This window comes from Bombina bombina, chromosome 2 (assembly GCF_027579735.1).
Source record: "Bombina bombina isolate aBomBom1 chromosome 2, aBomBom1.pri, whole genome shotgun sequence".
Taxonomy (NCBI): Eukaryota; Metazoa; Chordata; class Amphibia; order Anura; family Bombinatoridae; genus Bombina; species Bombina bombina.
The window spans coordinates 423,265,505-423,337,593 of NC_069500.1; the positions used below are offsets into that span (position 1 = coordinate 423,265,505).

General features: G+C 38.3%; 1 protein-coding gene across 1 annotated transcript; it reads left to right on the top strand.

The window, feature by feature from the left end:
• Window positions 1-23,225: 23,225 nt before the first annotated feature.
• MMP11 (matrix metallopeptidase 11) lies at window positions 23,226-54,849 on the top strand. Its single transcript, XM_053700521.1, has 8 exons — window positions 23,226-23,522; window positions 30,016-30,224; window positions 30,310-30,453; window positions 30,601-30,734; window positions 31,301-31,545; window positions 33,059-33,263; window positions 45,466-45,726; window positions 53,398-54,849. Exons 1-8 carry the CDS (start codon window positions 23,433-23,435, stop codon window positions 53,538-53,540), a joined length of 1,431 nt encoding a protein of 476 aa, XP_053556496.1. The 5' UTR covers window positions 23,226-23,432; the 3' UTR covers window positions 53,541-54,849.
• Window positions 54,850-72,089: the final 17,240 nt, after the last annotated feature.

Genomic DNA, 72,089 nt, shown 5'->3' on the forward strand with positions numbered 1-72,089 from the left:
GCGCTCATCTGCTCTGCTCTCCGGTTCAAGCCGTAAGATCACTCTCCAGGTTGCAGAGACTTTTTGTTTTCTCTCCAGGTATTTTTTTTTATTAACCGCAAGCCTTATTATATGCTGGTACACCTGCTTAGTATCTAGTTATATTATAGTGTTCATGTACACTTGATATATTACTGTGGTTTAGATATCGCCACCTTGTGCAATCCTGTTGTGTTAACACTATATACACCCTTTGGTAGTAGACACGGTTTTCCTGCTGTACCTTCAGTATTCAAATACATGAGACAGCCATTGAAACACCTTAAGCTATATTACCACATAAGAATTCGCTAAGTTTATTCTTGGGTTCTGACATTACTTTATTCAGTAATTCATGTTATTATCCAGTTTAAACCTTGCAACAAACTATATATCTCAGCAGTTGTGATTCATATATTCTATTGTTACTACAACAAAGTATCTCTGACCTTACAGAATATCAAGCCATAAAACATGGATCCAGCTGAGATGACAACTCATATACAATCTCTTTCACAAAAAGTGGATGCTTTAACTGATGGCCTCAATACCCTTAAACAAGAAAACCAGGGACTGAAAACATATATTAAAGACTTTGTAGATAGTAGAACACATTTTCAGGAACCACAAGTTAGTCTGCCTGATTTATTCTCAGGAGATAGAAAACAATTCAGAGACTTTAAAAACTCTTGTCTCTTACTATATGCACTAAAACCATACACTTGTCCCACTGATAGGGTTAAAGTGATTACTACCATTTCTTACTTAAGAGCAGAACCCAGAAGTTGGGCTAATTCTTTTCTGGAGACAAATGATGATATACTTAATTCCCTAGATTCATTCTTTTCTGCCCTAGGTCAGCTATACGATGACCCTTACAAACAACTAACCGCTGAGACAGCTATGTGGTCTTTGAGGCAGAAAAGAAGGGATGTAGAGGATTATATTGCTGACTTTAAGAGGCTAGCAAAAGACACCCAATGGAATTATTTGTCACTAAAAAAACAGTTTCGTTTGGGGTTGTCAGAATCCATTAAAGATGAGCTCTCCCGCATTGAAATACCTCACACTTTGGAGGAATTAATTAATTAATCTTAGTATCAGTATTGACAGAAGGCTTAGAGAGAGACAACATGAGAGAGCATATCATGAGTCAACACATAAAAAACATAACCCCACTTTACCCTCATATTTACATTCTAAAAACGCCACTGAACCTATGGAAATTGTTTTTCTCAAAGGCCCATTAAGTAACCAAGAAAAATTAAGAAGACCTACTCAGAACTTATGCATGTATTGCGCATCAGAAGAGCATACGGTTAAAGCCTGTCCTATCCTCCAAAAACAGAATAAGGGTAAGAACTCTCAGCCTTATTATTCTTTAAACGCTGTATCTAACTCTGCAAGCTACTGTAATTTATCCCTTCTATTGCAGTGGGATCAAGTTCGAGTGACCGTCTCAGGGATAATTGACTCTGGTGCTTCAGCCTCTTACATTGATGTGTGTTTTGCCACAAAAAATAAAATACCACTTATAAAAAAAAAGGCTCCTGTACCTTTAAGGGGAATTGATGGGGAGCTTTTGTCCTCTGGTCCTGTGCTCTATGAAACAATACCTCTTCTCCTTTCCACACAAGACCACCATAGGGAGTACATCTCATTAGATGTCATTACATCACCTGTCTTTCCTCTTATTTTAGGCTTACAATGGTTAAAACGACATAACCCCCAGATATCCTGGTCCAGTCTCAGTGTACAGTTCAATTCTGATTACTGCTCAACCACTTGTTATCCTACTCTTCTCCTACAACCTCCTCCAACTCCCACTGATATAGAGATACCTAATGTTTATATTGATTTCTTAGATGTATTCAGTAAAAAAGAATCCCAAAATTTACCGCCACATCGCAAGTATGACTGCCCGATTGATTTACTCCCAGGTGCAGTCATACCATGCGGTCATGTGTTCCCACTGTCTAAACCAGAATTGGAACACCTAAAATCCTACATTGAAGAAAATCTACAGAAGGGCTTCATTAGACCATCTACCTCCCCCGCTGCTGCCGGTATGTTTTTTGTAAAAAATAAAGATGGCAGTTTAAGACCCATAGTGGATTACAGGCAATTGAACAAGGTTACTATTAAAAAACGGTATCCATTGCCCCTTATCCCAGAGCTGATTGAGCGTTTGGAAGGTGCCAAGGTGTTCACTAAGCTAGACCTACGAGGCGCTTATAATCTTGTTCGTATGAGGGCTGGAGACGAATGACTGACGGCGTTTCGTACTCACTATGGCTTGTACGAGTACACAGTCATGCCATTCGGTCTCTGCAACGCCCCGGCAACCTTCCAGCACTTTATTAACGATATCTTTAAAGATATTCTTGACACTTACATAGTGATCTATCTCAACGATATTTTGATCTATTCAAAAACACTAGAAGAACACACAAAACACGTTAGACAAGTATTATCTCGACTTCGCTCTCATTCTCTATATGCTAAAGCCGAAAAGTGTATATTCCACACAAAATATATCACCTTTCTTGGTTACCAGATCTCATAATTAGGAATACAGATGGACGATTCTAAAATTACTACCATTCAAGAATGGCCACAACCAAGTACTAAGAAACAGGTGCAAAGTTTTCTAGGCTTTGCAAATTTATACCGAAAATTCCTAAAAAAATTTGCAGCAATAGCTAAACCACTCACCAATCTGACAAAATCTAATAACAAATTCCTCTGGACCGCTGACTCTCAAAAGGCGTTTGACCACTTAAAACAAAAGTTCACTTCCACACCCATCTTACATTACCCTAACAACCAGTTCCAATAAGTATTGGAGGTTGATGCCTCCGATTACGCTATTGGAGCAGTCCTTTCACAAAGAGAACACCTACAAAAACCCTTACACCCAGTCGCCTTCTATTCCAGATGCTTGACTGTTCCTGAGATGCATTACCCTGTGGGTGATAAAGAATTATTGGCTATCAAGGTTGCCTTTGAACAGTGGCGTCACCTCCTTGAGGGTGTTACATACCCGACCATAGTATATACTGATCACAGGAACTTACAGTATTTAAAATGCACAAAAACCCTCACTGCCCGACATGTTCGTTGGAATTTGTATTTTTCCAGATTTGACTTTCTCATCACTTATAGACCGGCTACTAAGAATGGGAAGGCAGACGCTCTGTCACTCCTGCCTGGTCGTTCTGTTCTCACTTATCCACAACAATCTGTTATACCCGAGAACAAATATCTACTCTTCCTCATTGACTCCATTCCTTTCTTATGAGAAGAACAACATAAAGATCTAAATAAGCCCCTTCAACAGCTACAGTTGAAACAGGACTCCCTGTACTACTTTGGCGAGAAATTATATGTACCTCCATCTCTCAGAGATTTGTTACTACATTCAGCACACGAATCCTTATTCGCTGGACACACCGGAATCCATAAGGCTCAGGAACTTATTAAAAGATCCTATTGGTGGCCTGAAATGAATACAGACATAGTGAACTACATCAACAGTTGTTCAATGTGTGCCACCACTAAAAGATCAAAAGATCGCCCCTATGGGTTGCTCATGCCTCTTCCAACTCCAACACGACCTTGGTCTGACATAGCCTTAGATTATATAGTTGATCTCCCAAAATCCTCTAACAACACAACAATCCTAGTTGTGGTTGATCTTTTCAGTAAAATGCTACACTTGATACCTTACCACAAGCTCCCTACTGCTGCCGAAACTATACATTTGCTTCTATTACATGTCTTTAGACTCCATGGACTTCCACGACAAATCCTAACAGACCGTGGTCTCAGTTCACTAGTTCTCTTTGGACAGAATTCTGCAAAATCTTCAATATTGACAAAAGACTCTCAACCTCTTACCACCCCCAGACTAATGGTCAGACCGAAAGGTCTAATCAGAGCATTGAACAATTTCTAAGAAGTTACTGTCATTTTCAATCAAGAGTCTTGGTCCCAACTCCGCCCATATGCTGAATTTACATTTAACAACACAGTTCATTCCACAACCAATCAGACTCCGTTTTTCATCAATTACGGTTTCCATCCGACTTTTCAACTACTGCCTCAAATCAGTTCTTCACCACATATCAGTGACCTCTCAAGTGCCATTACTTCCAATTTTGCGAAAGTCAGCTCTGCTATTGAAGAAGCAAAAACCAGACAAAAACATTATTATGACCTGAGGAGGATTGCTCCACCACATTCCTCTCTTGGAGATTTAGTTTGGTTATCAACCAAAAACCTGCATCTCAATGCTCTAAGTAAGAAACTTTCACCTTTATTTATTGGTCCGTTTCCGATAATCAAGATCATAAATGATAACGCTGTTCGTTTACAATTACCCAGTACACTCAAAATACACCCTACCTTTCATGTTTCCCTGGTGAAACCATACCGGACTGTACGAGATTCCGCTTCAAAAAAACATATACCTCCCGTCTCCATCGATCCCAATGTTGAGTATGAGGTTCAATCTATCCTTGATTCCAGAATGTTTCAGGGTAACCTACAGTACCTGATAAGTTGGAAAGGCTACTCTACAGAACATGATTCCTGGGAACCTGCTGTTAATATATCAGCCCCCAGACTCATCTCCCGCTTTCATCAGAGGAATCCGGACCGTCCTCACCCTTGACCCATGGAGTGGCTCATTTGGGGGAGCATCCTGTCATGATTTTATTTGTCTGAAACCAACTTTGTTACTTTTTGTATTACATTGACACTATACCTTTAATTGCCTAACCAGTTCCCCTGCTACGCTATTTAAGCCACCTCCCTTCTTTCCACATCGCTTGATATTTGTTTCACTTACTACTATAGTGTTACAATCCTGAGCTAAAGTACTTTTGTTACATTTTGGGAAGTCAAGTTCTCCTTTCATTTCCTGGACTGCTCAACTTCTCCCGGTTTACCTAACCACTCTCACTTGAATTCGGATGAAGTATTTGCTCTGCTGTTGCAGCCATCTAGCTCCGATCAGCTGATTCATCTCCCCTGCATTGTGGAGCGGTGACGTCACACGCCAACTTGTCGGCTCCAGCGCTGCAGCTCTCATCTGCTCTGCTCTCCAGTTCAAGCCGTAAGATCACTCTCCAGGTTGCCGAGACTTTTTGTTTTCTCTCCAGGTATTTTCAGTAACCGCAAGCCTTATTATATGCTGGTACACCTGCTTAGTATCTAGTTATATTATAGTGTTCATGTACACTTGATATATTACTGTGGTTTAGATATCGCCACCTTGTGCAATCCTGTTGTGTTAACACTATATACACCCTTTGGTAGTAGACACGGTTTTCCTGCTGTACCTTCAGTATTCAAATACATGAGACAGCCATTGAAACACCTTAAGCTATATTACCACATAAGAATTCGCTAAGTTTATTCTTGGGTTCTGACATTACTTTATTCAGTAATTCATGTTATTATCCAGTTTAAACCTTGCAACAGACTCTAATCTCAGCAGTTGTGATTCATATATTCTATTGTTACTACAACAAAGTATCTCTGACCTTACAGGGACTTAGTATTTCTTAAATGTAAAAGAGCTGTTTAACTTAGGGCAATGCCCTACAAAAGGCCCTTTTAAGGGCTATTGGTAATTTAGTTTAGATTAGAGGGTGTTTTTTTTGGGGGTGGAGAGGCTTTTTTATTTTCATAGGGATTAGGTTTAATTTTTTTATTTTTAAAAATGTTTATTTTTTTCTGTAATTTTAAACTTTTTTATTTTTTGTAATTTTAGATTAATTTTTTGTAATTTAATGTTAGGTTTTATTTTTAAATTAATGTTAGGATTTTTTATTTTAATTGTAACTTAGTTTATGTAATTGGGGTTAATTTAGGGGGTTAGGTTAGGGGGCTTAGTAATTAAATTAGTTATTTGCGTTGTGGGGGGTTAACGTTTTAGGAGTTAATAGGTTAATTAGGTTTATTATGATGTGGGGGTTTGACGGTTTAGGGGTTAATAGGTTAATTAGGTTTATTGCGATGTGGGGGGTTGGTGGTTAATAGTATAATTAGGTAGTTGGCGTTGTAGGGTTTGGCGGTTTAGGGGTTAATATTGTAATTTATTTAGTTGGCGTTGTAGGGGTTAGGCGGTTTAAGGGTTAGGTTGTGGGGGTTTGGCGATTTAAAGGTTAGTTTTTTTTTCTAAATACTTTGTGCGGGCGGTTAGGTATTTTATTTCTTAATACTTTGTGCGGTTTTAGGAACTGGAGCACCGCTGTAAATTGAAAACCGCCTTAAAGTGAAACAAAACAGTTTTAGCTTTCTTTTCACTTGCCAGTGTGTTTAACAAACTTGAAAACATGTTTGAACTAACATATATTAGGGGTGCAATAGTGCTACGTTTAGTTTAACACTAGCACAGCACAGTATTTAGTAATTAGTATTCAATAAATACTGTACCTGTAAAATAGTGACAATTACTGTAGTAAAATTTGCCAGACTATAGCACTGAGACACAGATTGCACTGTAATGGTGTAAACAGAGTGAACTAAGCATAACAAAATGGTGCCAGTCACTTTTCTTGCAATCTCACGATGATTACAGCACTGTTTCAAAATCTTTGGAGGTTGAACTTCAGCTCCAAAAAACGCTGTATTAGCGAAGCGCTGTAAAGTGAAGCAATATAAAGTGAGGTATACCTGTATCTATTGTACATTAACATTATCAGCTATATATATAAATATATATTTAATAATAAACTAATCTAACATTGTGTTATTGAAATATTACATATAAAATATATAAAAACAAAAAATAATTATTACAAATTATTGTTCATACTGAAATATATATACAGTATATATATACACTCACCGGCCACTTTATTAGGTATACCTTGCTAGTACCGGGTTGGACTCCCTTTTGCCTTCAGAACTGCCTTAATTCTCTGTGGCATAGATTTAATAAGGTGTTGGAAACATTTTTCAGACATTTTGTTCCATATTGACATGAAAGCATCACGCTGTTGCTGCAGATTTGTTGGCTACACATCCATGATGCAAATCTCCCATTCTACCACATCCCAAAGGTGCTCTATAGGATTGAGATCTGGTTACTGTGGAGGCTATTGGAGTACAGTGAACTCATTGTCATTCAAGAAACCAGTTTGAGATGATCTGAGCTTTGTGACATGGTGCATTATCCTGCTGGAAGTAGCCATCAGAAGATGGGTACCCTGTAGTCATAAAGTGATGGACATGGGGGGGCGTGTCTCTGGGCAGCACCTTGAATGGTCACAATATTGGTTGCTCTGTGCCGACTGCAGATAATTTGCTGACTACCTGCATTCTATGAAGCCATCTGCCTTATCTTTCAAGTTATATGAAGCCTACAGATTGTGCTGATTCCTATGATACCAGATTGTGCCGAGTTCTGTACTACGCAGATTGATCTAGAGCGTTGAGTCCTGCGGCAACCCACTGGTGGAGAGGCCTTCAACACACACACCCCCTCCCCCCCGGTAAATTCTATACGAGGTATATAAATAGCCGCTGAGCTGTTCTTTTATTTGTTTACCCACACAATGGAGCCTATGGAACAAGCTTTTCTAGCAGCTTTTGATCGCTTACTATCACTATATCACATAATTCTTATGTTACTTGTTTATCGTTCTATGTTTCTCATATGTGACTCTATATCATACACAACACAGTCATTTTTCTTGTTTCGGTCCAAAAGTGACCAGCTTGTGGTTACCAAAGAAGCGTAGTCATGCACAACGAAACGGCCCACAAGTGGTCAGATCACTAACCACTCGCATGAAAATACTATATATACAAAAGAGGTTCCTGATGCCTTTTATATCACAAGGTTTATAATTTTCTATTTATTGTATGTACTCTACTGTTGTATTGTATTCTTGATCTTTGTTACATGACTTCAAATTGCCTGTCAAAATCTGTGCACAACCTCGATAAAAGAATATTTAAAAAAAAAAAAGAAAAAAAGGGAGGGATGGACGTGGTCAACAACAATATTCAGGTAGGTTGTGGCATTTAAACGATGCTCAATTGGTATTAAGGGGCCCAAAGTGTGCCAAGAAAATATCCCTTACTCCACAACCACCAGCCTGAACCATTGATACAAGGCAGGATGAATCCATGCTTTCATGTTGTTTACGCCAAATTCTGACCCTACCATCTGAAGGTCGCAGCTGAAATCGAGACCAGGCAACATTTTTCTAACCTTCTATTGTCCAAGTTTGGTGAGCCTGTGCAAATTTCAGTTTCCTGTTCTTAGCTGACAGGAATGGCACCCGGTGTGGTCTTCTGCTGCTGTAGCCTATCTGCTTCAAGGTTCGACGTGTTGTGCGTTCAGAGATGGTATTCTGTATACCTTGGTTGTATCGAGTGGTTATTTGATTTACTGTTGCCTTTCTATCATCTCAAACCAGTCTGCCCATTCTCCTCTGACCTTGGAAATCAACAAGGCATTTTTGTCCACACAATTGCCGCTCACTGGATATTTTCTCTTTTTCAGACCATTCTCTGTAAACCCTAGAGATGGTTGTGTGTGAAAATCCCAGTCGATCAGCAGTTTTTGAAATACTCAGAACAGCCCGTCTGGCACCAACAAACATGCCATGTTTAAAGTCCCTTAAATCCCCTTTCTTCCACATTCTGATGCTCGGTTTGAACTTCAGCAAGTTGTCTTCACCACGTTTAGATGCCTAAATGCATTGATTTGCTGCCATGTGATTGGCTGATTAGCAATTTGTGTTACCAAGCAATTGAACAGGTGTACCTAATAAAAGTGGCCATTGAGTATATATATATATATATATATATATATATATATATATATATATATATATATATATATATTTATATATAGTCTGTGGATTATTTAGAATTTTTTACAGTATGTATAGTGAAAGGCAGGGAAGGGCTGACCTTACATCATGCACAAATAATAATGTGTGGGGGAACCAGGCCTCGCCCACAACTGACAAATGCCCTGTGTGCCCTATGGCCAGTCTGTGCCTGTCTTGACCAGTGTTCCCCCTAAAGTGTGTGGTAGTGTAGCCTCACACCTTCTCTCTCGGTGTAGTGCAGGCAGCATATCAGGCAATGTGGACAGTAAAGTCTTTATTTTAACAGTGCTTGGATAACTTAGCGGCATGAGGGTGAGTGGCTGCCAGGGTGTGAGGGGGCCAGGCAGTCGCCTCACTGAGCACTGCTGGTGTTGTTTTCTGTGCTGTTTGCTGTTTTTTTGCTGCATGGGGAGTGTGGGCAGGATGGAAGGGCAGGAGAAGCTGGCTAAAGGTAAGTCACTGGGAGCAGTAGTAAGGGTACTAAGTGGCAGTGAGTGCAATTGATTTCTTGACACTGTGTAAATATGACTCCTTGTCTGAGAGTATGAGTGGTCCCCTGTGCATGTGTTTGATACCTGACAGTGTGAATGGTCACAAGGGTTTGTATAATCCCTGACCCTGACTGTAAATGTGACCTGAGCATATGAATAACCCCTAAGTGTGAGCCACTGAGAGTGAGTATGAGACTCTAATAGTGTGAATAAGACCCCTTGAACCGTCATGGGGGGGGGGGTCATATTTTTCACTTTCAGATAATCTACTTTTAAAAAAATACTGTAATTTTGAATGTAGAAAACAGCTACATTTTAAGAAATCTAGCTTTTCTAGCATAATTAACCTATTTCAATAACTTGTTTCATTTCACTGAACCACAATACATGTTAGATATGGTAAATGTAATAGGTGGTTTCGTAAAGAAACATTTTTGCTCAGTATGATTTTTCCTTTTGTGATTTTAGGGCTAGATTCATAGATAATCATCATTCTGCATAGGGGTCAAAATTAAACGTTCATGAATCAGACAGAGCACACAAATTTAAACAACTTTCCAAATCACTTCCATTATCTAAAATTGCACAATTATATGATGCATGGGGGAAGAACTAACTGCAATTGGTTAGAACAAAATAATCTACTACTCATTTGAAATTTAAACTAAGTGCTTTTGCATTATATTTTTTATAATTAATTTGTTGATTATGCAATTCTTCTATGTAATGGTTATTTAAATTACAAAATACATGGTATCTTGCACAGCAAACTGGAAAAGCAATAAATGTAACACTATTAAAATAAAAGTTGCAAATGTCTGTTTATTATGTTAAAATAGTCTTGATTGCTTAAATGGTATTTGTGTGCTAGATTACAAGTGGAACGCAAAATATTGCTTTTCGTGTGTTGGTATTACAAGTAAGGTGCAATACGAACGAGGCCTCGCATTCGCATTGCATGGAAGCATTGTGCTTGCGGGAGCATGCTTCCTTAGGCTCTAATAGGAGCCTCGTTCTTATGCCGATAGACACGGCATGAGAACCTTGCGCAGCGAAGGGGGTAAGTCACACAGCGATGGGCAGCAGATCTTAAATATATATATATATATATATTTATTTTAATCTATACATAAATATATATATATATATGTGTTAAGCATATACATATATATTTATAGAGAACACACAGTGTCCATAGACCACAATGTAAATGTACTTTTCACCCCACACCCGCTAACTTTAACCCATACAAACTGCTTCATGCTTTTAAAAAAAAATGCTAATTTTTTTTTATTTTATAAAACAAACCTTACACTGTATTTTGGTAGCAATTGGGGGACATTTAGAAAATTAAACAGAGAACTGATCTCTTATCTCTGGTTAATTTTCAGAACACTAAGTGCTACTGTGAGCTTGTGGTAGCAATAACCAGCCTCTTGTAATTGCTGGTTATTTATTGCGCACTTTTAAACAGGCGAATAACAGGGATATATTAGCACTCAACTTGTAATCTAGCCCTGTATCGGCAATCTCACCGACGTGAGGCAGTTGGCATTCAGGAGTGTTCCGGGGAGTTCTCAAGGTGTGGTTGGGATTTTGTCACCTAAACCATGACAGCATGGATTATAAAGGACGAGGTTGCCTCTTGTGGTTGTCCCTCACTATATCAACGCTAGGTTAACTCTTTTTTTTATCTCTCAACATTTTTAAAGTTTGCATGTGTAAGAGGTGACTATAATAAAATGACATTAGAGAGTGTGCCGTGTGTCACACTGTTTCATAGGGATCAATTTATCCCTAAGACTCACAAGAGAACCTACAATCAGGATTTATCAAGCATTACCCTCTTCTCCACCTCTTAGGAATTTCAATCTCCCCGGTCTCGTAGATTGACAGCTTCTGGTTGGCTGTGCCCTTTCTTTTTAGATTCTAAATTGTAAAGCTCTAACTCCCCCCACACATTTCCTTCTATGGCTGTATCTATATCTATTGTTGTTTTGGTAGAATGCAAAAGTGCACAGTGATTATCTGCTGGCGCATGCCTAGAAGCTATGAACTCAGTTGAAATACAATACCTGTGTCTAAATACTGATAAGGGGGGTGGAGTTGGCTTCTCCAGGCAGCTTAGCTATGTAATTCATTTTGCTTATTTTGGAAAATTATTTTAAAATACTTGCCAGCAATTTTTTTTTTTTTTTAAATATATTTTTTTATTGAGGTAATACACATTAACATATAAACAATACATATGTCCAGATAACAAAAAAAAACAATTCTGTGGATGAAGATATAAGCTGCTTAGGATAATCAAACCATAAATCCATCATGGAGAGAGTGAAATCTGTCTTAGGGTACAAAATTATGACCAAAGTGTGGATTGTAAGAGACATAGCATATAGGAATGGAGGTAGAGGTATGAGACTTGCAAGAAACTAAGATGGCTAACTGGAACATATGGTGCAAAAACCTCATTTTATAACCTTTAGCTTATGAAAGATGAGGATAGTCCCCATCTTACTACGAAGACCGATCAACAATGTATTCATTCAGGATGACTCACTGCAAGATGGGGTTAGCTAGAAGGTTTAATTTTGGGGAGGGGGGATTCAGCGGGCCAGAGCCGCTCTGATTAAAAGAAAAAAAGGGATAATAGAGGGGGGGGGGGCGTGTCTGGATGCGGAGGGTGTGTGATGTGGATATTATAGTTTAGTGGGGGCTCCAATGGTCTCTTAGACTTAATTTAATGGGGTGGACAAGAACTTGTTCTGTGATGTTGTGGGAGCTACCTGCGTGGAATGTGAACTGTATACTGATCTGGGGGGTAATGGAACCGTGGAGGGGCTTAAGCTATTTTGGTGAATAAATATGTCTCTGAGCTCTTGAGAAATCTATTAATTATGGAGGATTGCTAATGATCAATTATACATTGGACTTGTGGAGCTAAATATCTCTCTCTAGAGGGCTTATTATAGCCATCCAGGGGGTATAGTGGTACTTTGGAGAAATCTACCCAGTTAGTAAAGGCAATAGATCTAAGGAATTTCTGGGAAACGTAGAATCATGGGATTCTGCCCCTATAATACTGTGCGATATAATTGAAATGTTATCTTAAGCTAGGACCTGTAATCTGAGGTAAGCTCAGTAAATTTTGTGTAGGAACCCCCAGATTGTAGTTAGCCCAAGTTAAGAACAGAAGTGAGTTCTCCAACATTATCATTTATACATTGGACTTGTGGAGCTAAAAAAAAATGTCTTCTTAGAAGGCTGATTATAAAACCTAGGAGGCATGGTTTTTGCTTTTGGAAATTCTACCCAATAATAAAAACAATAGATCTAAGAGATTTCTGGGGAACATAGGGTCATGGGGACCTGCTGATGTGATGCTGTATGATTGTGGCAGTAATTAACAACTAATGTTTATAATGTGGTTTAAGGGAGAGGGGCGAGGATACTTGCGGCTGAACTAATGATAGATATCATTCAGCCAAAATGGGGGGATAATTGCCAAATACCCGGGCTGGAGTATGAAGCCTGCAGGTAATACTGGGCTATATTACATTTGGGGAGACAGTATTAATTGCTTTGGTAATAGTTGAGGTCTGTTAAGGGTAGGACACTGTATAGTATAATTGAAATACCATAGTAAGCTAGGATCTTTAATCTGAGGTAAGCTCAGTGAATTTTGTATAGGAGCCCTCCAAAAACAGTTAAACCAAATTAAATACAGGAGTGAATTCCCAACATGTATGTATTGAGTTTGTTGGCCTAAACACTCTTGCTCAGGGAACTTATCATAAGGGATAGAGCCAGATATAGGTAATAGTCAAACAAGAAAACTGCTAGTAAGCATACTGTAAATAGGCAAATATATGAACACAATAAAAGCCTAATAATCTAGGAATATGCATATACAAACTTAAGTTAACGAAGGATAACGGTGATAGCATGTTTCAAACTTTGGGCTGATATCTCAGATTAATACTATCCACTTAAATATGTCCACAAGAGAAAATGTGGTGTACCTCCCGGTTATGGGTAAAGCGATCATTATATCCCACCGGCAAATATATCTAGGCTATCCAACACCACATCTATGAAGAAGCCTCGCAAATGTGGTCATCCTGAGTCTCAACTTTGGGCCTTGATGGAGTGAAGAAGCACTCTCCCTACTGATATCCACAGGACCATAACCGGACACCGGACAGCACAAAGAAGCAAGTGGCATAGAGAGTGAGCAGGCATCGTAAGTGGTATGCAGGGAGTAATCGCTGCTCACCGATGGGGGCCAGTGCTGTGTGTACGGTGGAGCTGGTGTGAGGTGCTGCAAAGCATACTCAACTGTATACTCTGTCTCTGTGGCGATCGGCCGCCTCGACACCGAGTCCAGGGGTAGTACAGCATCCTCCAAGCAAAGTCCATCTAGAGATGTCCAGGGGATCACTCGAGCTTGGACCTCTGTAGCCTGTCCGGTATGTTCCGGGAGGCACTCGCTAGATGTAGAGGACGACCGGACTTCAGAAATCTGCGTCGGGTGTAGTAGCCAGTCATCACTTCCGCCCCCCTTCAGTTCAGGGCGGATAGCCGGCTGGCAAGCTTGATAAGTAAGTGAGTCGAGGTCTCCAGTCCGGAGAAGGTAAACATGTTGTCTTAGGTCCTCAAATTGCATGTCCATGGTGCGCTCCAATATTGCGAGTGCTGTAATGACTTGTGCCTCCATCTTAGGTTAACGCCGGGTGCGTGTTTGACGGTGTTTCACTGTTTTCCTTCAGCTCAATGATATTTAAATAGCCGGTAAAACTCTGTATGCTAAACCAAGTGTGGGTTGTAGAGTTGTGCTGAGGTAGCAGCTGTATTTGTATTATTTGGCGCGCCGGGAGAGGATGATAGAGGTTCTGCGCTTTTAGGCCTCTGTACTGCTTATCAGGGTAAAAGCCGGGTGAATGTCTCAGAGCTTGGTATCTTCTTGTTCAGCGCATATTCAGGTAGATAGATATACAGTTTTTATAGGTAATATGCTATTTGGTTCCTTATAATATTTAAAGAGTGTATATCTCAAGCAGGAGGTCTCTGAATGCACGTCCTCTCCCGGCGCTGCTTGGACACGCCCCCTCCTTGCCAGCAATTTTTAAACAATTTTTTTATGCAAACTATTATTTAATTAGCCCTTTTCAGATATACACAGATCTCAACCTGTTTTATGTCCCTTTAATGTGCCCTTTAGCTGGGAGTAGTAAACTTACATGTTTACTTAGTAAAGGGATATATGTGATCAGCAAAGCAAAAAAAATAATAAATGGTGGGATCTAAGAGATAATGTAATGTGTTTTACTAATGCTAATTGCTCACCAAGGGCCAGTTTGGCTCTTAGAGAGTTAACAGAGAACAAAAGTGTTTTTAGCGTAACACCATAAAGTCTAGACATCCACTCACAAGTGATGTGGCTCTGAGCTTTTTATATTTATACATGTATACAGGGAACTGCAAGTTTAAGATAGTTATCTCAGGCTTCTGTCTCAGGTGCAGTGGGGGAGGAGTGTCTGCCACTGTGTGCAGCTTTTTTCCAACATGACTGCCCATGCAAGACAATTTTGGAAGAGGTGTGGGAGGACATAATGGGGGCAGGGATATAATCACCACATTATAATTGTAGAAGTCCAAGTGCTGTTTGCCTGAAAAAATAAAAAGTACATTGGGGAAATAATATGTATTAATATTGGTACAAAAATGCTCCTTAGTTACTGATAGCTTTTTACATTTCCCTTGTGTTAGTATGACTTTGCCCTGCCAATTCCATACAGACATGTACAGAGATTGTCAAATCCTGGTATCAGAACAACTGGTGCCACAACTGTGGTTTTAAGGGAGTGCCAGAGTTTATAGGCACCACAGTCACTATTGTAGCACCCCCTCGTTCAACAGCCAAAAAATGAAATGTTAAAGATGGGTACTCAAGAGAAAGGTTGGGTCTAAATTAAAAATAGGTAGAATGGGTAGTAAAAAGAGGACCTGCTTCCCCAGTATGCCCAAACTTTGTTATGCTGTTTTGTGGCAAACTTAGTTATCAAGACAGTTTTAAGATCTAGAACCACTACTAGTGTACAGTTATAATAACTCTGGGTTAAAAAAGACACACATTGTTCATTATATTCTTATTTGAGTGGGAGCTATCCCTTAGTTTCATGTTCACACACAGGACAGTTTAATATTACATTACTTACACATTTTTGCTTCCTTCCAGCTCCGATTTGCCCCATCATTATGATCCCTGCTCTATGTGTTTATTTCACTAACTAATGCCTGTGCTTCAGCAGTGTACCCTGTATTCATTTTGTGCTTACCAATTTTTTTCTGGGCTATTATTATAGTTGTATCACATTGTCTTCTTTTCCTGTCCTCTCCAAATTATTCTTTGTTTATGGAATATTATACCCAAGGGAACTTGCTTTATTTTAAACATTGGCAGCTTTGGCACCGTGTATGCAGCCAGTGGCACTTCCCACTTGTTAGCTGTACAGTCAGAAATAGAAGGATCACCATCCTGACAGCGGCAAGTTCAGACTTCCCCAACAAAGAGCAGCCCAGGGCAATCAGTGGGGGAAGGGGCCAGAAAAAAACAAACCCAGGCACATTACCAGTTCTGCCTGGGAGGAATGGGCACCAAACAACAAATATGCATTTGTGATACCTGCTGTCTGTGTGTATTGTTTTATACAAGTAAATTCATCTTTGTAACTGCAATAACAAAGAAGCTTTAAAAATCATATTTGGAATTTGTTCTAAGTGCTGCTCACAAAACAAAATGTATTCCCATAAATGCAGCAATTATATAAATACACTACTGTGTAACAACTACATATAGACAGACAGACAGACCGACAGTCAGACAGACAGACAAACAGGCAGATAGATAGACAGGCGGACTTAAAGGAACACTGAACCCAATTGTTTTCTTTCATGATTCAGATAGAGCCAGCAATTTTAAGCAACTTTCTATTTTACTCCTATTATCAATTTTTCTTTATTCTCTTGCTATCTTTATTTGAAAAGCAAGAATGTACGTTTAGAAGCTGGCTCATTTTTGGTTCACAACCTGGGTTGTGCTTGCTGATTGGACAGCACCAATAACCAATAAAGTGCTGTCCAGGGTTTAAACCAAAAATTGACTGGCTCCTTAGCTTAGATGCCTTCTTTTTCAAATAAAGATAGCAAGAGAATGAAGAAAAATGAATAATAGGAGTAAATTAGAAAGTTGCTTAAAATTGCATGCTATATCTGAATCATGAAGGTTACATTTTGACTTTACTGTCCCTTTAAGTCCCCCACAGTATTTGTCATTATCATCTCTTGTGGAACTTTATTCCATGAATCAATCACCCTTTCTGTAAAGAAATGCTTCCTCAAATTACTCCTGAATTTTACATTTTCTTGAATTTTTCTTTTTATGAAAAATACTCACAACCTCAGGTTTACTAAGCCTGTTAAATACTTGAAAGTTATTATCATATCACTTCTTTCCCTTCTCTCCTCTAAGCTATACATATTTAGGTAATTGAGCCTTTCCTGGAAAGTAGGTAGATAAATAGATAGATAGATGATGACAGATGGATGGACAGATAGAGACAGCAATGCTAATGTTCCTAGATTTCCATTTAAAACATTGTTTAATAAAATTGTGACTTTTAAAGAAGGGAAGCATATTCTTACTCAATATATTGTGCTGCCTGGGTCCAAGATTGCAATGATATCCCCAGAAGTAACAATACTGAACATATCAACCTACTAGCCAGGCCACTGACCTTACTAAGCCTGCCTACCTGCATGCATGCAACCAATACTTATGCACACTAGCAGCAGAAGTGGAAAGAAAGTTAGGGAAGATATGTCCTTGTCCCACCTTGAATGTCATTCCTCTGTGTCTTTGTGAATGATAAGGTTATGCTGCTGGGAGCCTGCAACTTCCCCCACAGAGCAAGAGTACACGAGTGGTCTGGGTCTGACAGTGACAGTGACTGAATCAGTCACTGAAGTGCTGACCCTTGTCAAGTGCTACCTGGGTCCATTGGACCCACTTGGTCCCATGGTTGAACCAGCCCTGTTCTTACTTAGATAAATATCTGTTCAAAACCTAGTCATACTCTTCTCTGGAGGCTTTTTATTCACTTTTGTATACTTTATATGTTGTAGAAGCCGTTTGCCCTCCTTGGATCTTCTGAATCTCAGTCTACCTCAGAAGGAATGGAAAACCTACATAGGCCTAGATTAAAAGTGGCGATCAATTGTTACTGTGAGAAGCACAAGTGCTTTTGCTATTAAAACCCGTATTACTTTAAACAAGGCTCAGCATCAATTAAATTCATGAAACAGTTTATTATTAAAAACAGCAGAAATAAAAAGGGCTCAACACTTTTCAACGGTCCCTGCCATCTTTCTCAAGAGCGATATTTAAAGGACCAGTCAACACAGTAGATTTGCATAATCAACAAATGCAAGATAACAAGACAATGCAATAGCACTTAGTCTGAACTTCAAATGAGTAGATTTTTTTTTCTGACAATTTTAAAATGCTTTTTCCACTTCTCCTGTGCCATATGGCAGCCATCAGACAATCACAAATGCATACACGTACCATGTGACAGCCATCAGACAATCACAAATGCATACACGTACCATGTGACAGCCATCAGACAATCACAAATGCATACACGTACCATGTGACAGCCATCAGCCATTCACAAATGCATACACACTTATTCTTGCACATGCTCAGTAGGAGCTGGTGACTCAAAAAGTTTAAATATAAAAAGACTGTGCACATTTAGTTAATGGAAGTAAATTGGAAAGTTGTTTAGAATGGCATGCTCTATCTGAACAATGAACGTTTAATTTTGATTGAGTGCCCCTTTAATTTGTCTTTTCGAACTTTGATGTGTTGTGCTCAAAGAAAATATTGATCACTTATTATCCAACACAAACCATAGTAAATACCAATATGAAGATCTGGTTAGATATTTATCAAAAAATAAAAGAGCATACAGCAGCATATTAGTGTGATGGCTGGGTTTGGAGTTGTAGGCACATTCAGATGTACGCATGTATAATGTTACTCAAATACAATCACATAACATAAAGCTTAGAGTCAAACAAATGTAAATGGTTACACCTACAAAAACACATAGCATACATGCAACATGTAGACAGGGCTAAAGGGACATAATGGTCAAAACTGAAACTGAAATTTCTATTTTGAATAGACACAATCTTGCAATGCTTCAATTAAAATCTATTACTGTTTCAAGGGCATACACACATATGCTGTGCATGCCTTGTGCACCAGCATGAAACACCCTCACTTGTTCTCTGAGCAGACAACGCTGAAACAGTGATTACAAAAATGCTTCTATTCAAACTTGATATGCAGTCATGCACATTTCAGTTTTGACCATTATGTTCAATGTTTAAAGGGACACTGCAGACAAAATTAGAATCCACATGTATGCAGTTCAGTTTTAAATAGAAGCATTTTTGTAATATACATGTATTAGCAAAAATGCTTCTAATAAAAACTATAGCTGTTTCAAAAGTGTATTTAAAGGAATAGTCTAGTCAAAAATGAAAAATTAAACTTTAATGATTTAGATAGAGCAGGCAATTTTAGGCAACTTTCTAATTTACTCCTATTAGCAATTTTTCTTCGTTCTCATGTTATCTTTATTTGAAAAATGCAAGAATGTAAGCATAGAAGCCGGCCCATTTTTGGTTCAGAACCTGGGTAGCACTTTCTGATTGGTGTCTAAATGTAGCCACCAATCAGCAAGCACTAGCCAGGTTCTGAACCAAAAATGGGCCAGCTCCTTAGATTAACATTCAAATAAAAATACCAAGAGAACGAAGAAAAATTGATAATGGGAATAAATGAGAATGTTGCTTAAAATTGCATGCTCTATCTGAATCATGAAAGTTTAATTTTGACTGGACTATTCCTTTAAGTATGTCCGTGCACCAGCATTTTAAACTCAGCACTTACTCAGATAGCCTAAGGTGCTTGCACCATCTGGTAATGACTCAGTTTGTTAATTGCTGACATGACACAAGCCCCATTGGTACTCTGAGCAGCAGCATTATTTAAAATGCTGGTGCACTGAGAATATCTAGTGATAACTTTTACTAAAAGCATTTTTGCCAATACATGTATGATGCAAATATGTTTCTATTTAAAGATGAAATTCATCTATGAGCATTTACATTTTGACCGTAATGTCCCTTTAAATACATAGACTCACAAATTGGATTACATGTGTATTTTCAAGTACTTGGCTGCAGACCCACATGTTAACAAAACAAAATACAAACAAATGGAGTAGTATGTGTAAAAACATTTACATAAAGAGACTCAAATACACTGCCTCATACGAGTACAAACATTTGTACATAAGTGATACATACTGCTTACACAAAGATTTTCTGTATTGTTGTTTTTAAGGTACATACACACATTTTTGCAGTGTGCCATCCACGTTATACATCTAGATAGAAATTTAAAACACCTGGGGCGCGATCCAATATACGGCGTAGTTTTCGGCGCAAGCGAGGGAACCCGCGCCGCCCGTAGTTTCACCTCTCACATCGGGGTATTACATATACCCCGCCGGCAGTTCCAAAAGTGCCGTAAGTCGGATAAACTAGCAATGTCCAGAAATAAGCGTAACTACAAATTTCTGAAGTCGCTAGTGACTTATGGCACTTTAGAAACTGCTGGCGCCTAAGAAAAGTTAAAAAAAAAAAAAAAATCTCCCGTAACTGTCTAACCTGCCTCCCAAAAATAAGCCAGATACGTATACCCCTATATCCGCAATCCCCCCTCTCACTCCTAATAATAAATGTATTAACCCCTAGACCGACAACCCCCCACAACACAATAAGCCTAATTATTAACCCCTAAACCTCCATAGCCCACACCGCAATAAACCTATCCTAGTATTAACCTCTAAACCGCCGCTCCCGGAGCCCACCACACCTACATTATATGTATTAACCCCTAAACCGCCGCTCCCGGACCCCGCTGCCACCTACATTAAATTTATTAACCCCCAATCTGACCCCCCTACACCGCCGCCACCTACATTAAATTTATTAGCCCCTAATCTTCTGCCCCCAACGTCGCTGCCACTATATTAAATTTATTATCCCCTAAACATAAGTCTAACCCTAACACCCCCCTAGTCTTCATCCGATGGGGCAGAAGAGGACATCCAGACTGGCAGAAGTCTTCATCCTATCCGGGCAGAAGAGGACATCCGAACCGGCAGACATCTTCATCCAAGCGGCATCTTCTATCTTCATCCATCCGATGAGGAGCGGCTCCATCTTGAAGACCTCCGGCGCAGAGCATCCTTCCTGGCCGACGGACTAACGACGAATGACGGTTCCTTTAAATGACATCATCCAAGATGGCGTCCCTTGAATTCTGATTGGCTGATAGAATTCTATCAGCCAATCGGAATTAAGGTAGGAAAAATCTGATTGGTTGATTTAATCAGCCAATCGGATTGAAGTTCAATTTTATTATTTTGGGGGGCTTTTTTATTTTATTAGGGGGGCTTAGATTAGGTGTATTTAGTTTAAAATTCTTGTAATTTTTTATTTTCTGTAATTTAGTGTTTGTTTGTTTGTTTTTGTAATATAGTTTATTTAATTTAATTGTATTGTATTTTAGCTAATTGTAGTTAATTAATTTAATTTATTTATTGATAGTGTAGTGTTAGGTGTATTTGTAACTTAGGTTAGGATTTATTTTACAGGTAATTTTGTAATTATTTTAAGTAGGTAGCTATTAAATAGTTATTAACTATTTAATAGCTATTGTACCTAGTTAAAATAAATACAAAGTTGCCTGTAAAATAAAAATAAATCCTTAAATAGCTACAATGTAATAATTAATTATATTGTAGCTATCTTAGGGTTTATTTTATAGGTATTTAATTTTAAATAGGAATAATTTAGTTAAAAATAGTAATATTATTTAGATTTATTTAAATAATAATTAAGTAAGGGGGTGTTAGGGTTAGACATAGGTTTAGGGGGTAATACATTTAATGTAGGTGGCGGCGGTGTAGGGGGGTCAGATTAGGGGTTAATAAATTTAATGTAGGTGGCGGCGGTGTAGGGGGGTCAGATTAGGGGTTAATAAATTTAATGTAGGTGGCGGCGGGGTCCGGGAGCGGCGGTTTAGGGGTTAAACACTTTATTAGTTATTGGGGGGGGGGGTAGATAGACATTGCGCATGCGTTAGGTGTTTTTTTGCAGGCATTTTAGGGAGTTACGGTGCTCCCATACTCAGCACAAGGCCTGCTACGGCTGCATTTTATGGTGAGGTGAAAATGGAGTAAGATTTCTCCATTTTTGCCACATAAGGCCTTGCGCTTGATATTGGATACCGATTTATGACACAGTCCCATGTTAGCCTATGGGAGTAAGAATTGCGGGCGACGGGTGAAATATACAGGCGTAAGTTGTATGATTGCAAACACATTGATATAAATTTTACACACCTGATGATTGCAAACACATTGAGTTACTAACGTACAAAACGTTATACTAATACACAAACTTGGAAACACAAATTTCCTACTCATTGTAGAAATCACATAACTTTATGTAAACATATTCACAGAAATACACTGAAATATACACACACATATAGTTATATATTCAGACACTGGGTTACATATATCAGTTGTGTTACATATATTATAACTGGGTGAGGCAAATATATTTACTGTCTATAGTTGCACACAAACCCTTTGTTGAAAATGCAAACAATTTGCAGTTGCTGACATACAGTATATCATATTCCATCACAAGGTATGCAGACTATTGCATTGTGTTAAATAAATGCTTAAAGAGACAGTAAACACTTTGAGATAGTAATATAAAATGACAAACTGTATATATAAAAAACACTCTGCAATATACTTTAATTATTTATTTTGTCCCCCTTTCCTGTAATTCCATACTGAAATTGTGAGCTTTTCAGTTCCTGTTAGAAATGGAAGTGCAGAACACTGTTATATTCCACACAGCCATTGGTGGCGCACTTTAGCGACCTATTTATAACTGTCCCTAATTGGCCACAGCAGAGAAGGTAACCTAAGTTACAACAGGGCAGCTCCCCTGGCAGCTAACCTAAGTTACAACATGGCAGATCCCATTGATTTATAGACACTAAAACTTTATACTTATTTTGTTAATATTTAAACAGCTAATGAAACTTTAAAAAAAATACACCTACATGTTATTCTCAGACTAACCTTTTCTATGAATGCAACTTTTTATCCAGCATTTATTTAGTATTTAATGTCCCTTTAACAACCTACTATAATTTGACACTTATGTACAAGTTTACCATCATGCACAAATGATTATCTTACAGTTGCATCTAAACCCGAGAGTCTGCTGACTGTAAGATTATACCAAGGATCCCCAAGCCAGGGTCTGAGGCACAGACAGGTGTCAGGTGAGTGTACACCTGGTGTTTGCTGTGGGTCTGTAACATGCTTTCATTTATGGCTGCTTGTTTTGATGAATCACAGAGAGATGCATTTTGTTTAGGAATGTGTGTGTTTACATTCAAATCTCCAAGCACTTAATTGGCCTCAGTTTTTTTTTTAACTGTGCAGAACATTTGTATCAGTTTTATGATTTCTATTTCTATAAGGTGGTAGACGGGGACCCTCCTCTCTCCTCCCCCTCCCAACCTGAACCCCTCTCCTCAGTCAACCCTTTTCTCTTCCTCTCTCCTTCCCAAACTCCCAACACGTGATGCTGCTGAGATGTGTCACTTCAGGCCATAAAAGTGAAAAGGGAGAACAAAAGACACAGAGAAGTATAAATCCCCAGCAGGGATCCTCTGCTCACTGACAGGGACTGGACAGCTCCTCCACAGACAGACAGAGAAAGAGAGAGAGGCTGGAACAGTGTGAAAGAGAAACAAAAGACAGATACAGCAAAATAGAAGAAAGAAAAACAACAAAGAGCTATAGAATATTACAGTAACTGTAGCCTGAATATGAATCTCCACAGCATCCTGCTTGCTCTATACCTACTGGAGGCACACGCAGCCCCACTGCATCAACCATCCGCACAAAACAGAAACCAGGTGAGTGTGGGGCAGCAGACCCTGCTTCTTTATTTTTTGAGTTACGTTGGTTCTATTTAAATATTCTGATTAAAAAACTGTTGGCTATATTAGTTTTGTTTATGGTAAAAAAAGGTATAAAATGTGCACACATTTATTTATCAATAGTTTTCCGTCCACATTTGGAGGTACATACTCTGGATGAATGATTTTGGATGGGCACTTTGTTAAAGGGACATTCCAGCCTAAATTGGAATCCATATGGATGCATTATAGTTTTGAATAGAAGTATGTTTGTAATATACATGTATTAGAAAAAATGCTTCTAATCAAAGCTATAGCAGTTTGAAAAGTGTATTTAAAGGGACACTGTACCCAATTTTTTTTCTTTTTTGATAAAGATAGAGCATGCAATTTTAAGCAACTTTCTAATTTACTCCTATTATCAAATTTTCTTAATTTTCTTGGTATGTTTATTTGAAATACAAGAATGTAAGTTTAGATGCCGGCCCATTTTTGGTGAACAACCTGGGTTGTCCTTGGTGATTGGTGGATAAATTAAAAAAAAGTGCTGTCCAGAGTCTGAACCAAAAAAAGCTTAGATGCCTTCTTTTTCAAATAAAGATAGCAAGAGATCGAAGAAAAATTGATAATAGGAGTAAATTAGAAAGTTGCTTAAAATGACATGCTCTATCTGAATCACAAAAGAAAAAATGTGGATGCAGTGTCCCTTTAAGTATACACTGTGCACCAGCATTTTAAACACAGCACTTGCTCAGAGAGCCTAAGGTGCATGCACCATCTTGTAATGACTCAATTTTTTAATTGCTGACATGTTACAAGCCCCACTGATGCCCTGAGCAGCTGCAGTATTTAACATTCTGGTGCACTGAGAACATCTAGCTATGCTTCACATGCACCTGTTGAGAAAATGTTTACACTAAAACAATACCATTTACTGGAAGCATTTTTACCAATACGTGTATATTGCAAAATATGTTTCTATTCAAATGAATCTATGTGTATTCAAATTTTGACTGGAATGTCCCTTTAACATACCACCTAGCACACTAATATAGGCAAGCTCCCACTGACAAATATAGAAATCTGTTGGTGCTCTACAAATAACCGATAATAATAATACATATGGCACTTTACACAATTGCCTAACTGGCACAGTGTAAATAATCTATGTATTTTTTAGCTTGTGTTATAAAAATATATACAGTTGCTTGTTTTCTGTACATGCATTTCCTGCTCTCTCTAGAGCTGGTATGGTAGTGGGTTTTGTGGACATTTGCAGGTACATTTAGTTTTGTAAATTTGGTAGTGTAATGTCATAGGACATTCAAAACTGATAATTAGGTCATATAGCTTTACCCTGCCGTTTCTTGTACGTGGGTATGATGTGATAAGATGCACTGCGTGCCTTTCTGCAAGGACCCGGGTCAGAATTTTCTGATTGGATGGGTGACAGCCACAGGATGACTCTGGCAGACGCTGTTTGTTTAAGGGACGTTGAGTTTCTGTGCTGTCAGCTGCCTAGGATTTGGAATCTGCCGGCTGGCGTTTTTCTACATCAGTTTTGAGTGCAGTATATAAACTGACAACTCTTCGCCAGCTTACACATAACTCTTCTGCAGCCAGAGGGCTTTTATGCATTTTTTACTATATGGGCTCAAACAATGGTCTGTGAAGTGGGAGACCTAACCATAGTTAATGAATGAAAACAGTTCAGTGATGCATAAGGATACTCGAATATTGTGCTTGGGACAAGACTGACAAGAATCTGTGTAATCATATACAACAAAGATAAAATCAGAGTGGGAATAATAAAAGGCTTTAATGTCTTGCTCCACTGCCAACTAATAGGCCAATGTCATGCAGATAATGCTGTGGAAGTTTGGAACTAAAAAGACATCCTGTGTCTGAGCATCTGTATATTATTGGTACTCACTGATGAAGAAATAGGGGGAGGTAGAGCGAACACGTGAGGCTGGATCACATTTCTGCTTGTCTGGTTTTCATCCTTCTCATTAAATTATTTGACAGAAAGTTTAAATTAGGACGGGAGTTTGTCCATAGTGCTGTATAAAAGCTTTATCTGGTAGGCAAGTGCAACTATGTGAATCAGTGCGTGTGGTGATAATTAGCAGGTATCTGCACTATCTCTGTATGTAACTCGGTATCAATAATATAGTCCCAGAAAGAAAAGAGACAATGCAAGACAACACTGTAGTCACTGTTCCAGAAGCTGCTTACAGAAATGCCCAGATGGTTTGTGTATTCTTAAGTTATTTCCGATCTCCTGAAATGTTTATTCCTTCTGTAAACACAATCTAAAACAGTGTACAAAGTGAAGGCTTCTTTAGATTCCTTGGAAGAGGGAGAAAATAAAAATAAAGGAAGAGAGTGGGTATGGGAAGAGAGTGGAGGGGCAGAAAAAAAAGAGAGGAAATGGTATTAAGAGAAGATATCACTTATAGTCTGACAGTGACACATAAGTAGAAACACAGAAATAAAAAGGATGTGTTGTAGAAAATAAAAGAGAACAGTATGAAGAATCAGATACAGATGGTACAGCCACAAAACCACGACACAGGAAAATGTGGCAAGGACAAAGGCAAAAAAGGATTAAAGGACATTAAATGATTTAATTACTTAAAGTGATGGTAAACTTTAAATAATCAATGTAATCTTTGCCATTAAAAAGTATATGTGTACCTTTTTAAAAAAAATCCATCTGTGAAAGGGTTAAATTAGTGCATATACTAATGCTACTATTACAATTTTATGCCTGCCCACATGGATGAACTCTTTTTTTTTTTTTTTAAATGAAAATTCCAGTGAACATCTAATCAACATGTGTGTCAGTTGACAATCTTGAAGTCCTGCCCCTTTAAAGCCATAGAAAGCCTATGTAGAGAGTGCATGTGACTGCTCTATACATCACAGCCCAGCCAAAAGAGGAAAAGGAGGGGGGCGGAGGAACAGACAATACCAATTAGGATTATAAACCTTTTATTATAAAATATATATTCACTTTTAAAAAAAATAAGTATGTGGTTTTACTTGTAAACTCATATATGTTTTATTGTAAGATTCTTACAGTCTGACATTTACCATCACTTTAACATTCCTGCTTTTTCAAATAAAGATACCAAGAGAACGAAGAAACATTGCTAATAGGAGTAAATTAGAAAGATGCTTAAAATTGCATGCTCAATCTAAATCACAAAAGAAACATTTTGGGTTTACTATCCCTTTAATGAGTAAAGTGTGTTTTGAGACATTTCTGTACAAATATTTGTGATTAAAAAAACAAAATTGAATTTAAAATGTAAGCTATCAGCCATAAGGTCAGTAGTGTTCCACTAATCTTGAAAATATGCTAAAGTATTTTATTATTGCACTACTGTTCATGTGTTTAAAGCATGAAAATAGCAGTTACAGGAATGCTAATGTCTAAATTAAACTTTTTAAAAGAAGTCAGCCTCCTGTCTAAACATCTGTGTAACAGTTGTCAATAAAAAACCTGACTTTCATTCATCAATTCCCAAGATTTTACATCGTTACCTGTATTTTCATCTTCTTCTAATAATTTTCTCTGCACTCATCCTCCTACCGGCATTCGCGCTCCTTTACTGTAGTTTTTGATGGACGTCTTCATAGCCAATAACGGCTCTAACCACAGGGGGACCCACCCCCTTACCATGACGTAATACGTCCTTATAGCGCATTCGTTCGTTTGCGGTGCAAAGCTAATCTATTGTAAGCTCGTGCACATTTCGCGCATGCGCAATTGAAGTAAATTTGGCGTCTCAATAGAAATCTATACGGAGTCCTGTCAATTCCTCACAATTGTACCGCTTGGATTAGCTCCGTATATAGGTACTTTATCTTATATATTTTATCGATGAGACCAACTAGGTTCATATTGTGAATTAAATATATATTTTATTAGAAATTGACTTACACTCGATATAGTATTGTTTGTTATTTGCGGGATTAAAGTTTGTTTGTTATTTGCGGGATTAAAGTGTTTGCTTTTAGTAGATCCTGTCCTTCGCCACTCGCAACGGTAGTTTTCATTGAATAGACCCATTCAATGAATACTATGTTGTTAAAAAGCGGAAACAGGAGAAACGCATGCACAATGGAAAATCTACACGGGAGCGCGCAGTGCCGATACGTAAACAGCGGGTGGGACCGCTGTTTACGTAATATGGAGGAGAATTAGCAAACAGTGAGTGGGAGGAGCGGGTAAAGTGAACGTTCGGTATTTAGTGTATGAAATTAAAACGAAATGATAACTTTTATTACAAAAATATTGTGGCGGTTTGCTTAATCGGATGATTCTCTACAAAACTATGTCATCCGAACATGAAAAATTTACATTTACATTAAGGGGAAAAAAACTTTCCAATTTACTTCCAGTGTCAAATATGTGCACAAATGTTATATATGAACACTTTTAGTGGCACCAGCTGCTGCTGAGCATGTGCAAAAATAAATTATTTTATCACTTTCTGTACATACACATGCTTTCTTATCTTATATCTGTATAACAAAGACCAATGCTAAGAGGGAACAATGGCAAGTAAATATTGTATTACAAGTGGAGCAGTAATTTAGCACTTCCGCTCTAGCGTAAACACTGCTAGAAGTAATGATGCAGTCAAATACATGGCCATATATTATATACCTTTGTACACTTATAAAAAAAATATATACATATTTATGACTAATTTTTTATCAGATAATGTTTATTAGTGTAACATTTTATTGTAATGTATTTATGTTGTGTTTGCTGCAACTTTTATTTTAGCTCTAACCTTTTACTCAAGTCACGCTAACCTAATGCGATAAATTAGATTGCACTTGAGCGAACACGTTTACTTTTACCTTGTAATACATGTGCAACGGATTATTGGGATTAAATTAAAGTGAAGAAAAAATTAGGGTAAACTGTCCATTTAATTTTGACTTTAGTGAGTGCAGTAGTAAAAGCTCTAACACATTTATTTCTGACCCCTTAAGTTACAAGTAATGCAGAAAAGAAGGGCATATTTTCATTTTTGTTTCAATTGCATACATTTTATTTTTGACTTAAAGGGACACTGCACCCAAATGTTTTCTTTTGTGATTCAGATAGAGCATGACATTTTAAGCAACTTTCTAATTTACTCCTATTATCAAATTTACTTCATTCTCTTGGTATCTTTATTTGAACTGCAAGAATGTAAGTTTAGATGCCGGCCTATATAACAACCTGGGTTGTCCTTGCTGATTGGTGGATAAATTAATCCACCAATAAAAAAGTGCTGTCCAGAGTACTGAAACAAACAAAAAACTTAGATGCCTTCTTTTTCAAATAAAGATAGCAAGAGAACAAAGAAAAAATTGCTAATAGGAGTAAATTAGAAAGTTGCTTACAATTGCATGCTCTATCTGAATCACAAAAGAAAAAATTTGGGTTCGGTGTCCCTTTAAGTGTTCCTTTAATGTCCCCTTAATATTCACTTTTTTAACTCATCACAGTGCTTTACAGTCTTCTAGGACATTTTGCTTCATTCTGTTTTCTGTGTGTATTTAAGTATAAAGGCCACACCTGTCTCCCGGTTACTGTTTTCTTAGGGCATTGAGATGTGCCCCTGGGCTAAATGGCCAGACACTGATAAGTGGTCTCTATCACAGACAAGAGGGAGGCTGACTGGGAGTTTTGCTTTGGATGAAAGCATCTATATTGCTAGCAATGGATAGATGTCAGCAACTCAATAAATACAAACACAGACTGTGTACCCAAAACAGTCTGAGAGCAGAAGTAGATGGAAGGTAATATGATTAATGTTAGATGGATAGAGAATCCAGGTCAGTGAGCAAGACCTACCTCTTGTGTACAAGATATCCTCCAAAGACAGTCACTGATCTCCATTCCCTTCAAGTGATTGAAATGAAATTTCCAAATTAGTGAGACTTTCACTCAGAGGATTTACAGTCTTTAAAAAATTAATATCCAATGACGCTAAACACCACTAGAGTCAAGAAAGATGACCTTCTATGACTGAAACAGACTTTCATGTGCTAGATGGGATACTTCAGAATAGTCCAAATATAATTTGAGTAAAGGGTATAAATAAAGTCATTGTACAGTTCTACAAATCTGGTGATCAATGATATTAATTTACAATATTATAATTTGAGCTGGAAGAACTATGTAATCTGATAACCGAATGGTTATTATGTATTCAATATAACTATGCTACCACCTTTGTATTAAAAACACATCTATTATAAATGGTATAATTATAAAAGGTTAATTGTACTGAAAACCTGAAGTACCATGATACTAAAAATGTTGAGAATCATTAGATTGCACTTCAGTTATTGAATTATGCATTTTAAGTTGTATGCCCATATTTTAGATTATTTCTGTAGTGAGTACAACCAGGTCATCAATATACAGCAATTCTCTTCCAATAAGATTTTGATTATTGTTCTTTTCTATATACAGTTTCATGTTTTGAAGAGGCATTCCCCTTTACAGTCACGCTCATGGGTCCGTAACCCTCATACAAAGGGCTTACTTCAGGATTTATGGAACCCCCCTCGATGTGGTGTGCCAGATATTCCAGCACCAAAAGACTCTCTAAATGGACGTAACCGTAATAAAAGATTTGTATTGTCTGGAGGGCGCTGGGACAAAACAAATTTAACATACAGGTAAGATATTATTTTCACTTATCACAAGTCTACCATAACAGTGACTCAAGTTATACGTCCTATTAAAATGTTACCATTGTTATAGGATTATCCGGTTTCCATGGCAACTCAATAAGGCAAAGGTGCAACAAACTCTTGCTGAAGCTTTCAGGGTATGGAGTGAAGTGACCCCCTTGGTTTTCACAGAGGTCTATGAGGGGCGAGCTGACATTACCATTGACTTCACACGGTAAGTTTTAATTTATTGTAAGTCAATTGCATTTCTTCTCACTAACGTGTAGGCAGTTTAGTGTTAAATCAATTAGTAAATTGTGCAAAAAGTTGTAAGAGACCAATCATATAGCTAATATAAGTTGGGCATTCAATATTTTTGCAGGTACTGGCATGGAGACAATCTTCCATTTGATGGACCTGGTGGAATTTTGGCACATGCCTTCTTTCCTAAAACTCACAGAGAAGGGGATGTACATTTTGACTATGATGAAGCTTGGACCATTGGGAATAATTTGGGTGAGTGCCCCTGCCACCCTTAATATGTAACAATTCTGTTTTGTAATAAGAGTTTTAGCACTTTAAGAGAGACAGACTAGCTATAAATTAGTAGTTCTACCCAGCAAGCCACTTTATGAAGTATTTTTTTTACAAAACTTTTTGTTTTTGTTTGGGTAACAGGATCAAGCACATCATTATATGATTGGCCCTGTATACACTTACTCATGTCTTTATTTTGTTCAAATTCAAACTCCTGCAGCCCTCATATGTTCCTCTAATATTAGCTAGTGTTTACAACCTTGTTATTTTCTTGTCATAAGGGCTTCTGCTTACAGATTTCTTATATTCTCTTCCTGTTTATGGTCCTTCATATGCTCCTATTCTATGAGATCTTGTTCATAGGATCTTGTGTATTTTTTCCCTGTAAGCTCCTGACAATGTCCCTTTTCTATTGCTGTTTTTTCACTTTGCTTATGGCCCCTCATGTATTCCTGTCATGTAAACTCCTGGTCAATGATCCTCATAGGTTCATGTCATGTGATCTCCTACTGACATCTGCTCCAATTACCTCCCTCTTATTACAGGCACAGACCTTCTGCAGGTAGCTGCCCATGAGTTTGGGCATGTCCTGGGGTTGCAACACTCTTCTGTTTCTAAGTCATTGATGTCTCCGTTCTACACATTCCGCTACCCACTAAGCCTAAGTGCAGATGACAGGCATGGCATCCAGTTTCTGTATGGGACCCCTCCTCTGCCCACCCCCTCACCCAGCCCAGAGGTTGAGCCAAACCAAACAGAGAGTGAGAGCAACGAAATCCCAAACTTAGAGGTAAGAAAAGCTCATTATTATATTTACAGAAAATCACATCACATATATAATATAATTTAGATTGTTTTAGCCTTATTCTTAAAATGAAAAACAAACAAGCAAAAACAAACTGATGTATGTGGATGTAGTGCTCTGGGGAAGAAGAAAAAGCAAATAGTTTTTTTTAATTTTCAGTCCTTTTAATAACTCCTTTCTGCAAAACTGAGCATTCCTCTTCCAGTAATTCTCAATAATTCCCAGATTAAGGAGACAATAAACACCTTGGAATTCTTATATAAAATGTATAGTTAAGTATACTAAAACAACTTTACACTATACTTTAATTATTTATTTTGCCCCGGTTTTATGTTATTTAGCTTTGAAAATTGTGGATTTTCTAATTGTCAGAGCTGGAAATGCAAACTGCAGACTTTTCAAGGCTTACCCTGCTACATTTCTTTGCTTAATTGGCTTTAGGAGATAACAGCTGTAAAACAATGCACTTAATGCTAACATAGTGATCATGACTGGCCTTGTCAGTCGCAGACTCATGCCCTGATTGGCTCCTCCAAATAAGGCAAGTGGTGGGTGGAGTTTGGTTATTAAAAAACAATTGCAAAAACAAGATGTTCTTTTGTTTTAAAATTGTTTAGTTTAAAGCTGCTAAGCTCCATAGCAAGACAACAGAAATGACATGTAATTACAAGGTGTTTAGTGTCCTTTTAAAAATACATGAAGCCCAAACATTTTCTTTCATGATTCAGACAGAGAATACAATTTTAAACAACTTTCCAATTTACTTCTATTATTTAATTTGCTTTCTTCTCTTGTTAATCTTTGCTGAAAGGTTTATCTTTTCAAGCTCAGGAGAAGCAAATAACTTAGGTTCTAGCTGCTGATTGGTGGCTGCATATATATACCAATTGTCATTGGCTCACCCATGTGTTCAGTTAGAAACCAGCAGTGTATTGCTGCTCATTCAACAAATGATACCAAGAGAATGAAACAAATCAGATAATAGAAGTAAATTAGAAAGCTGTATAATATTGTATTCTCCATCTGAATCATGAAATAATTTTTTGGGGTTTCACGTCCCTTTAAGCTACATTTTAGATATATGTTTCTAAAAACCCATATCATAAGAAGGCCCTGGATTTCACTTGCCTATATTCAAGTGCAGACGTAAACGTTACTAACTGGTAGCAACAGTGCTTTGTTACTGTTAGGGTGGTAAAGCTTACAACAGCTATAGAATCCAGCATAAGACACCTTCCAGTAAATAATGATTCAGTGAAACATTATGTAAGGCAATCCAAGGGCATAGCATTCTTTTGAAATTATGGGTCATAGAATCTAAACTAAGACGATCCTTTGAAGCATTACATATGGCTATCCAGGCGCATAGGTAGCACTTTGTTTTATAAATTATCGGTCTCGATATACATTATATGTAAATTATTTTTAAACTGATTGCAACCTCCGTGCTGGGTAATATTGTGCACTAAAACATTGTTTTTTCTTTTGTTTTCTGAAGCCAGATGCTTGTTACACAGATTTTGATGCCGTTTCCACCATTCGTGGTGAACTGTTTTTCTTCAAGTCTGGTTATGTTTGGCGCCTGCGCAATGGGATTCTGCAGAATGGTTATCCAGCACTAGCATCGCGTCACTGGAGAGGAATCCCAGAATCTGTGGACGCTGCATTTGAAGATTCTGTGGGCAACATCTGGTTTTTCTACGGTAAATATGGCGAAGAAATTATAGAGCGTGAATGAGCATACTGTATAGAAGATAATACAAATGTATAAACATAATAATCAAATGTTCCAATATTTCAATGTCAGCTGTAATAAATATATATTTACCAAAATATGTATATATTTAAATTCTATTAGTCAGCAATAAGCTTCTTTAAAAATACACATGAACATACATAGACTGTGAGATTATAGTATTTGATGATAGCATTTTATATTACTAAATAAACTCAAAATAAAAAAAGATAATCATATCATAGAATTAATGCATAATTAAAAGACAATGTAATTACACGTAGGAGTAGATGATCTAAAGTTCTCCTCAGTACTGTGTGGTCCATCAAATAATTTTAGAAAGGCAAACTTTAGCTTGAGAGCCGTTTATCTTGCTATGCAGGTTTCTGGATGTGAAGGAGAGACACGTGAATTGCAAACCAATGTTACAAAAATGCCCCCAAAGATTTTATCAGATTTCTCTCCATGCCTACGAGCCTATCAAGCCCTTAGTCTGAATTTCAAATGAGTATTGGATTTCTTTTCTGATACATTTTAAAGCTACTTCAATTTTTCCTGCTCCCTGCATAATGTGACAGACAGCCAATCCAAAGCACATTTATGTATATACTGCGAAATCTTGCACGTGCTTAGTAGGAGCTGGTTATTGGCAGTATATTGGAAAGATTTTTTAATATTACATGCTATATCTGAATTATGAAAGTTTTATTTGATTCTAATGTCCCTTTTTATAGATGCTATGTAACAATTAGCCACTAGTATCAGTGATAATACAATACATCACCAATGCATTTCCTCACCATAACAGAGGCTTCCTCAGGAAAAAATGAATTTATTTATATTAACAGGACATTTAAGTCATTGTTTTATAGTTCTACCCCAAGGACAAGTTGTGCACAGAATTAAAATAAATAGCTTTAACGTGGTTTTAAAGTAAGTTTTCATTGTTGTATCTCAATGAGGGCATTTTAAAATATTACTTTAAAAAAAAAAAAAAAAAAGATGTTCCCGATACTGAAAAGTGGAATCACTTTCCATCAATAAAGATGTGTGAGTTTTTCTCATCAGCGAGTGAGCGTCTATCCACTGGGTCAGCTTTGCACTTCCTGTTAGTTTCAAAATCAAAATAAGCAGCTTAAACTTTTCATTAAAAACACATATTTTAACATATTTTTTTAAATAGGGTTCATTCATATGCATCATTAAAATGTTTTGAGTTTAATGTGTCTTTAATGTCTTTGTAACTTAAAGGGACATGAAACCCAAAATGTTTCTTTCATGATTCAGATAGGTTATACAATTTAAAACAATTTTCCAATTTACTTTTCAAATGTGCTTTATTCTTTTGGTACCCTTTGTTGAAAGAGCAGCTATGCACTACTGGAAGCTATCTAAACACATCACAGTAGCCAATGGCAAGATGCATATATGTACAGCCATCAATCAGAGCTAGCTCCCATTTACACTCCTAAGCCTACCTAGGTATGCTTTTCCACAAACGATACCAGGTGAACAAAGCAAATTAGAAAGAAGTAAAGTTGTTTAAAATGTCATGCTTTATCTGAATCATGAAAGTAAAATGTTGAGTTTCATGTCCCTTTAACCTCTTGTTCACATAAAGAATATGTTAACATAAATATTTAAATAGTGCTCTTTTATGTGTTACATATTTTTTTGTCTGTTTAATGTCCTTTTTGAATATTTTGTATTGCCTTTATAACTACTTGATATTAGGTTTATATACTGGGATCAATTACTACCCACTCACAGTGTATACATTTTCATATATACTTGTAAACCTGCATGCTATTGATTAATATAATTTCAGTATTTTATTTATATTTTATTTGCTAAATGTGGTTTTAATGCATTTGACATTTTAAAATGGAGGTAATAGTGTGGTTATTTTGTTTATTCATTTGTTTCATCTCTTTATTTTTGTGACCTCTCCCCTTTTTGTAGCTTTATTGTTGATGACTTAAAGGGCCACTAAACCCAAAATCCTACTTTCATGATTCAGATAGAACATACAAATTTAAACAACATTACAATTTAGTTCTATTATTTATTTTGCTTCATTTTTTAGATATCCTTATTTGAAGAAAAAGCCATGCACATGAGTGAGCCAATCACATGAGGCTTCTATGTGCAGCAACCAATTAGCAGCTACTGAGCATATCTAGATATGCTTTTCAGCAAAGAATATCAAGAGAATAAAACACATTAGATAATAGAAGTAAATTAGAAAGATGTTTAAAATTGCATTCTCTTTCTAAATCATGAAAGAAAAAATGTGCGTTTCATGTCCCTTTAATACTTATTTTACAAATGGGGACTGAGACACCAAGAATGATTATCAATTTATCATTTTTATTTTTGGAACTTATGTCTTCATTATATTCGTTACTGTATTAAAGACTGATTAAAAACAAAGACATAAGTTGTCCCCTGCTTCAGATACATTTACATTGAAGAACAAAAGGGGCCCAGTGGCTGTAAATGTCTTCAAGGTAGCACAAGCCACGGCAGGTCTATGGACCTCCTCACATTCTTAGCACTCTGCTGTGTCTGTACACTGGCGTTTGTCATGTTATCCCTGGGGCAAAAGCATCTCATAGCTACTGCCAGCTCCAACTGAAAAAAATCCCACAACTCAACTGCCCCATGATACCACCACCCTAGGGCCTAAGGTCTCACATGTAGGAGGTGGGAGAAAGGGTACAAAGAAGAAGATGCAGGCATAGGGTGTGTAGGGAGCAAAGGGGAATGCAGGTATGAAACATCATACAGTTCTATACTCAGACAGGCACCATGGTGTGTAAATGCACAAATTCACCTCTACAGTACTTCCACAATTGTAAACACTGTATATGTATAGGCATGGAACGTCTGTGCAAAAACATCACAATAATGTACAAGTAGTACATTTGTGTTTTTTTTTTTTCTATCTTTAACATTGAGTGGAGGAGCAAATTTTTTTTTTGCGCTGAGTTGTTAACTTTTCTCCCGTCTAGTAAAGTAAAATGTACACACATATATCTATAATTATGTATATAAAATGAGAATGTCCCTGAAACATTACTACATTTAATAAACCCCCAGTCCAAAATTCCAGTGAGTGTGGTTCCTTATATATGCACACACACATATATATATATCTTCAAATAAGGACACTCTCACTTTAGATTTTTAAAAACCAGTGTCCCGGCAAAAATATCTATAGTAGAAAGTCCAGGCAGGCACTCTCTGAATTTTAATATAATCACACATTTAATGTGATGTTTCAGAGTTAAACACACCTTCCAGAGAGTGCCTGCCTAGACTTTTTACTATATATATATATATATATATATATATATATATATATATATATATATATATATACACACAATTTAAGTCCTAAGCTACTAGCCAGGCAAAAATGTTACTTGCCACTGATGCCACCCATCACTCGCCCACACCTCCTCTTTGCATATAATTTAAGTTCTTTTAATACAATTATTGTCCTTTTGCACAGAGTATAGACAGCATTTATCTCCCTCTCACATGATACAAAGTTGTATAAACCAGGGCAGGTTTAATCTAAGGCAGCAGGGACACAAAACCAATCTGTTGAGTGTCCAATTTGGTATTTTTATTGTAGCATAGGTAATAACCTGGACAACTAACCATAGGTGGCCTTTAGCTTGATAAAGGGGATAGTTATTTGAAATAGCTGCTTTAGCCTGCAAAAACTGCCACCTATACTAATCTTGTCAATACTGCAGTTTTTTCTATAGAAAAGCTATGTAATCAAGAGGTAGTAGCAGTGGGGGTTGAAAAAAAAATGTCTCCCTGCAGTTACTTTGAATACAAAAAAAGGATCAACTGCTTTCCTGAATACATTATCCCTTTAAGGGAGTTATCTGCTAAAAAAAAATAACTTTTCTATGGGAACAGAGCATTTATTTACCCACAATATTCCTTTAAATTAATATTTTAAGCACATTCCCCTACGTTCCAACCTGACTAGGATATCTGAAAGCAAAAATCATTGAAAAACCCTCAAAATCAAGTTTTTTTTTTTTTTAAAAAATAAATTTTTTATTAATTTTGTCAACAAATAACCAATTCAACACAAATAAAGAGGTCACAAAAGAGCAACCTGCGTACATCAAAATAATAACAGTGGTTCACATTGTTTGGCTTATCGTCCACAATATTGATCATAAAGACTAGGCATCTAATGCCTGTAGCATAAGTATCTGGGTTTTGAGCTGCTTGGTCATTATAGCCCTTTGTAGAGTTTGTTATTGTCCATAGATGCTCTCTGTAAGTGTTGATCTTTTCTTCGCCCAGATATATCGGTGAGAGTGGAACTATTGTAAAGGATTGCAATTACCTTGTTCTGAACCTATGTTCATTTCCTGATTAAACCAAAAGAAATTCTAGAAAGAAAAGAAAGAAAAGAAATGGAGGGGGAAGAGGGGGGAAAAGGAAGAAGGGTGGTATCCGGCAGAGACATCCCTGAACTGTAGCTTGCAGTAAGACATTTGAGCGCTCCCACACAGCGCTGTCTGAGGCAAGATAAATATAGTATTATGTTCACATCTTCTCTATTCCAATGGAGTGCTTATCACGTGAGGGGTCCTATGTGTTTGTGTGGCAGTAATAGAGTCCCAGTAGAAACGGACATCTGCATAAAATGCCGATTTACCTCTTTTAAAGTATCCATATTCTTCATGTGAAAGCATTTTGTCAGTATTTTGTAGCCAACAATTTTGTGAGGGTATGAATGGGGATTTCCAGTGTAGGGCGATCAGTGTTTTGGCGCTATTGAGTCCTATTCGGATCAGTGTCTTTCTAATTTTACATTGGAGTGGAGGGGTCTCGTTTAGGAGGATCAGTTTTGGGTTTAATAGGAAGTTTGTCTCAGCTAGTTTCCTCAATGTGGATTCTATCCCTTTCCAAAATGGTTGTAGTTTGGGGCATGACCACCACATGTGTAATGTGGTGCCTCGCTCGGTACAACCTCTCCAGCACGAGGATGAGAGGGTAGGGTATATATTACTTAGCTTAACTGGAGTCAAGTACCAGCGCATTAGTACTTTGTAATTGAGTTCTATTACCTTAGGGGAGGTGGAGGAGGTACGTGTGTTTCTATATATTTGTAACCATTGTTCTGTATCCATGTCAATGTCCAATTCGCTATGCCATTTAGTGGTATATAGAGGGAGGGGAGTGGATTGAGCATTTTGAAGTATACCCTTAGCTAGTGATAGTGTTCCTCTAGTAGTGCTCCCCCTAAGGCATGTTTGCTCAAAAAGGGTTGGTAATCTAATAAGATTTTCTTTATTGGGAGATGTCTGTATAAAGTGTCGCAACTGCGCGCATTTTAGCCATGGTGCAAAAGAGCCAAATAAAATTGGTGAGAGTTCCTCTCTGGGTTTTAGTTTGCCTTGTGTAAGCATGTGTGCCATGGGGACAGAGTCCAGTAGTTCCATAATCGGTGTGTCTTTTCTCCTGTTCTCGTATCCCCCCATTAGTTCTATGTTGGGAAAAATTGGGGTAAGCGGGGACGCAAGAGTGGACAAGGCCGGTGTATTTTTAATTAAGTGATCCCATGTGTTAAATACGTGCCGGTAAAGTGCGGATGAGTGGCATGCAAGGGTGCGTTTGGTTTTTGGAAGCCAGCAAAGGGGACCTGGGTTGGGGGATTTAAGTAGCTGGGAGTCAATCGCCACCCATGCTTTGGAGTCTCTCCTACAGTGCCAATCCAGAACTCTCTGTAGAACTGAGGCGTGGTAATATAGTTTAAACTCTGGTAGACCTAATCCTCCATTTTGGAGGGATCTATATATGGTTTCTCGAGCTATCCTTGGGCGAATCTTCCCCCACACAAACGTATTTATAGCTTTTTGGAGAGTGTGTATGAATGTCTTAGGGAGTGTAATAGACATCGCTTGCAATATATATAAGATTTTGGGGAGGATTTTCATTTTGACTGATTGTATCCTACCCCACCACGACAGGGGTTTTTCTTTCCAGGAGGATAGGGAGTGTTGTATAGAGTGTAGGAGGGGTTGGTAGTTAAGGGCAAACCATTTCGAGGAATTGGGGGATAGTATTATGCCTAAGTATTTGAGATGTGCGTTTTGGATTTTAAACGGGCAAGATGGCGTAAAAGTTGCAAAGGTTTTGGGGGTCATTGAGATATTTAGCAGTTCCGATTTTGAATAATTAATATGGAAATGTGAGAATTTACTGAAACTATCGAATTCTAGGGTCAGGTTAGGTAGCGAGATGTCGGGAAGAGTCATTGTGACCAACACGTCATCTGCAAACATAGCTAGTTTGTGGGAGTCTGGACCGATTGGGATGCCATGTATGTCTGGGTTTTTCCTGATATGACAAGCTAAAATCTCCATTGTAAGAACAAAGAGAATGGGCGAAAGTGGACAGCCTTGTCTAGTCCCATTATTTATATTAAAACTGTGTGATAGGATCCCGTTAGCGCGGACCTTTGCAGAGGGGCCGTTATATAGATGAAAAATTCGTTTAATCATTAGTTCCCCAAACCCAAAATGTCTTAATGTACTGTGCAGAAAAGGCCAATTCAGCCTGTCAAAGGCCTTCTCTGCATCGGTGGAGGCCAGGACTGCTGGGATCTGTTTTGTTTTAACGTATTCCATTAAATGGAGCACTCGTATCGTGTTGTCTCTGGCTTCCCTAAGTGGCACAAAGCCGGCCTGGTCTACATGAATTAAAGTTGGAAGTATCTTGCTGATCCGGTTTGCCAGTATTTTAGCATAAATTTTTATATCCCCATTTAATAGGGATATTGGGCGATAGTTACTAGGCTCTGTGGGAGGTTTACCTGGTTTGGGTATGACAGATATGTGGGTTTCTAGGAGGTTGGGAGAGAGTAGACCATTCACGTCAAGAGAGTTAAAAAGATTAGTAAGATGAGGGGCCAGGATGGATTGATATTGTTTATAGTAAGAGGCCGTTAGGCCATCTGGGCCGGGGCTTTTACGCAGTGGTGTATTCTGTATGGCTGCAATGACTTCTTGGATGGATATGGGGTCTTCCATTTGTTTCGAAATGTGTTCTGGTATAGTCGGAATGTTGGCTTTCTGTATGTAAGAATCTATTGCTCCAGAGTTTGAGGAGTAGGGGGTCTCAGGGATATTGTAAAGGTTTTTATAATAATTCCTAAAGATTTCTGCAATTGCTTTACTGTCATGCGTGTATTCTCCTGGTGTATTTGGCTGTGATAATTTGTGAATAAATTGAGTGTTTGTGCGAGTTTTAAGGGTTCTAGCCAGTAGTGGACCTGCTTTATTGCCTTCTATGAAATATAGCTTATTCAGATAGATTGCCTTTCTTTGCGCTTCCTTGTTAAGCAGCTCATTTAATTCGCGTCTAATCTTTGCTAGTTGGATTATGTGTCGTTCATTAGTAGGGGCTTGCATATGTAATCTCTCTATATCCCGGAGTTGCTGTAGTAACATGTTGTATTGTTTGTTATAGTTTTTCTTTACTATAGATTTCTGTTTCAGGAACTCCCCTCTAATTACCGCTTTGTGTGCTTCCCATACTATAGCGGGGGATGTGTCTGGGGCTGCATTATGCAGGAAGTAGTCTTGAAGTGAACGTGTAATTTTATCTTTAATTAGTGGTTGTAATAACAGCGTCTCATCTAATCGCCAGTGTGGGTTAGTAAGGGGTTTGTCTGGAAGGGTCAAAGTTAGTGTTACCATCGAGTGGTCAGACCAAGGGGTCGGTAATATTTCTGTGCATTTCATTAGGGGTAGGCTGTTCTGGTCTATGAATATATGGTCTATTCTAGAATATGATTTTTGGGGGTTAGAATAAAAAGTATATGTTTTTTGCGTGGGATGTTGTAGCCTCCAAGTATCTAATAGTGTTGCTTTGCGTAGAGCCCTCAATATGACACTCAAAGAACTCCTGGGTACTGAACTTTTTTTATTAGAGCAGTCTAACGGCGGCTCCATTGCCACATTGCTGTCTCCTGCGAGAATCAATGTTCCCTGTACTACCTCTAGTAATGTTCTAATTAGTTTTTTGAAGAAACGGGCCTGACCTGTATTAGGTGCATAATATGTTGCGAAGGTGGTTTGGCGGTTGTAAAGTGTGCCCACTAAGATCAAGAATCGTCCCTCCTTGTCTGTATGTTGCTGGGTAAGGTGGAAGGGGACACTATGTCTAAATAATATACCTACTCCATTTCGTTTAGTGGGGGCTGAATTAAAATATCCTACTGGGAATTGTTTAGAGGAGCACTTTGTTGTTATATGTTTGCAAAAATGGGTTTCTTGTAAGAAAATCACCTCTCCCTTATGTTTATGAAACCAGTTAAGGGCAATGGATTTTTTGGTGGGTGAATTTAGGCCCTTGACATTTTGGGAGATTAATAAAAGATCAGGGACTGCCATAAGTTCTATGTGTAAAGATATTCGCGTGACATAGTTTATATATCCTGCATGGCGTTATGTTACGTGTGAGGAGTGTTATCATTAACTCTGTGTAAGCGTGTACATGTTGCAAGCCACAATACCTGAATTTGGTTGTCTGCTGTAGGTATCTTACAGTTCCGTCTCTGCCGGAGAAAGGGTAGGAGGAAAAGGAGAAGTGGTTTAGGGAATAGTATTCCCCAATAGGATGAGGATCTGCTAGAAGAAATAAAGAATATAAGCAAAACGAATAAAACATTAACAAAAAAACATCATAACCAACAATAACACAAAAATACTTAAAACAGTATTTTAAATAGGATGGGGGGATCATAGTAAAAAAAGGGGGAAGTTACTATGATGGAGCATTTCCATTTGGGGCTTGGACAAATTATAGGGGAAAGGCCAAATTAGGGATGGGCAAGGTGCGGATAATAAGCATCAATCTAGATTGATGTGATAGTACTAATATCGAACTTTAGGCAGTAAACATTTTCTAAGTATGTTACCCGGTATGTCTAAATTTTTTGACATACTATCATACTGGGTGATAATCTTTTGTAAGTGTGACCAGTCTCTTAAGACTTTTACTTTCATGTCAGTCCTTCTTCTTGGTGAGCTGCTTTGTGGTTCCCTTGGTGTGTTTTCCTGGAGACTCTAGTCCAAGTAGGTCTTTGTTGTTTCTGTATCGATGATGTTGAGTTATCTCCTGACTGTGGAGTGGGTGCCGAGCGTATAGATGGAGGTGGAATTTTCAGGCTGTCACAAAATTGCTCAAGGTCATCTGGATGGCTATACGTGACAATCTGTGAGTTATGTAATACTTTAATGCAGAATGGGAAACCCCATCTATAGGGTATTTTTAAATCTTGTAGGTGTGTAGTGAGGTATTTCGCCTCTCTTCGCTTGGAGAGTGTGATGTTACTCAGATCTGCATATATTTGTACTGTATCTCCTTTGAACAGGATTTGGCGTGCTTTCCGTGAGGCTGTCATTATTTTCTCCTTATCTTTGAAATTTTGAAATCACAGGATTATATCTCTAGGCGGCTTATCTTCTGCAGGTTTCGGGCGTAGTGCCCGGTGGGCTCTGTCTAGAGGGATGGTTGAAACATCTTCCTGTAGAATGTGTTGAAATAGCTGCTGTAGGTGCTGCTGGATTTGGGAGGTATTAACTTTCTCTGAGATGCCTCTTATTCTTAGATTCTGTCGTCTCCCTCTGTTATCTAAATCTTCAACTTGGTTTTGAAGCTGCTGTATCATGTCATCGTGCACCTGAAGGGTACGATTCTGGAGATCTGTAGTATTTGAAAACTGCTCTAAATCTTCTTCTGCCTGTAAAACTCTATCCCCCAAGTCTGAGAGGTCTTTTCTGACTTCAGCTAGTCCTTCTTTGATAAGTTTCCCCACTTGGGTGAAAAAAGATGCAAAGTCTGCTTTAGTCGGCAGATTTTGTATGTCTGCTTTAGTGAGGAGAGCAGGAGAGTCTACATCAGGTGTGGTTTGCTCAGTGTCTGCTGGGTCAGTTGTAGCTGACATGGAGGATTCTAGTACTTTAAAAAAATTGTCCATCTTTGCATTAGAAGTTGTTAGGCTTTTAATATTTTTATCTGGTTTGGGTGTGCGTCTGGACGCCATTGCTAGTTCTGCAATATTGATGGGTCTGGCGTGTTTCAATCCCCAAGCTATAAGTTTGCTTAGTCACTTTGCAGTTCAAAGTAGCTCTGATTATTCCAAACAGAAATAAACTACTGACACAGTCAGATGCAGTATTTTATGGTATCTTTACTGGTTGTACTGCGCCGATCCGTGACAATCTGCTTGAGCACAATTATTAGTGTAATGTCTTGTGTATTTTTAAGCTTGTGTGCCCCTGTAGATCGATGTCGTTTTAAGTTGGGTATTATGATTTATATAAAAGTCTGTTCACATGTTTAAAGATAGCACTTATAAACAGTTGTTTGTCCCAGCACTGTGTCCTCAATACTATCTGTATAGCTGTAGGTACATGGGATATGGTGTTTTCTCTCCCAGCAGTAAATGGTGGCTTGTCCGGTTAGGCCTATACTGATATTAATCTGAAGTATATTGCATGGCGGTTTCTAATACAAACTGCGCTATCGCGCTATCGACTGGGCCACAGGTCTTTTTATTCAGAGGGGGTATTTGCAAAGTTGGTGTGCGATCATTGAGGCATTAAGGTTTCCTTACCCCTTTTAGCAGTGGCGCGTGTACTGTCTTTTCCTATGGCGTGATGCGCACTTAGGCCCGCTGTGTTCTGTGATCTGATTTCGTTGCCAATCTTGTTATTTCAGCGATATGGGCATGGCAATCGGTGCTCCGGAATTGCGTTTGAGGTCAAGTTGCTTTTCCAGCTTTGTAGAGGCCCGGGTGTCCCCTTAGTATGCCGAGGAAAGAGCTCCTTCAACCGGAGCTAAAAATCATGCGGCCATCACAGACGCCGGCCGGCTCCGCCCCCGTCCAAAATCAAGTTTTTATGTATAAAGCTCCAAAACTCTCCCACCTAAATAAAGAAATGTTACTTAAAGGGACAGTATACAGTAAAATTGTCTCTCTTAATGTGTTTCCAATTACTTTTTAACCAGCCGTACAGTATAAAAAAGTATGAGAATTTGCTTTTTAAGGTTTATTTGTGTATATGAAGTAGCTGATTTTGTGTTTTGAAGCCACAACCTAATAAAATGGGTTGAGCTTGTAGATGTAGATGACTACATCACATTGTGTACTTATACAAACTTCTTTATGTTATATCTGCTTGTAAACCAATCACCAATACTTGGGGAGAACAATGGAAAATTAACATTTTCTTACCTTATCACTTCTATAACCCACTACGAGTGTAATTTCTTTTACTGGCTGTGTTTACACAGCTTGGCCTTGAGGCCCAAAACTTTCAGAATAGGTGGGGATACCACAGGTTAAATCAACTATTTCAAATGCAAATATAAGGGTAATAGAAATACTTGTAAACAATTTAATACACTCCAGCAGGTAAAGTGGATCATTGGGAACAAATTAAAGGGGAGAAATTTTTTGAGTAAACTGTCCCTTTAATTGGTACTGACGACTAGTCAACCTTCTCTATTTACATATGGCCTCTATTCTCTTATTTTGCCCCCAGACCTCAAATCAGCCATATCAGGGCCCTACTTATCTCACATAAGCTTCACTCCTGTTGACAATGCCTCTCCCTGTCACCCGAGCTTCTTCTCAGCACCTCTACGCCAATGCAACTGTACTCTACCTTTGCAGCAACACTCTACCTTTGCAGCACCATTTCACTTCTGCACCTACATGCCCAGCTTTTGATAGTGAGTGAATGTTGAATTTATATTCACTCACTATCTTTCACTATTCTCCACAATTCAATATCTACTTGCCAATGGTTAAGGGACGAGTGGAAATTTTGAGCCCTAAATATATCGGAGAGTGCTTGTGTTTTGTTGGATTGTATATATTTATGGTTACTGTGCACCCTGGAAGCTGCTACAAGTCTAGTGTGTGCTGGATTATATAAGAGTTTTTATATATATATATATATATATATATATATATATATATATATATATATATATATATATATATATATATATATATATATATATATATATACACATACACACATACAGTATATGGCTTATTTCTAAATAATGCCAATGCCATAAAATTTTAATTGTTTTTCTATGTACAATAGGTCCTCGGTACTGGGTCTTTGATGGAAAGTTGGAAGCCTCAGGACCCCTACCCATCTCTGACCTGGGACTATCTGTGGCACATGTCCAAGCTGCCTTCATGTGGGGCAAAGATAAGAACAAGAAAACCTACTTGTTTAGAGGAGCAGAGTACTGGCGCTTTAACCCACATACCCGTCGCCTAGAGAGTGGACACGCACGTAGCATGGCGAACTGGAGAGGAGTACCCACAAGTATTGATGCAGCATTTCAGGATGAACAAGGTGAGATATATTTCCTCTTCTCTAAAGGGAGACAGAATGGATGTTCAGGCTGGACACTATCTATCCTAAAGGACTGAATTCCATGCCCGACTTGTTTAACATAAGGCTCAGTAGTGTTGAATGTTTTTTTCTGTAAGGAAGAGTTGTCGCTATTGGGGGCATGATGAGGGCTCCTTTTGGTCTTTAGATGGGAGGAGGATCCTCGTTTTGTGCCTTTTGTTATCACATGTGTGCTAGTGGATTTGATGGATCCACACGTTCACGTTAACTCCCTAGACCAGATTATTCTATCCTTTCCATATAACCTTACTTGGTTGATACCTTTCAACAACAGGGCATAATGGAATACGATATGTTACCTTGAAATAATTAGATAGTGATAGGACATAATAACTAGTTATACGAATCTAAAATTGGTGATCTGTGAAGACATGTAATAGGAGACGTTATATATAGAGATCCATTTCCTGGACCAATACTTGTGTATAGCGTGATGAAAGGTTATGTATGGAAAATTGTTATGGTTTGCTGATATATCACTATGTGTACACAGTTTGATCACATTCTAAAACCATTTCATGATATACGAATACATACAGCACAAGAAGTAATGCATATATATATATATATATATATATATATATATATATATATAAAAAACATACCTGAATATAATGGTGATTTAAGTTGTGTTAAAATTTAAGTTTTTGATTGTACATATGCACGGCACTGACCAGAAGTGATGCGTAACACAAGTTCCGGTATTTGAAAAACGGATGTGACGTAATTTGTAAACATCCGCTGACTCTTGGTCTATAAATGAATGTAACAAATGGCTTTTGAGTTGTATGCTTATTTTTTGAAGTACACTTAACAAATTGATGATAATGATGTGATAAGAATATACAGATAAATACACTTAATACATATGTAAGTTTTGGCGCCTCTTTCGACAGGAAGGAGGAGGTAACTTATTTGTTTGAGCACTATATAAGCACCATGTTTGTGTGATAAAGTTGTTCTGAAGAAGGGGAAAATATATTCCTGAAACGTCAATAAATTTGACTTTTGTTTGATGCAAATCCTGGCTTGTTGCTGCTTTTGTTGGATTAATATATATATATATATATATATATATATATATATATATATATATATATATATATATATATATATATATACATATACACATACATACATACACACACACACAGTTGTATGCAAAAGTTTAGGCACCCCTGACAATTTCCATGATTTTCATTTATAAATAATTGGGTGTTTGGATCAGCAATTTCACAGTAATATTTCAGTAGTGAAATGATGTTTATTGGATTAACAGAAAATGTGCAATATACATCAAAACAAAATTAGACAGGCAAAGGATAGTGAGAACGGTCAAAAACAACCCACAGACCACCTCCAACATCATCTTGCAGCAGATAATGTCACTGTGCATCATTCAACAATTCAGCGTATGGGAGAGTGATGCGGAAGAAGCCTTTTCTGCACATACGCAACAAACAAGAGTCGCTTGAAGAATGCAAACGCACATTTGGACAAGCCAGCTTAATTTTGGAAGAAGATGCTGTGGACTGATGAAACAAAGATTGAGTTATTTGGTCATAACAAGGGGCATTATGCATGGCGGCAAAAGAACACAGCGTTCCAAGACAAACACTTGCTAGCCACAGTAAAATGTGGTGGATGTTCCTTCATGCTGTGGAGCTGTGTGGCCAGTGCTGGTACTGGGAATCTTGTTAAAGTTGAGGGTCGCATGGATTCCACTCAATATCAGCAGATACTTGAGAATAATGTTGAGGAATCAGTCACAAAGTTGAAATTACGCCGGAGCTGGATATTTCAACAAGACAACGACCCAAAACACTGCTCAAAATTTACTTTGGCATTTATGCAGAGGAATAAGTACAATGTTCTGGAATGGCCATCCCAGTCCCCAGACCTGAATATCATTGAAAATCTGTGGGGTGATTTGAAGCGGGCTGCCCATGCTCGGCAACCATCAAACCTAACTGAACTGGAGATGTTTTGCAAGGAGGAATGGTCCAAAATACCTTCATCCAAAATCCAGACACTAATTACAGGCTATAGGAAGCGTCTAGAGGCTGTTATTTCTGCTAAAGGAGGCTCTACTAAATATTGATGCAATATTTCTGTTGAGGGTGCCCGAATTTATGCACCTGTCTAATTTCGTTTTGATGCATATTGCAGATTTTCTGTTAATCCAATAAACCTCATTTTACTACTGAAATATTACTGTGTCATTCAGTTATTTGATAGATCAAAATAAAATTGCTGATCTAAAACACCCAATTATTTATAAATGAAAATCATGGAAATTGTCAGGGGTGCCTAAACTTTTGCATACGACTGTGTGTGTGTGTGTGTATATATATATATATATATATATATATATATATATATATATATATATATATATATATATATATATATATATATATATATAGCATAAAATAATGGAAATCCAGCAAACCATCTTGAAAGCATAAACTTCTTTATTGGACATCAGGTACAAAAAACTATAAATCTACATAAAAAAGATAAAAATAGCAAGTGCCATCAGATCAAGCCGTAGCCGGTCTTACGCGTTTCGGCTAGAAATGCCTTCATCATAGACCATGCAGCTACATCCGGCGTTAACCCTTATATAGTCACAAAGAAATTAGTAATCAAGGATTAACAGCTGTTTATGACAAAATATATACATATATACAGACTGAAAGATACTGTTCTAGTAACACTGGGGGATTAAATAATCATAATAAACCACTAGCTAAGGTAAAAAGTTCCATCTAGAATACAGACACTTCATAATTTAAATACAGGTTTAAATAAGTTAAGTAACATTAGTAACTGCTTATGCCTATAATTAGGATCCAGGGTGATAAACCTACTTATCCCTAGAATAGCACTGCTAACAGTACTTTGTAGCACATAAAAGGAAGGAAAGCCTTATTATATATTAGTTACCTCCTAGAATAAATTTAATTCTCCACTGCTAGTAATAGGCTTGCTAGCTTTATGTATAGTGTGGTCCCCAGTGCTAACATATTAAAGTACATATATGTTTGTATACTAAACTGATTATAAACCGTAAAAAAAGTGACCTAATGAACTAAATGCCTTCGCTATATGGAATGGTGTTAGCCAAGTTAGCCTCTATTAGTTAAATAATAAATGTTTTATACAACCTATCCACCAAGTATGGCACTGTTTAGTGCACTTAGTTAGAAACAGAGAAAGAGAAGGAAAGAGAGAAAGAAAAAGAAAGAGAAAAAGACAAAGAGAAGGGAGAAAAAAGAAAAGAATACTATGGTACTTTAGAACTGCCAATGATTGATTATATCCCCTGTGGCATTAAATCCTTGTGGACGTCTTGTCCGCAGGGTAAAAATCCAAAATGCCTCCCTGTGTAATAGTTTAGCAGTTCTATCTCCCCCTCGCGGAGTATTTCTGATGAATTCAATAACTTGCCATCTAAAAGTTTTGACCACTTTATGATGTACTGTTATGAAGTGATGGACCAGATCAGAGACATCTATATCTTTTTCGATGTTATTCAGGTATTCTCTGATCCGGAACCTCACCTCACGGGTCGTACACCCCACATAGTTTGTTACACTCAGTGCACTCTGCTACATATATAACATATGTGGTTCTACAGTTTGTGCAATTAGAGAGAAGAAACACCCTTTGTGTGACCCTGGACTGAAAACGATTGGTCACATATGTGTGGCTACAAGCTATACAGGCCGTGAAATGGCACTTAAAATGACCTTTAACTGAAAGCCAGCTACTCCCACTCGTTTGTGGTTTCTTAAGCACGCTGGGGGCTAAGATGTTACCAATGGTTCGACCTCTTTTAGGGACAAAATTGCAGCCCTCCTCCACAATGTTTTTGAGACTCTGATCACCCATAAGCACTGCAAAGTGTTTCTCTATAATACCACAAATTTCACTGAATTGTGGGCTGAAGGTAGTAGTGAAAGTGGGTCTGTTTAAATTAAAAGACTCATTCTGACTTATACCCTTCTTTAGGAGCATGCTGGACCGCTCCATTCTATTAACCTCTACATATGCCCGCTTTACAGTTTTAGGGTGATAGCCTCTTTCCAACAGTTGTGCCTTAAGGGTAATAGCTTCCTTTTGGAAGTCAGAGTCACGGGAGCAATTCCTCTTTAATCTAATCATTTGCCCTTTTGCCACTCCAAACCCAGTATGTCTCGGATGACTGGATTTGGCGTGCAAAATGGTATTCGATGTGATGGGCTTCCTATATAAAGTTGTTATTATCTTCTGGTTGATGATATCACCAGTAAGAATAACGTCCAAATAAGGAACTGACAATTTCTCCCAAGTAAATGTAAATTGCAAGTTCACTGTGTTCGTATTTAAATACTCGTGAAATTGCACTGCTTCTTCCTTAGACCCAGTCCACACGAAAAGCAAGTCGTCTATATACCGCTTGTAAGACTTAATCTTGCTTCTCTGTGTGTTCAATTCTCCAAAGACGTGGGACCTCTCCCACCAGCCCATGAATAGGTTCGCATAGGCTGGGGCAAATTTAGCACCCATCGCGGTCCCACGCCTCTGGAGAAAGAAATGATCTTCAAATTTGAAATAATTATGACTCAAGAGAAATTGAAGTACTCTCAATATGTAAGCCTTCAAGTTCTCATCATAATTACTGTACCTGTCTAGTGAAAACCTAATAGATTCTAGACCAAATTCGTGAGGTATACACGAATAGAGGCCCACCACATCCACCGTAATCCATGAACAGTTAGAGTCCCAATTGACTTGATCAAGGCTGTTCAACAGATGGGTGGTATCTCTCAGGTAGGAGGGCAACTGCATCACCAGAGGCTGCAGGAGGGACTCAACCCAGGAAGAAATCCTCTCGAATAAAGACCCAATGCCTGAAACAATAGGCCTCCCTCTCACCTCCTCCAAGGTTTTGTGCACCTTGGGGAGGTGATGAAAAATAGGGATGGATGGTGTCTTAACGTTTAGATATTCGTAGGTGTCCTGGTCAATGAGGCCCTCCTGCAAACCATCATCTAAAAGATCTAGTAATTGTAATTTAAAGGTTGGAGTAGGATCTCTAGAGAGAGTTTGGTATACCGCTGTATCTAGAATTTGGCGCTCCGCTTCTTGAATATATTGCACTCTGTCAAGCACCACAATGCTGCCCCCCTTATCCGCCTGTCTAATAACTATTCCATCTTTCTCTTTAAGAGAATCCAATGCTTGTTTCTGTTGATGGTTCAGATTTGGGGGGGCAGCCTTGTGGTACCTTGACAATAGTATTAGATCATCCTCTACCAACTTGTGGAAGGACCTCTTTCTTTGGTAGGTTAAAAAACTGAACGTGGTTTATAACCAATGTGTTCAGTTTTTACAAAAGAATTATGGTCACCCGACTCAAAGAAAAGATCTTGCAGAAGCTGGAAATCACATGCTTCCATAAAATCAATTGTATCTATTATGGGAGGTATGTCTGTGTATGTCTCTAGTGTGTTTAGAGAAGGGACCTGATTTTCCCCAGTGTTCCCCCTGTTGGAGAAAAACTTCTTTAGTGTGAGATCTCTTACCAGACGATTAACATCCGTTATCGTCTCAAACAAATCAAAGGGAACACTGGGGACAAATCCTAACCCCATACCTAGGAGGAAATTTCATATATATATATAGAAAAAAATGTGTTGAATCCTGCGGACGGTCTCCGCGGTATCATATGATTCAAAAACACAGCAGGCTTTGTAACACTCCGTTTAATGATGTTGACATCATTAAACGGAGTGTTACAAAGCCTGCTGTGTTTTTGAATCATATGATACCACGGAGACCGTCCGCAGGATTCAACACATTTTTTGCTGTATGCTCTGAGGCAGAGCACCGGGTGGCTGGCTTGATAAAGTGTGTGCCGTCTCAATTGGGAAGTTTGTGTATATATATATATATATATATATATATATATATATGCCTTTTTTGTGGGGGTACCCCCACCTCTGCCAACTCATAATGGGTAATATTAGTAATCATCATGTAATACACTAGTTTTCACAAGAGGGGGCTGCAAAATACATCAAACATTGTAAATAATGTCGTCCCTATACTTTTCTCAAAGTTACTGAGCAGAAAATATCAATCAATAATCAGTACTAGCACCTTTAATTTTTTAAAAAAAGGCACAAATATTCTCTAGTAATCACTGCTCCACTTCCTTCTAAGGCCAAATTTACATTGGTGCAAGAACTGTTTTGCTAGTGTAATGGTGTTTTTGACTTCTGTTTTGCTGTAGGTTTATATAGTTCCTCATTCCATTTTACAGGCACGCAAACATTTTGTCAGATACTAGGCATAAACCCTACAGCCCTTGTCTTCTAACGTTCAGCAACCTGTAAATTTTAATTAATATATATACTTTATATATATATATATATATATATTATAAATTCTTTATAAATTTTAATATATATTATTCTAATAAATAAAATTCTATGTGTGAATGTTCTACATTTTATAATACTAGTTAAAAAGCATCAGGGCATTTTTTAAACCTTTACACCTGCGGATCAGGTCTGCCAGACCTCGCTGAATGTGGAGAGCAATACGCTCTCCGTATTCAGCATTGCACCAGCAGCTCACAAGAGCTGCTGGTGCAACGCCGCCCCCTGCAGACTCGTGGCCAATCGGCCGCCAGCAGGGGGGTGTCAATCAACCCGATCGTACTCAATCAGGTTGATTTCCGGCGATGTCTGTCTGCCTGCTCAGAGCAGGAGGACAGGTTATGGAGCAGCGGTCTTTGTGAGCTTGATAAATATGCCCCATTGACTTCAGTGGAGACATAAAACAAACCGGTAGCAGCCAGTTTAATTGGTCAGCAGAAAATGGATTACTGCAAATGTTAACTCAGCCTAAGCAAGTTAAAAACAATACATTGTTAATAAAGTCTACTAGTGTAACGCTAATTAAAAAGTTGCTTACAAGTCCGAAATTGCATATCCCATCAGTTCAAAACAGAACAAGCAGCATAACATAGGGCCTGTTCTCTGTTTTTAATATTGTCACCTACAATGAGGTTTGTAGGACACCCCAAATCTGAATATACCTACTTTTAATGATGTTCATGTATTGATGCTGGCGATGTTAAATATATTTTTTAGCATCTTTCCTTAAATCAAAATTTTTATAAAGGAATACTCCATTTGTCATTTATATTTAGCATTGACTCAGTCTAATCTTTTATTGAATAATTTCTGCTGTGTCATCCTTCTGCTCAAGATCTATCTAGTTTCATCTTTCAGCAAAGTAGCATTTCTCACTTTAGCACAGAGTAGCATTTCCCTCTTCTTCTATAGAGCATCTGTAGTAGTATCTAATCTTTGTGGAGTATCTCTTCCTCAACAGTTGAGAGAGTGCTTGTCATGGATATCCAAGCACAACATTTGTACATTAGTGGTGCAGAGACTTGACCCCACTGTACGTGTCAATAATACTTACATTTATTTTCTCTTATATTCTCCTGTTAGATCTGCAATAAATTGATAGCAAGAGTAAGTGGTTCTTTGGATAGTATAAGAATAGCTACTTGTTTACTTATTTAACTGTAACCTTTTCCATTTACAGGTTTTGCTTATTTCGTAAGGGGACGGCACTACTGGAAGTTTGACCCAATCCAGTTGCGAGTGTTGGATGGATACCCCCGCCTGATCAGCCAAGATTTTTTCAATTGTGGAACCACTCTCACATCTTCCAACACACTGCGATGAGAATGTGTACCTTCTCTAGAAATTATTTGTTTACCAACAGGTCATTACAGGAATTCAGTCAGCATTTTTTTCCAAGTGCCATGGAAGTACTCTTGACAAAATCCTTGCACAGTTGATCCTGGACTTAGACTGCACTGTATATTCTATGTAAGAATCTTTCTCTCCACTACACCTGTACCCTGGCCTTTCAGAATTTTCAGTAGCCTTATGACCAGCTGCTAAAATACATAAATACCTAGAGTGTTTTGTAAATGACTGTATGACTACAGCACTCCACATCACTGTCAACAGATTTAAAGAAAACTTTTTTTTTTTTTTGGCATGAATCATTCATCAGATGTAACATTGGACAGAGTTGTAAAATGAACAATAGATTCTCTGTATCTAGGATTGTGTATAATTAGCTGCCTGAGTAACAGCAATGTATGAAAACACAATTGTTGTCTCATTGGTCAAGAAGTGAGTTAACCATTTTACTGACTGTAGTTGTTGCAATTGACGCCACTGAAAAAAGTGTTTATTTTTGTATTTTCATATGTCTTTGTTTATACGCTACCAATACCTCTATCAGTGCTGGACACTGATCTTAAGTCATTGGTATGATTAATATTGTTGGAGCTGTCCAGGAGACCAATTAGCCTTCAGTCAAATGTAAGACGTGTTACATAACATCAACATAACTTTGCGAAAAAAGAGTGGGTTTAGAATTGTGAATCCTGTGCATGGAATTCTAAAACTCAAAGAAGCTCTGACAACTGAACTATGCAAAGAGATAAATGCAACAGAAAACCTGTGTTATTTCAAGTACAATACTGAATAGCAGAACATAACACGTAAGAAAGTTATTTGATAAAAGGTAAAACTACTTAAGTATTGTGTTGTTCATTCTCCAACCTTTTAAAGACACTGAGTGGACATTGTTGCAATATGGGAAATACACGTGAAAAGACACAAGAGCCTTGGGTAAAACGTCCCTCTTCATCGTGCTTAAAATGCTTAAAGGGACATGAAACCCCAAAAAAATCTTTCATGATTCAGATAGAGAATACAATTTTAAACAACTTTCCAATTTACTTCTATTATTTAATTTGCTTTCTTCTCCTGTTATCTTTTGCTGAAAGGTTTATCTAGGCAAGCTCATGAGCAGCAGAGAACCTAGGTGTTGATTGGTGGTTGCATATATTTATATCGATTGTGATTGGCTCACCCATGAGTTCAGTTAGAAACCATTAGTGCGTTGCTGTTCTTTCAACAAATGATAGCAAGAGAATGAAACAAATTAAATAGAAGTAAAATAGAAAGTTGTTTAAAATTGTATTCTCTATCTGAACCATGAAATAAAAATTTGGGTATCATGTCCCTTTAAGGAGGACACATCTTCATTTAAGTTATATTATTAATGGGAATAGCACCCTGAGAATAATGAATGTACAGTGTTCTGTTACACTTATTAGAGCCTTAGGATAAGACTTAACCCTTTCATGACAGGGTTAAAGTGTCTACATCGGAACACCTGTTCCGATGTAGACAAATTGAAACTACGCGATCGTGCATACGATCGCGAGATTTCAATTATTGGATCGCATCTGGGGGGCGTCCCTACAACCCTAGGAACGCCCTCCAGACCGCGATCAAGTCCTTGAAGCGCAGAAGGCTTCAGGACAGCCGTTTGATATGACGTTCTATTCCGTCATAACGGCTTTAAAGCCCAGTGTAAATATGACGGAATAGAACGGCATAACGGCGTTAAAAGGTTAAAAAAACAACCCCCTTTAATCTGATGTTATTGATATACAGTGTGAGCCATATTAAAACAAAACACTGTAAGACTAGAAAAAAGATGTTAGAAGACTGATGCTTATTTAATTTACACTGTGATTAACTCCATTTTTTTTTAATATCCCACTATTATTTACAGGGAAGTGATACCCAAATGTTGCAGCATTTTAAAGTGATGCAGCATAGCTGTAAAAACTGACTAGAAAATATCATATGAACATCTCTATGTAATAAAAAAAGCTATTGTATCTCAAAATTTCCTCAGTAGCCACATCACATTGTGGATGTGTAAAGTTACTTTAAAGGGATATGAAAGCCAAAGTTTTCCTTTCATGATTCAGACAGATCGTACAATTTTAAGCAACTTTCTAATTTACTCCTATTATCAGTTTTTCTTAGTTCTTGTGGTATGTTTATTTGAAAAAGCAGGAATGTACGCTTAGGAGCTGGCTCATTTTTGGTTCAGAACCCTCTGTAGCACTTGCTTATTGTTGGCTACATTTAGCCACCAATCAGCAAGCGCTACTCTGGTGCTGAACCAAGAATGGTCTGGCTCATAAGCTTACATTGCTGCTTTTAAAAAAATATACCAAGAGAACCAGTAACATTTGATAATAGGAGTAAATTAGAAAGTTGCTTAAAATTGCATGTTCTATCTGAACCTTGAAATAAAAAAAATTGGATTTCATATCCCTTTAAGCAGCCAATCAGAATGCTAGACTTACAAGGAAGCATGCATCTGGTATGTGCATGCACAGTCATGTTAATTTTCTGCCTCAGTACAAGGAAGTTTACTGTGAAATCTTGTGAGATTTCAGTGAAATCTCATAAAATCACAGTAAAGCCATGTGTGACATCAGCACTGATTAAGCTAATTGGCTTTTTTTTAAAAATATATATATGACAGAAGCTGAAGGGTAACTGTTCATAAATCACTTACTGTTTGTGAGCTGAAGAAACTTTGAGGTAAAATATCTTCCTTTTTACAAAAAGATGCTCATGTGATATTTCCTTCTCAGCTTTGTACAGTTATGCTGCATCACTTGTAAGTGATTTAGCATATGGGTATTATGTCCCTTTAAATCACTAGTGTCAACTTGTATAGCTCCAGTGTTGTATATAAACCTTTTGTATGCTCTGTATGTTTAATAAACATTATTTGTTTTTCTATACATTCATTTTTTTATTTTATTTTTTTATTTTCTTTATTGGAGACAAACATCCAATCAGTTCAATAACAACAGAAGTCATCCACAATTCTACATCTTATGATTTACATCAGAAATTAAAATCGAGTGTCCACAATGTGAAGGGTCCAATATAGGAGTAGATCAATTGTTGCTTCCTATTTTGTCATTTATAATACAATAAATTTACACATTTGAACAACATAAAAAAACAAACAAAAAAACAAAACAAGAACTTTCAACCCTATCATGTTGCATTTGTTATACCATTATTTTAAACCATCCATAAGGACCACTTTCCAGGAAAGAGAGAGAGAAAAAAAAAACACCCACAACACCACAGCTCTCTCACCCCCTCTGCCCCCCAATTTGTGCTGTCTCCCTTGCCTGGTAGAGGAACTCCCATTCACCCAGCAGCGACGCCAACAGCATAATCTCCGTGTGAGCAAAAGATGTAAGAATTTGTTTTTGCAAGTCGACTCAAAGTCTTTATATATACTTGCCATTTATATAGAAAATGTTTTAGTCTTTTGGTCGTGTCCATTTTGGCATCAAACTGTTCAATAAGTAACTGTCTGTATAAGTTATTTTTCAATTTAGAAATGGAAGGAGCAGTCTTCACAGTCCACAATCCAAGAATGCACTTTCTTGCTATCAAAACAATTGTAGTCAGCAACAACCTAAGCCTACGAGGCTGTTCCCTCCAGTCCAAAAAACCCATTTGTTCAAGTCTTCTATTAACCTTGAGAGAAAACGTTTTATTAATCCATTAACTAGTTTTACTCCAAAACTGTTTGACATATGGACATGTTTGAAAGTAGTGTATAAAGTCTGGGTTGAACAACCTACATTTGCAACACGCATTCACCACTTTAGTATTCCATTTAGACAATCTATGAAAAGTAATACAATCTCTGTGCAGCATTCTGAACTGAGATTCTCTAAGATTCATCGACAAAGTGGCTTTTCTCACCATATCTAGGCTATCCTGAAGTGCCCTTTATACATTAATTTTATTAAAACTCAACTGGCTTCAAAATGCTTCAAAACTAGTAGTGCCAACGGGTGACCAGGTAAGGGTAATAGATGGGGTTCACAAAAGCTCTATGTCAGGCTCCATCATACGCCTTCTGATATACAGTACTGTGCAAAAGTCTTAAACCACTATTAGATTTGTTGATTTAGCAATGTTTTTTTTTTTTTTTTTAATTCTTTTTTATTAAGAGAGTTCAGGCATACAACATGTATACAGTTACATATAGATAATTCAAAATTACACAGAGTCATACTTAATGGGTTTACAATGGATATTGAGTTTTCAACCAATGGAATACATAGTAATACATTTGATTAAAACCTATGGTTATCACACCTATGCATCAGATCCCTTCTCACTGCTTGTTACCCAAACTCTCTTATTTTTAACTTTGTTTTGAACTAAACTAACCATTAAAAATAAACTAAATTAAACATTAAATCCTAACCCACCTAACCATTCCAGGGGTATACCCCCCCCCCCCCCCCAGATATGTAGGAGATATCCCAATCTGCAAACTATGCACCATTTCAAAATTACAAGTATAGGCACTCAGTCAGGCACTGGTCTTGCTTGAGCATAACTGAAAAGGCCAGAATTAAGGAGGGATATCTGCTTTAACTGCTGAATTACTTGGTATTGAAATGATATGAATTTGGTTGAGATGCACAAATGCCCAATCTATTTAAAATGAGAAGACCTATATGGATTAGTATTGAAGCAAGGGCTCTGAACAAACATAAGTGTTTTCAACCTTCTTGTAGCGTAGGTGTGTATCATGCATTTCAATATGTATAAGTTGCCTAGGAAATAAACAAACAGTCAGCCCTTAATGATGGCAGCTGCAGACATTATAAATCAGACATTGTGAGTACTATTATTTTATGAGGGTTGACCATAGCCAAGGGAGCATTAGCCAAGTTATCTTCTGATTAACCAGCTCAGGCGTAATTAAGGGAGCTACTTAGCAAGTTAAGGTGGGAACCCTTTAGAGTCTAAATAGATATAGTTTAAAAAAAAACACACAAAAAAAAACCACACCGTGGCAAGCCTGACGTGCGCCCAACAGGACCAGGATTTATAACACAATAACTACCCCTTTAACAAAACAAGGTGCATTATCAATCACTATGGCGGCATAACAGTTTGATCCTGTTTTGCTATACAGTGCCTAGTCTACCAAGATTTAGCCTCAGCGGAGTAATAGCATCTTATATAATGGTCTATTGAGCTGTAAAGCTAGCAAAGATGAGACGACTTGCCACATCGCAATAACATAATGAGAAATAACAAGATACTAGTTGTGGGCAGTTCACAATATAAGTCCATTTATCAGCACAAGCAAAGCGACTTATCTGTTTTCAAAAAATGACATTGCATATACGATATTTCATTGTAGGCTGGGACAGTGTAGTAAAGATCTTAAATTCCCCTTCCGCTTCATATTTACAATAGCTGTTGACTGTGTATAGGCAACAGAGCAGCAATTCCAGCGCCGGAAGTTTCTAAGGTCAGATTGTGATAGGTTCAGTGAATATTGAGACTACACGAATAAAAGTACTTATATAACTTGTCCAACTAATTTACACACCAACTCGAGTTGAGAGTGTTATGCCATACAAACAGGGGCGGATCAAACCAAATTATGCAACTCCCTGCCGCATACTACTAACCTACTCCCTCCTTCGGTGGATCCAGCCCGTCTGAAAGTCCATATCTGACTTCATGGCTGAGGTGTCCAGCTTTAGTGCTGAGATCCAGGGAAGCATAGGCTGAATAGGTATAGCTGAAGAAGGCCCGCTCTAAGGGCTGTTGACATCGGGAATTTGCATTAGCGGGCGGCCAGGCGGTTGCCCGAGGCGGTGCTGCATCCTGAATTTCCTTGGTGTCTTGTTTCCTGATCAGTGAGTTTAAGATCATGCCCGTTGATGAAATGTCGGTTGCAGGGTTTGTAGTCAACTCTGCAGGTCTAGAGGTGATCTCAGCCGAGTGAGGAGTCAAACAAACATCCCCCTGAATCCCAACAGCCGGGTCCGAAAAGAGAAACCCCAAACCCATAGTTTTAGTGTTCGGTTGCAGCAGGGCTAGAGGTGTGGGTTGCGGATCCATTGGGGAAGGGCAAGCTTGCATAGATACCGGGTAGTCATTTGGAAGACAAGGTCCCTTAATAGCCTGGATTGTTTCATGTAGTGTCTCATAGCTAGAGAACAAACGTTCAAATGCCGGCAAGAACACTTCACAGATCTGCACGGCAATAGTATTTTCCGACTCCATTGCTCTGGACAGGAAGTTAGTATATACAGAATCCTTCATGGATTATTTTTAAGAGAAATGACCTCTGGGTAGAAGAGAGTGGTTTTCCTCTATCTGCTAGAAATTCCTGGACAGCTTCTCTGTCAAGGGAGATGCAGATGGCATAGAAAAATGATGCTGTAGAGGAGATTAGAAACAGTTCTCTACAGAGCAACAAAAGCTTGCATCCATCTTCTAGGGCCGCCCACCGGAAGTCCTCGATTTAGCAAAGTTTTAATTACATCCATATTTATTTTTCGGTCTCTTTATTAAGATACAAACAGAAAATACAGGAAATATGTACACAAAATAAAAAATAAAAAAAATCACAACAAAATGGCTTTTTCAGGCAAAAGTCAGTATTTAGTGTGACCTCCCTTGGCACTAAGCACATCATGAACTCTTTTGGGGAGACTGTCCTGAAGTTTTCTGAAGTAATCTTCTAGTATATTATACCAGGCTTCTTTCAGCACTTCCTAGTGTTCTTCTTTAGATTTAGGTTGTATTTTATTTATTTCTCTGTCCAGGTAATCCCATACTGCCTCTATAATATTCAGGTCTGCACTCTGTGGAAGCCAACCTATGACTGTCAGTGTTTTATCAGCTGTTTTTCTCTCCAAATATGATTCCACTGCATTAGCAGTGTGCTTGGGATCGTTATCATGCTGAAAAATAAAACCATTCCCAATCAGGTGCTTTCCAGAAGGAATGGCATGATGAATTAAAACATGTCTGTACTTTTCAGCAATCATGGTCCCATCAATTCGGACAATATCGTCAACACCACTGGCAGAAATACAGCCCCAAACCAGGACAGACCCTCCACCATGTTTAACTGAAGGCCGCCCACAAGCACTCATTCTTCCATCTCTCTCCAACTCTTCTTCTCACATATAGTCAACAATTGGACCAAAAATTTTAAACTTGGATTCGTCACTCCATAATACTCTTTTCCACTTATCTACATTCCAGTCTTTGTGAGTTTTAGCATATCTTAGCTTTTTCATCCTGTTCCCCTTCCGAAAAAGTGGTTTCTTGGCTGCCATTTCATTTTGACATGACAGGTGTTAGCAATGACATTAATTAGGTTTCCATTCAATTTAGGTTTATGAGATCCAGGTATTGCTCAAGTGTAAGGGGAGGTCACACTAAATACTTGTTACTTTAGCCTATAGAAGCGTTTTTTCTGATTTATTTCTGCTTTTTAACCCCTTAAGGACCAGCGACGTACCCTGTATGTCACTGGCCTTTTTTTGGGACTTGATTGTTTTATAGCGCGGTCTTGCCACCAGCATTGAGACTGCTCTATTCCACAAAGCCTGCTGGAGGGAGGGTATTAATAGCGTGTTCTTGCTAGACTTGTGCTATTATGTCCTGAAAAAACCCTTAACAACCAGTGACATACAGGGTACATTGTGCATTGTGGTCATTAAGGGGTTAATACTGCATACAAATATCCAAACTTTTCTGGTTATATTCTAATAAAGAGACTAAAAAATAATTATATATGGTCATTATACCATTACTGAAACAACAAATCTAATGTGGCCTAAGACTTTCACACAGTACTGTGAGTTTATATATAAGAGGTGACAATGTAACCAACCCTGGAGAGTGCATCCGTTTTTTTGCTGATTATTGATTTCCTTGGCTGTTGTGATTATTTGAGAGTCCTGGCCCATTTTGAGATATATATATATATATATATATATATATATATATATATATATATATATATATATATATATCCAGTGAAAGAAAGCACTCACAGGACTTCTTGATAGTGGGTTAACCAAAAAGGCAACTTAACTTTTTATTGACGTTTCGAGGTTCAAACTGACTCCTTCCTCAGAATGAAAAAAAGTGACAAATACACAAATATATATACAGTGAACAATCATCAAACAAATACTCACAAAGCACACCTGTGTCCTATAGTGTAGTGTGGAAGTGTGTAGGTGGAACGCACGCTATGCGTGTCAAAAAACGGAAGTAAATCCATTTCCTGTATTAATAAATAACAGATAATCTCCCTGTTACTGATCGTTATGTTAATATGGCTTTAAAGTGCTTTAATTAAAGATCTGTGACCATTAATATACAACAAACACATCACTCTGTGTTGTATAAAAGGAGCAAGACTTACTTCCCTTGATGGTGTCTAACGGTATCAGAGACCATGTGTGGAACGCATATGCGTTACAATGGACCGGAAGTGACCTCACTTCTGGTTTGACGAATTAAATCAACAGCGCTTTTGCACAATGTAGCTATCAAACTCACCAGAAACTCCTACTCACATCTGTATGGCTCAATGTAATAGCCATTGTAACTGTAAGAGAGTCCGGTATAGGCATCACACGCTACTTCGCAAAACCGGAAGTGACATCGTCTTCAGTGATTGGCACTTATTCTGACCACTCTTAATGCTTAGCAACCAGTGCTTACATCGTAATGTGTGTGATTCTACATATATCACATTGATGCAGTCAGTGTTGTATAAAATAAACATTATTGTGATGTAATATGTCAATATAACATCTGTGACAGTGTAACTTAGGCAAAGAGATACATTTGTATAGCCAGTATGTCAATATTAAACATGTCACCCCATATCATGAAGTCTGCTAGCTCCCACCTAAACCAAGCAGCTCTAGCCCAAATCACATCAACAGGGTACTAGAAAGTTCAGACTGGAAATTTGAACGTATCTCTTAGAAAAAGTGAACACAGAAAGCTATATATCTTAAATATAGTGTATGCTAAATTGTTGCAATACAATGTAGATATAATATGCCTTGTTCTACTGGCTTGCAATTCTGGCCATGGATATGCCTGCATACGTCCTAAGAGTATAGTATAAAATAATAATATAAAAGAATATGTTCCACATCTAGAAAAATCCACATCTAAAGAAATTAAAAACAATATACATGAAAAGAACAACTTGCAAATGTGTAATAGCATCTCTATTCCCACTGGAATCAGATGCCTGTGTGTAGATCTGTTTCAAAAATACACACAGATTGTGTTTTTGGACTTAACAGCAAATAGTGACTCAGCAGAATGTTCAAAGAACTCAAAATACCGTCCTGGGAGGAATTCTGTTGATCATAGAATGATCAGGGCTACCAGTGGGCACCAAGATAACGAGTGACTCACCTTGGAATAGGGGTGGTAGGAGCATGAACCAGGTCCACTCTCATGGCACCCTGTTCAACGCCCCAATATTATGTGGCCCAAGAAGGATATCCCCACCCAACGGTATATGGCACCCCTCTCGCCACATGCATACAACCCTAGCCAGCTACCACACTCTAGTAGGTGTCTGGTGCCATCACCTAGATCATGGCCCTAAAATCCGGAACTGAGTTCAGTCCTCCTGGATAAATGGTTCCCAGACGATAAATCCATTCTGCTTCACGTTTGAGCAACAATTTGTTTCTATTACCTCCTTTATCCAACTTAGGAATATGATTAATATGATTCTTATGGATGAAACAGAATGTCCTTCAGCGAGACAGTGTTGTGCCACTGGTTGTTCGGACTGTCCAGTGTCCAAGGCCTGCCTGATGGCCAGACGATGGTTAGCCATTCTCTCTCTCTCATGGTGCCCTGGGTCTTGCCCACATAGAAAGCAGAACATGGGCATACCAAAAGGTACACTACATGGGTAGTGGTACACGTGATAGAATGACATATACTGTAAATTTTGTTGTTATGTGGATGATGGAAAGTTTTTGTTGCGATCATGGCATTACAGGTGATACATCCCAGGCATCGAAACCATCCCTTGTTCCGAAATTTTTGTGGGGCTGTGTAACTGGCTTTCGGATCTGAATTTACAAGAAGATCCCTTAGATTTGTGATTCTTCTATAACCCACCATGGGTCTAACAAACTGGGTAAAGGGTAGTTTGTTATCTGATGATAAGATAGTCCAGTGTTTGTTCAGTATATTACCTACCCTTTTGTTATTTGGAGCAAACGTGGTGCTCATGATTAGGGGTGTCCTAGGGTCATCGCTTCCTCCCCTCTTCTCAGTTATATCTGTGTTCTTTACCTCTTCCAAAATACCGTCAAGCATACTTCTCCCATATCCTCTGTTAAGGAATTTGTCCTTCATCTCATCTAACTGGGAGGCCCCCACTACCTTGTCTGTGTTGTTTCTAGCCAGTCTCATAAATTGAGATTTAACTATGCCTTTAAATAATGAGGGAGGATGGCAGCTCTCAGCCCTCAAAAGAGAATTATGGTCTGTAGGTTTGGAGTATAGCTTGGTGCCCAGTTTGTTCCCACTAATGGAAATGGAAAGATCCAAAAAAATGCAAATCCTGTTCTTCAATATTAATTTTGAACCTGACAGTTGTGTCTGTGTTATTCAGTCTGTCAAACCATGAATTAAGTGTGTCTCTACCCCCTCTCCAAATAAGAATAATGTCATCTATGTAACGTTTATAAAAAATAATGGAAGAATTCAGATTTGACCATAAGTGTTTGTTTTCAAACGCAGACATGAATGTATTGGCATACGCCGGGGCCATATTAGATCCCATGGCCGTGCCTTTGCACTGAACATAAAAAATATCCTCAAATCTGAAATAGTTCTGTTTCAGGCAAAGGTCAATCAGAGAGATAATAAACTCAATGGGTTGGCCCTCATAGCTATCAAATTCAATTAGATGTTCCCTGATAGCTTTTAAGCCCTCATCATGAGGTATTATAGTATATAAATTATTTACACCGAGACTCACCAAGAGGTCACCTTCCTCTATATGTATTTGCTTCAGAAGGGTGATCAATTCCTGGGTGTCTAGAAGAAATGATTTGGTATTTCTGACCATAGGCTGTAGAATAGTATCTATATATTGAGCCACCGGCTGAAAAATAGATCCCCGGGCAGACACAATTGGTCTACCCAGCAGTTTATACAGAGATTTGTGAATCTTTGGAATTGTGTATAAAATTGGTGTCACTGGGTAATCTGTAATGCAAAAGTCACGTATTGTCTCCGTGATAAAGTCATGTGTGTACCCCATCCACAGTAAATCATCAAGTTCCTTTTTGAAGGGAATAGTTGGGTCAAACGTTAACTTGGTGTAGGTTGTAGTGTCCCCTAACTGTTTGATAATGTCCTCTCTATAGTCACTGTAGTCCATAAGGACAATCGCTCCACCTTTATCCGCTGGGCGAATAATCAAACTATGATCAGACTGTAATGTTTTAATGGCTGTTTGTTCCTCAGTAGTGAGGTTATTGGCCCATTTGGATTCTTGTCTGTCAAGTTCCAGTTCTTGTGTAATTAGTCTCATAAATGTTTTGGTGGAGGGACTACAATTAGCTGGTTCAAAACTACTGGGTTTTTTGCATTTATGTGTTACCAAATTTGTGGGGGGGAGGAGAATGTTGAAAGTGCTCTTTGAGTTTCAATGTCCTCTGGAATTTATATAGATCCATCTTTAGATCTAATTCAGAAATCTGTTGGCTAGGAATAAAGGATAACCCTTTATTCAATAACTTATTTTCAGCTGTCGTGAGAGTGTGCAAACTTAAATTAATCACAATGTCATCTAATGTCCCCTGCGTGGAGGTCTGCGTTTTATATTTTGCCCTCCTGATGTGGGGCCTGGGATGTTTCCCCTGGACCTCGTGGTAACCCCTAAAAATGGGGGCTCCTGTATTGCCCTTGTGTGTGTTCAGTATAGTTAGGAGTGTTTGGAGTAGAAACTGTGTCCATTTGTCGAGTACTATCTCTTTCAGTATCAGGGGAGTCAACACCACTCGTGTCAATTGTGTCAAATCTCACCCTTCTTTGGTTTTGTCTACGTCTGGCTGGGTGGGTGAATGTAGAGCTAAGCCATTTATACACTCTACCCTTCTCGTAGTCTAAATTGTGTCAATTTTTTTATTTTTAAATGTAATCAAGTCATTTCTACATTTATCTACTTGCTGTTTCAATTTGGTGAGCCAATCCTCACTGGTATCAGTAGATAAAATGGGTTTATGTAACTCTTCAAACTCTGCTATTTCAGTTCTGACCTTAGCCAATAATCTTCTAACCTCTTCAATAACTAACAGAATTAGGTCAAAGGAGCATTTATTAAGTATATTGCACCATTTTTTGCGAAACTCTGGATTGTCCCTGCCAATTGTAGGTGTATTATTTACTCTAAAACCTCTGGGGATCTTACTGCTATGATAGTAATCTGATAAATAACTCCCACGGAGGGATAGGTCAGTTTCCCTTTTCTTAAATTTAAGTAATGAGTAAAACAAGGTAGTAGGGGTCTCACCAGAGGATCTTGATAATGGTGCGAAGAGGATCCTGACTGCGTCTTCCTCAGAGTAGGATACTGTTCCAGTCTGTGCTCTTTGGGCTTGGAGGCCTGTATCTTCGCCAGAGGTTTGTTCCTGCAATGAAGCCGAATGGGGTAGGTGTGTAAGGGCCACCTGTGGAGAGGGTTGACTCATACTGCGAGAAAGTGTAACATGGTGAATAAAGATATCCAAAAACAGAGCAAGATGTACCAAACAATGCAGTCTATAAGACAAAGGGTAGGTAACAAAGGGGCTTCTTCACTGAACAATAATACAATCCCTCATATAGTGAATCCAGCCTCCTGCGACATCCGCCTGGGTGCTAACATGCAACAAATATATCCACTAAAAGAAAGCACTCACAGGACTTCTTGATAGTGGGTTAACCAAAAAGGCAACTTAACTTTGACATGACAGGTGTTAGCAATGACATTAATTAGGTTTCCATTCCATTTAGGTTTATGAGATCCAGGTATTGCTCAAGTGTAAGGGCAGGTCACACTAAATACTTTTTACTTTAGCCTATAGAAGCGTTTTTTCTGATTTATTTTTGCTTTTTAATACTGCATACAAATATCCAAACTTTTCTGGTTGTATTCTAATAAAGAGACTGAAAAATAATTACATATGGTCATTATACCATTGCTGAAACAACAAATCTAATGGTGGCCTAAGACTTTCACACAGTACTGTGTGTTTATATATAAGAGGTGACAATGTAACCAAACAGGATATTTCAGCACTTAGAGGCTTATGTTGCACGCCACCCAAGGACCACTGCCTAGGTCCTAAATTCATAAGTAGAAAAAGAGCAGGCAGGTGACAGCAAATACTGTAACAATTTATTGTTTAGATAAAAAGGAAGGCGACGTTTCGGGATCAATCTCCCTTATTCATGCCATACCTGCTACAAACAATAAAGTGACTTATATACATGTATACCACTAGGTGGCACTCAAGTACAATTAACCCATTCCTATTCTAAACATTTACTTATCAATTAATTTAACATTCAACTATATACTTCTTATTGTGTATACATAGCAGCACAAAAACTCTTTTATGATTAATTTGAATCCTGAATTATACAAAATCATAAGTGTATCAAGTTCATCATAGGTGTATCAAGTTCATCATAGAAAAATATCATCATACATATTCAATGCAGAAAAAATATATTCATTATAAAAACACAGTGAGGTCCCAGTCCCTATTTAACCCCTTGGGTTCCAGGCATTCTAATTCATATATCCAATATGCTTCTTTCTGTTTCAGCAAAACCTCCCTATCTCCTCCCCTACGTGGGATATTGATGCTATCAATAATTTGAAATTTCAACTGACTTATAGAATGGCCAGCTTTCACAAAGTGGGCAGCCAGGGGAGCTTTCACATTACCAGTCCTGATATTGCTCTTATGCTCAATAATTCTCTCTTTAGCGGACCTGGTTGATTCCCCTATGTAAACCCCCCCCCCCACACATGGACATTTGATCATATATATTACAAAAGTGGTTAAGCATGTAAAAAAAACCTTTTATGCTATACTTTTTTCCAGTGTGAGGGTGATAAAAGACCGACCCTTTGGTCATGTTGCCACAACATGAACACCCTAAACAGGGATAGCAACCATTATTTTTTGTAGTGATATAACTAGGCCCCATCTTAGTACTTGGGCCAATATCAGCTCTAACTAATTTATTTTGAATATTAGTACCCCTTTTGAAAGCAGACATAGGGGGTCTTTGAAACTCAACCACAGATGGATTACAATCAGATAAAATGCTCCAATGCTTTCTAATAATGCACAGTATTTCCCTGCTTTGTGCATTATATTCTGATATAAAAATCAGTCTGTCATTCTTATTATCCTCCTTCTTATCCCTAAGCTCCCCTGGCTGCCCACTTTGTGAAAGCTGGCCATTCTATAAGTCAGTTGAAATTTCAAATTATTGATAGCATCAATATCCCACGTAGGGGAGGAGATAGGGAGGTTTTGCTGAAACAGAAAGAAGCATATCGGATATATGAATTAGAATGCCTGGAACCCAAAGTTTTTCTGCATTGAATATGTATGATATTTTTCTATGATGAACTTGATACATTCATGATTTTGTATAATTCAGGATTCAAATTAATCATAAGAGTTTTTTTGCTGCTATGTATACACAATAAGAAGTATATAGTTGAATGTTAAATTAATTGATAAGTAAATGTTTAGAATAGGAATGGGTTAATTGTACTTGAGTGCCACCTAGTGGTATACATGTATATAAGTCACTTTATTGTTTGTAGAAAGTATGGCATGAATAAGGGAGATTGATCCTGAAACGTCGCCTTCCTTTTTATCTCCACAATAAATTGTTACAGTATTTGCTGTCACCTGCCTGCTCTTTTTCTACTTATGAATTTAGGACCTAGGCAGTGGTCCTTGGGTGGCATGCAACATAAGCCTGTAAGTGCTGAAATATCCTGTTTGAATATACTGTTTTCCTGCCTAATTTTGTGCACCTGGCTTTTAAGATGGAGGAGAAACAAGATACCTGCATAACATTCTCTTATTCAGAGATAGAAGCAGCAAGAATAACCACTTTAACTAAGGGGTCAAGAGATTTTCTAAAGATTGCCCCATCTGAATATACAGCTCAAGAATATGAAAAGCTGTCAAAAAAAAAAACACTTGGCATTTAACTTACATGCAAATACCCTGGCGGAATATCATCGTGTCAAGCGAATCCCAAGGGGATTGAGGATGGGAGCAAGACCTACACTGATGAAAGACAACCAGGACTATTGCAAACGATTTGAACACATTTTGAATAAATGTTCAATGGACCTCATTGTCCTAACTGTAGAATGCCTGAATAAGGAAATTGACGAGCAAAGTGCAAAATTGTCTGAAATGGAAAATAATCTGAAAAAAGTCTTACCAATGGATGAGCTGGAGAAAGTATTGCTGGAGACCAACACCAAGATTGCTGAATTGAAGAAAATAATTGAAGAAAGAAAGCGTACAAAGGTTGTGATGAACTGGATTACTCCTCCGGTAAAGTGTATAGGTGGTGCTATGACCCAGAAGGCGCCCGGCGGAGATACACGTCGCATACCCGAAGACATCAGAGCCATGGGCCGACGCAGAGATGCAGTAGTACAGAGTCGCAGGATTCATCGCCGGGGAGTCAGACCCAGACAGAGACGGGGCGGACATAAGCACCAGCGGCAGCTCAAAAGAAACAAAGAAAAAACCTTCTCGGCAGCTACGGTCAAGGCGAGGGCATTGAATGATGACACTGACGATATCAGGATATTGGGGGTAAGCGATGATATTACAGATGACAAGTTAATATCTACCCCAACAGAGACACAACTAAACAACGTTATAAATATCTCTAAACATGAACTTTCTGAATCGGAATTAGAACTGCTAAATAAAGGTCTTTCATTTTGCCCAGATAAGAACTGTAATTTCTTTCAGCTACAAAAAGACCTGTTTAGGTTTATAAGAACTTTGAAATTAAAGACCTTGAATTGGGCTGAGAATTTAACTGCTAATAATGAGAATCCAACGATCCATTTAAAACAACTGGGGCTTAGGAAGAAAAGTAAATATAATCCTAATGTTAACAATCACAGCATAGGAACATATACAACTTTAGTTCAGAAAGATATTTCTAAACTTCAAGCGCAAGTTGAAAAATATAGAAGTAAGGGGAATAATTACAAACAGAGAGGCACTAATATGCCAGTTAATCATCGCTTAGCCTTAAAGACCCTGCAAGATCACCCAGAAATTATTTTAAAAAGGGCGGATAAGGGAGGTGCAACTGTTGTGCTTGATAAAGATGCCTACATTAAAGAAATTAGAAATCAACTGAGTAATAGTTCAGTGTATAAAAAAAAACTTAATTATAACCCTATATTCAAATTACAAAAAGAAATTAACATGATTATTTCAAGAGCAGAAAGCAGAGGGTTAATAGGTAAATATGTTGCATCTTTTCTGAAAATAGATAGTCCTTGCACACCAGTGATGTATGTTGTTACGGTACCAACAGGATACCAAGGGTTAATACCAGGGAACAACGTCCTGCATAGGGAATCAGCAATTCACAAACCAGCCAGCTTTCAGGTTTAAACAGAATGTATTTATTAAAGGCTGAATGCCTAGTATTTATACAGGTTTTGACCCCAGATGGGGGGGTTGAAAGACTGTTGTACATTACATGGAGGGAACAAGCCCTTTGACATGATACAATAGAATTACCTTACTTAAACACTTCAACCACAAGACACTCTTGGCTCTTCTTATCACTTAGGCGTTTTCTCTCTGAGGGTGATTAAACAATGGAATTCTTATCACTAACTAAATTATGGTTGGAGCCAGCAACTTGTGTTTAGAAAATAGTTTCTTAAAGCTAAACACAGTTAACTCCTTCAGTCCTGACAGAAGGGTCTGTCACATAGCTCCCCCCTTGTGGAACACTCCGGCAGACCCGGCTTGACCCTTTTGCGGGTCAACCTGGGGATGACCGGACTAGGAGGTGGTAGGCATGTCAGTTTGCCAGGACAATCCATCTGTACTCCCGTTATGAGAGAGAATTCCTGTCCATACAAACAAGGGTTCAACTTCCTCAGTGCCCAGACTAGGGCCAAACAGTCCTTCAGAATCCCATCAGCTTCTTTACGAGTTTTCTGTACCTGCTCTTTATAGGTATCCACAATCCCTTCATACTGACATAGGGTGCCCTTGAGTTGCTGCACCTCACTATGAGCCAGCGTCAGCTTCTCCTCAAGTGTCGCTAAGTTTGTCTTTAAGGTTTCATGTCCCACTCTCAAGCTGGTGTTTTCTGCAGTCTGTCGGTGCAGCTTGTCTAGCAGAGATTCACGTTCTAAACATGCTTTTTCCTCTGCGCTCCTCTTCTCCTTCATCAGCGCATTGTAACGGGACCTCCACATATCAATAGCGGATAGAGATTTACTGAGCTCAGCGTCCTGGGGCTTAGCAGCAGGTGGGTCAGTCTCTGCTGCACGGATCTGGGCACGGGTAGTCACAGGGTTAACATCAGCGGGACCCATAGGAGCGTAGGCAGAAACAAGGGGGGCCAAGTCATTTCCAAGAAGAACATCAGCAGGTAAGTCCTTCTTGACCCCACACATTCACAGGTCTAGCGCCCACTCCCCAATCCAAATGTACCCTGGCAACAGGTAGGCTGAACACATCGCCCCCTGCTACCCTCACAACCACAGTGTCTCCAGTGTACTGTTTCTCAGACACCAAGTTCTTTTGAAGCAAGGTCATGGTAGCACCAGTATCCCGTAGACCACTGACCTTCTTCCCATTCACTTTAACCAGTTGCCGGTTATTCCGGTGGGCAGCTTGCACAAGGTCTGCCTCATGTAGGATGCTCCAGCATTCTTGCGCCTCTACGTAGCGGGCCGCAGGCTGAGGATTACGTGGGATTCCGCCGGCGGGTCTTCTCCAGGACTGCGCTTGGTTCGCTGCGTTTAGGGGACACTCTGGTCTTCTGTGCCCTAGTTGCTTACATCTAAAGCACCGAATAGGTTGTGAGTAGCACCGCAAATTGAACAGGGCTCTCTGAGGGTAGTTAGTGGCCGGAGGCCGTGTTTGGTAACTGGCAGCTGCTGGGGTGACTGGGGGTCTGTACTCCACTCTAGCAGGGGGCTTAGTGGTAGCAGTGTCCAGTTTGTGGGCATCCGTATACTCATCTGCCAAGCGAGCCGCTTCCTGCAGGGTGGAGGGTTTACGGTCCCGAACCCACTCTCGAACTCCTGCAGGTAACTTGTCGAAGCAATGTTCCAACAGGAATAGCTGCAGCACCTCTTCCCCAGATATGGCTTGGCACCCCGCTATCCAGTGAGCTGCTGTGTGGTGCACCTTACATGCCCACTCAAGGTAGGAATCTCCAGCTAATTTAACA

Bases quoted from the DNA above. Each gene is read 5' to 3' on its own strand.
- MMP11 (XM_053700521.1), top strand. From the start codon at position 23,433: ATGAATCTCCACAGCATCCTGCTTGCTCTATACCTACTGGAGGCACAC. The intron at 30,735-31,300 runs GTGAGTGCCCCT...CTCTTATTACAG, and splicing joins GACCATTGGGAATAATTTGG to GCACAGACCTTCTGCAGGTA. The intron at 45,727-53,397 runs GTGAGATATATT...TTCCATTTACAG, and splicing joins AGCATTTCAGGATGAACAAG to GTTTTGCTTATTTCGTAAGG.